This window comes from Sceloporus occidentalis, unplaced genomic scaffold (assembly GCF_023333645.1).
Source record: "Sceloporus occidentalis isolate IW3139 unplaced genomic scaffold, rSceOcc1.0.p SCAF_18, whole genome shotgun sequence".
Classification (NCBI taxonomy): domain Eukaryota; kingdom Metazoa; phylum Chordata; class Lepidosauria; order Squamata; family Phrynosomatidae; genus Sceloporus; species Sceloporus occidentalis.
The window spans coordinates 2,289,936-2,362,024 of record NW_028316998.1 but is presented as its reverse complement, the minus strand read 5'-3'; the positions used below and the strand labels follow the sequence as shown (position 1 = coordinate 2,362,024).

General features: G+C 37.4%; 1 protein-coding gene across 1 annotated transcript; it reads left to right on the top strand.

The window, feature by feature from the left end:
* Positions 1-31,503: 31,503 nt before the first annotated feature.
* Positions 31,504-58,890, top strand: LOC149302546 (cadherin-20). The gene is made up of 11 exons (XM_089482339.1): positions 31,504-31,626; positions 36,988-37,282; positions 38,434-38,553; positions 45,668-45,835; positions 47,934-48,121; positions 52,153-52,406; positions 54,045-54,181; positions 54,773-54,894; positions 56,593-56,710; positions 57,707-57,958; positions 58,397-58,890. The coding sequence occupies exons 1-11, from the start codon at positions 31,504-31,506 to the stop codon at positions 58,888-58,890; spliced, it is 2,271 nt and encodes a 756-aa protein (XP_089338465.1).
* The last annotated feature ends 13,199 nt before the right edge of the window (positions 58,891-72,089 follow it).

Genomic DNA, 72,089 nt, shown 5'->3' with positions numbered 1-72,089 from the left:
TTTACCACAGATATATTTAAGAAAAATAGATTATATTAAAAAAAATTTAAGTTTGTCCCATTCATTCCACAAGTGTCTTCCACCAAAGTGGATGGAATTTGGCAAAAGACAAAATTAAATGGGTAGAAATTCAAGCTCCGGCTAAATTCTAGATTTGGTAGCGTGACGAGGTGAAGTCATCATGTAACAAAAATTCTATAACCAGTTTCCAACATACATTGAAACTTTAAGAGCAGTGAACTAGGCGTAGGATCCTGGAAATTTCAAATTGCAAGTAATCTTTCAATAAAAATAGCTGTGTATCATGCTTAATGATGCTTCTCTATAATGAAGATTGTTTATTTCCTAACGTGTCTGTTTGCTCATGTGAAAACCAACTAATATAGAAATAACAAAATGAGCATAGGAATGTTAATGGTTGGTTGGTTTTAATTTATTTTCATTATAGCAATCTGCATTGCTTAGTATTGCCTTTATATTTGCTATAATGTGTTTCCTTCGCTGAAAAATTAGCTAGTTTTTGAAATATTAAGGAACTTTATATAGTTATACATGCACAAATACCAGCAAAATAAAAGTAATACAAGTAATTAGAAAAATAGCCAGAAGTTATCACAGTGAAGAAAAATTTTAAAGATTATTCTGACTGTGGTTTTAAACTGAACTGATTTGTCTTTTGTCTATATTCGGCCCGTTCAATTTGAGTCTTCATATTTGTATGGAGATTCCATTGTTACAAGCTTAAGATCTATGACATCTACTCAAGTCCAACCACTTAAGTGGAATTTAGTCAGCGATTCATGTGACAACACTGCAATAAATAGTATTTACTACAGGCAGGTGATGTTTAAGACCCAGGACTTCAGGTAGCCAGATAGGCTTTAGATATGCTTTCCATTAAAAAACTGTTTCAGTAGGCAACCTCTCATAAGTTAAAGCACTTTCTAGATCGCCTCTTATCTGAGGAAAATGTTGTATGGTGGTGGATCTGATCAGTTTGTGTGGGAACAAACTTCCTTGGTGATCTAGTGGGTGGTTTTCACGAGGGGACATACAGTGACTCTCACCAGAGTCCAGCTAACTAGCAGTGCACTTGAAGGACATACTGAGCACCAGCATGTGACGTCACCAGTGCTCAGTGTGTTACCCCTGGTGCTCATCGCTCACCGTTCTGCAGTGTCAGGACAGACTTGCCACATAGACGCAGCAGCAGGACTGGGAGTTGCCATCTCTATGTGGAGACATAACTAGGAACCACAGGGCCCCCGTGCAGAAATTGCCGATTTCACCAGGCAACATGTCCTGCAGTGCCATCCTTGTTCCCAAACAACTTGTCTGTCCCATCTTTGCCCCAAATAGCTTGTATATGTCATCTTTGCCCCTACAGCTTGCATATGCCATTCTTGTCAGCTTGTCAGTGCCCTCAAACAGTTCACCTGTGCCACCTTTGCCCCAAACAACTTTTCTTTGTACTTAAACAGCCTCCCTGTGCCATCTTTGCCCCATACAGCCTGCCTGTGCGATCTTTGCCCCAACAGCCTACCTGTGCCCCTGCTTACACCACTTGTATGCATGAAGGTTCTGTCTCTCTTCCTCTATGCTGTGTGCAGACTGATTCAGGAAGTGGTTGTGATGTCTCTTCCTGCCTATCGGATTGGTCAGAAACAGTGTACAGGGAAAGAGTATGAGAAAACTGATCTCTATACTCTCTATGCCACTACCTGCAGGTATCACCTGCATATAGCGGCTTTAAAGGGGCAGACAAGTGGTCACATGTTGCAACCTCTGCGACCATAATTGTCCAGGAGTTCCCCATTCCCAGGGCTGTTCTAGAGTAGCAGGATATACAAAGGTGAAGCTGGTTGAATGGCATAGAATAGGTAATTTTTTAGACGTTTATGTGACGTTGTAACTCACTATTTTAAAGCAGTCATTTCAAGAATATGTTTTTAATCATATGCATTGTAGTGCAATGTTTTGGACATTCCGTTGAAAAGCAATGGTTAAAATCAAAATGTATTTAGTACTCATGTCAGATTGAGTTATATTAGTCTGTCTTGTTCTTTTCTGCTTTTAACAATAAGATACCCTTTACAACTTCTTGTTTTGATTGGCTGATTGCTACATCTGGTCAGCGGAATACAAATCCTGACTCTTTATCACCTTTTTAAATGCATTCACAGCTGCACACTTCAAAAAGCTTCCGAAGCTACTGTGAGGTCAATGAAACTATTGTTATGCTAATAACGAATTTCACATTTCTCTATGATCATATAAATGTTCAAACAGACATACTGTTTTGATGTAGTAAATTAAATTATTAAAAATCATACCCCTCTAACTAATTGGGCAAACATTCCATGTTTTTTACCATGTGATATTTGCATTTTACAGGTAGCTGATTACATTTTATAAGTCTATTATTAACTTTCCAAGGGTCACACATGGAATGTACTGCTTCAAAGGCAACTGTGATATGTAGTTATTGTTTGTATGCCACACGAATCATATGAGACAGTCATTGCTTCAGCTCTATTATCCAATTTATTTGTTGGTAATTAAATTGTCTGCCAGCTTAATGCCATGCAGCTTATGGAGAAAGAGTTCAGTTTGAGAACAGGGTGTCTGTAAATAGTTTATAACAGTTAATTTGAATTATATATATGAATAACACTCCAGACAGTAGATGGAGCTGTTGGTTTTCTGTTAAAACATGGTGATCTATTTTAGGAAGGAAGCTTATAGTATCTCTGTTTTAGTTTTATCTATGATACTATGGCTGTTTTATTATGACGATCAGTAGAGCTCTTAGTATTGGAGCTTTAATGCAAACCAATAACACCAAACGCTTCATTTGGATCTTTCATAGGCTAAAGAATTTTTTTTTGCTTAATTCCCCTGCCTACAAATATATTTCACAACATTTCACGTTCGGAAATCGGACGCCTTCTCTGGGGAGTGGTTAGCGTCAGGTATTAAAGGAGAATGGTAGGATAGGTTGTCATAATGCAGCATTTTTCATCAATCTGTTGTGGTATGGTCACATATGAGCTGTGATGGAGGTCTGACAATGGATTTTAATCATACGATGATAAACTAACAAAATACTAAACTTGTGTGCTTAAACTAAATTGTGTAAGTTTGACAATTGAACATTTGTAATTTCTAATTCTAGTTGTTAGATTGGCAAGTAGTATATCCCATGAAATTATTTCTAAACAAAATAGACTTAGGTCTGGAAATATTTTCAGGACATTCACATACAAATTGGAGGAAGGGTTTAGGAATTACAACTCTTTAATATATAGCCCCTCTTTTTCAAGGGACCAAAAGTAATTGGGCAATTGACTCAAAAGCTGCTTCATGGACAGTTGTGGGCTATTCCATCGTGGATCCTTTCCATGGTGAAGAAAAACCCTGTCACAACATCCAACCCAGTGAAGATCACTCTCCAGGAGGTTGACATATCATTATCCAAGTCTACCATAAACAGAAGACTTCACAAGAGCAAATACAGAGGGTTCACCACAAGGTGCAAACCATTCATAAGCATTGACAATAGAAAGGCCAGATTAGACTCAAAAAGCCAGCCCAGTTCTTTGGACAGATGAAACTAAGATTAACCTGTACCAGAATGATGGGGTAAGAAAAGTATGGAGAAGGTTTGGAACAGCTCATGATCTGAAGCATACCATGTCATCTGTAAAACATGGTGGAGGCAGTGTTATAGCATGCACATGTATGGCTTCCAATGGCATTGGATCACTAATGTTTATTGATCATGTGACAGAAGACAGAAGCAGTCAGATGAATTCTGAAGTGTATATATTGTCTGCTCAGATTCAGCCTAATTCAGTGAAGTTGACTGGACAGTGCTTCGCTTTACAGATGGACAATGACCCAGAACATAATGCGAATGCAACCCAGGAGTTTTTTAAGCCAAGAAGTACAATATTCTGCAATGGCCAAGTCAATCACCTGATCTCAACCTGATCAAGCATGCATTTCACTTGGTGAAGTCAAAACTTAAGGCAAGAAGACCAACAAAAAACAACTGAAGACAGCTGCAGTAAAGTCCTGGCAAAGCCAGCGTTTGGTGATGTGCATGCGTTTCAATATTAAGAATTAACATTTAATTTATGATTGTGTTGATTTGTCCAATTACATTTGAGCCTCTGAAAAAAGGAAACTGCATATGAAAATGGTTGCAATTCCTAAGCGTTTCAACTCCTTGTTGAAAGTCTGCACTTCAATTTTATCTCGGTTGTTTCATTTCAATTCCATGAAACCAGAGCCAAAAATTATGAAAATTGTGCCAGTGTCAAAATATTTCCAGACCTAACTGTATGCCTCATATTTCATGAATTGTCAACATAATCTAGTTGTGCCTCCCCTGGTACTCACACTCATGAGCTGAACCATATCAGGCATTAAGCTGAAGTCAATGCCACATTGCACTCTAATGAATACGTGTATTGGTCTTGAAGTTATGTGTAAATAAATAACTCTTAATAATCATGTTACAATTATTGTACCTCAAAAAGAGACTAGCTTCTATAATCTTGTGATCTTTACAGCATACTACAATCACTATTTTTAATCCCTGCAATTGTTTTAGAGATAACAGGTTTTTAATACCCACCATATTTAGTAACATTTCTATTTTTTTATACAGGACTATAAAGTGGCAAATCTACTTTAGGCTACTAATATCATGACAAATGGCTACTTTGTACTTAGTTTCATATATTCTAAAAATATTATTTATAAGCACAAGTTTGTCACTAAAACTAAAATCCAAATATACCAAGTAGACAAGTCATTGTTCTTTTCTAATTGTTTCAGCACGAGTAGAATGTACTGTTTCTGACTTTTAATTCTTGATGACTGAAAATTCTATTTTGGAATCAGGGTGATACTTAGTCTGAACCACTTAGGAAGCACAGCAAAATGGATTTTTCATTTAAAGGTCCTCATCCTTAATGGATTTAATGGAACTATCTTATTTTCTGTGTTCTCGTAACACTTCATTCTGTGGACCCTATTAAATTGTATTCCCCTATCAGTCAATTTGTTAATGGGTTCCACAATAATATCCATTGATTTTTATACATCATACATGTTTGTATTTTTTGTAAGATCAATATGTACATTTTGCTTTTGTTTATCAATTGGACCAAAACTAAGCCTCATTTTAACAGAACTCAAAAATAGTTTGTAGAATATTTGACTAAAATGCTAAAGAAAATACAACAAAACAGTGTTTAATGGAGCTGGGTAAATGATGATATGCAGTATATAAGTTTGCATGCATGTTGACCACTTCATGTTTTGGTGGGCCGATTAGAGTAAATTCGCTAGTGGTCAATTGAACCACTCTAAGCAAATTGTCAGCACTATGTACTATCGACTCAAGTTATAGCTCAAATATTCAATAAAGGCCAAGCTGAAATTGAACTCATTTTAACTGTAAAGACTTGACAGTGTCCCACCTTAGTTGGCAACTTGAGGGGAACTCTGACTGTAACTCATGGGTTATACATTTAGGCACTTTATCAAATGCGTAAAACAATAATAGCTCTATCCTCTCCTATAAAAATAGCTATTTGCATTAGAATGAATTAAAAATGAAAGCCTTTTTTATCTAGTGTCTCAAAAAAACCTGTGAAAGGGGCAACAGTAACCTTTCCCCCAATGGTGGAATTCGAAGTAGCTTGATTTTTTTAGGTAGAAGGGTTGAAGTTGATGGACTTAGGTCTACTATGTTTTTTCCGGCCTTTTCTCTCAACCCTCAAGCTGTTGGATGTGAGGGGCAGTTATATGTATGAAACCAGAGGTGCTCAGCCACCCCCCTGCACAATTAAATACATTCAGAAGAAGAGGATTTCTAGTTGCCTGGGCTATAAACTCATATGTAGGGATGCCACGTAACTAGGCCACCATAACGAGCCACACGATAAATTCTGATATTTTTTTTTTTACATAAAGCTCTCTTACATAAAAATCCTATACCTTGTATCAGTAAACTGACTGTAAGGATTGTAGCAGTATCTGTCTGTGCCTTTAACAGTTGTTTTCTTATATGTCTCTTTAGAGGGGGGACTTGCAAGTGAAGCAGCGGGTCAATTGGCCTGGTCTGATTTAAAGATTTTGGAACACTACCTGAAGCTAATTTGAGTATTTTACGCGGCCACCAAGATATATAGAATGAGAATGACTTTAGACAGCATATCTTTGATGGCTGGATTCATTCTCTTCACCATTTATGAGTTTTTATAGGGCTATACCATACTGGGCATTGCACATTACAGTTGCCTGCCAGACTGTTGTCTGTTTTGGGCCACTTTATTACTGGGCCACTTGACCTTGGCCTAAATTCTGTCAGACCTTCATTCTGCATGTGTTCCTTAGTATGTGTTTCTATCTCTGACTGCTTCTTATTTACGTTGGTGTCTGCTTCACTGTCTCCCATATTTTTTCTTACTCTTATTCTAAGACAAAAGACTAAGAATTATCCTTTTCAGGGCATTTTAAAATGGATTAGTAAAAAAATGTGTTTACTTATAACTTTGAAGTAGAAGACAGGAAGTGTTTTAATATACTTTTTGTCATGAAAAACTGTTTTCTTTGCAGTTTTCAATAGTGCTTACAACAAGCTTCTTTGCGAATGGCAATGCTCCCAGGTATATGTCTACCCATTAGATATAATGTACCTTGATTTATTTAGTTGTTTATCCTGTATGTCAAAGAATGGCTTGTTAGTACATTTGATCATTTTATTTAGGCAGATATAACATGGTGCGTCTCTGCCTTAGGTCTTTCCAGATTAGTGGAAGCCTGGAAAATCACTACAATCTGTGTGTCCATTGAAGTTAACTCACATTCACTACAGACAAAGCAAAAGAAAACCTTTTCAAATACTTTCAGCAGAGAAATGAGTTTTTATCATGAAGCATTTATCTTTTACATTTTACATAATTGTAAAATGAGTAAGTAATTAGAAATATTTCATAAACCTGTGTAATTTTTTTAATGACTAGCTTTTGCCCCTTAATCATTCCCCATAGTAAGTATGGTAATAGATTTTGAAGTCAAAGTATGAATAATTTAAACATTTTACTAATGGACCACATGTAATTTTGAAGAGATGCATATGATAAAAAAGTAATTGAATTAAGCTTCTCACGAGACATAATTTTAGTCTTACCAGTTGCGTTTTAACCCCTTAACGACCTTTGCCGGTTCAGGACCGTCACGTAAAAACGGTCACTTAACGACCTTTGACGGTCCTGAACCGTCAAAAAATTAAATAACCTTAGAAATTGATCAACGATCACTTTCTTCGCTTAAACGGAGTTGCTGTAATGCCTTGATGTCGAGGCATTCAGTAACGCCGAGATCGGCATCGGCCCCTCCCCGGGGCGTCAACATCCGTCATACATTGTATGGCGGCGGACACCCATTTTAAAAGTGTTTAGGAGGCAATCAACGATCACCTCCTAAACTTAAATGGTGTCGCTGGAATGCCTCGATCTGGAGGCAACCAGCGACACCAAACACTTACCTCTGGATGGACTGTGACCGCTCCGGAGAGCGGTCACAGCCGCAGCTGCCGGTGATCTTCGCCAACAGCAAGATGGCGGCGGCCCGGTGATCTTCAACCATGCAAGTCAATGGAGCCCAGCTTTCTAATCACAATGTGATTAGTAAAATATTCAAAAAATAATTAGAAGATAGGGCATAGGTACAGACTGACCAAAATCTCAAACAACACGACAAACCCATGCATGTGGGGTATCACTGCACTCAGGAGATGTTCCTGAACACACATTGGGGTGTTGGGGTGTTGTTTGACAGTGACATATACCAGCACCTGTATATCTATAACTAAAGTACAATTTGTGGGGGGGGAAAAATAAAAAAATGACTATTACAAAGTTTGACAAAGTGTGGTTGTATAATGGGTGCATGGAAAGGGTTAAAATAACAGCATTTGAAATACCCTGGGGTGTCTAGTTTTCAAAAATATATGGTTTGACGGGGTTAAACTGAGTTAACCGGCTTCAAAGATATTCCAAAGAGGAGATGGAGGCAGAATGACCAGATACTAAAAGTCTGTGTTGCCTCAAAAGTAGCCTTTTACCAGCCAAACAATCTAACAAACCCATGCATGTGGGGTATCGCTGTACTCAGGAGATGTTCCTGAACACATATTGGGGTGTTGTTTGACAGTGACATATACCAGCACCTGTATATCTATAACTAAAGTACAATTTGTGTGAAAAAAATAAATAAAAAAAATTACTATTACAAAGTTTGACAAAGTGTGGTTGTATAATGGGTGCATGGAAAGGGTTAAAATAACAGCATTTGAAATACCCTGGGGTGTCTAGTTTTCATATATGGTTTGACGGGGTTAAACTGAGTTGACCAGCTTCAAAGATATTCCAAAGAGATGGAGGCAGAATGACCAAATGACCACCTGAATTACGCATGCCCCAAAAGTAGCCCTTTACCAGCCAAACAATCTGACAAACCCATGCATGTGGGGTATCTCTGTACTCAGGAGATGTTCCTGAACACACATTGGGGTGTTGTTTGACAGTGACATATACCAGAACCTGTATATCTATAACTAAAGTACAATTTGTGTAAAAAAATTAATAAAAAAAATTACTATTACAAAGTTTGACAAAGTGTGGTTGTATAACTGTTGCATGGAAAGGGTTAAAATAACAGCATTTACACCTGGGGTGTCTAGTTTTCAAAAATATATGGTGTGACGGGGTTAAATTGAGTTAACCGGCTTCAAAGATGTTCCAAAGAGGAGATGGAGGCAGACTGACCAGATTTTTTAAAAAAGGTTTGGAAATCATAAAACGCTGCTTGTACTTATTGCCCTATAACTTACAAAAAACAGCAAAAAAACATAAAAACATTGGGTATTTCTAAACTCAGGACAAGTAGTAGAATCTATTTGGCTAGTTTTTTTACTTGCTTTTTTACGTGAGTAAAATGTAAAATGTGTTTTTTTTCAATTTTTCACCATGTTTTTTTTATTTTTTTTTATAGTAAATAAGATGATACGATCAAAATAATTGTATCTGAAGAAAGCCCATCTTGTCCTGAAAAAAACAATATATAACTTATGTGGGTACACTAAATGGGTGAGGAGAAAATTACAGCTGAACACAAGCACCACAAAAGTATTAAAACAGCCTCGGTCCCACAGGGTACAAAAAGAAAAAACGAGCCCGGTCCTTAAGGGGTTAATAAAAGTAATACACCACAATTGGACAAAAAAATCAACAATATGGCTTGGCATGATAGGAGTGTGATTGCTAACAGCAAACACACTCTTTTTATACCCAGGCAACCAGTGAATGCTGGAACCTAGGCTTGATGGGACTGTGATTGCTGTTAGCAGATTGCTGTTAGCAATCACACTCCTATCATCCCAAGTCAGCCAATACATGCTGGTACAAGGTGGCTGTAAGTGCAGACCCCATACTGCTGGCAGCATCAATACACAAGGGGGGCAGCTAGCCAGGTTTCAGCATGTACTGGCTGACTTGGCATGATAGGAGTGTGATTGCTAACAGCAAACACACTCTTTTTATACCCAGGCAACCAGTAAATGCTGGAACCTAGGCATGATCGGACTGTGATTGCTGTTAGCTGTTAGCAGTCACACTCCTATCTTCCCAAGTCACCCAATACGTGCTGGTACAGGGTGGCTGTAAGTGCAGACCCCATACTGCTGGCAGCATCAATACACAAGAGGGGCAGCTAGCCAGGTTTCAGCATGTACTGGCTGACTTGGCATGATAGGAGTGTGATTGCTAACAGCAATCACAGTCCCATCATGCCTAGGTTCCAGCACTTACACATCCATGTTATCACACACACACTCATTCATTCATTCATTCCCTCAATCAGACATACTCATTCACACAACCTACCCCACCCCCTTACCTGCTCTACAGTTCTCGATGCCGCTCACAGACTTCAGCAGGGGGCACGGCCTCCCTCGTTCTCCCCACAGAGGAGGCAGGACTGAAGCAGAGAATAGACCCTCCCACAAGTAAGCAGCAGGGCTCTTGTGATCCTGGCTGCCGATCTCATGCGGGCCGCACCTCGAGGTTCCGCGGGCCGCATTTGGCCCGCGGGCCGCATGTTGGAGGCCCCTGCTCTAGTATCTAGGAAGCAATAGTATGAGCCTCATTACTGAACCGTAGGGTTGTGAGCACTTCATCTAGCAAGGCAAGTAGTAAGTTTGTAGTCCCCATTGCAGCTTTTAATTAAACATTTAAATTAAAAGACCTTGTAGAACTGGGATCTGAGGCAGCCTGTGGCAGAAACTCAATGCATGCCGATCCTGAAAACAGGAAGATAGCTTCTGTCATGGTATACGTTATTATATGTAGGTTTTTAATAAATATATAGTGCATATTTTATTTTCTAAACAAAATTACATGTTTACGTGTGAAAAACTGTAAACGTGTGATCACACGGGTATCTGATGGTATCCTTTGGCATTATGCATATGCGAAATAGGGAAATATTTTATTTTTCTTAGAGGGACAGCAGTATCAAAATATATCTAGCATTAACATCACACATGATCATTTTTGTTAAATTTTTTATTCAATTCTTATTAGTGAGTCAAGAATTTCTTCTTTATGACCTTGATCCTTCTGCATTGACTCTTCATCCTTCAGTATACGCAGTATATATTGCTGTATCTTCTTTGTGGGCTCTCTTCATGTTCATTGAAAGGGTTGTTTGCAGGTGGAGAAAAAACACAATTGACTAGAATAAAAGCTCTAAAATATCTCAGAGGTGTTTGGGGACACACTCAAAGGGGCATGACACGGTGTATTTGGATTCAAGCTGAGAAGAGGGGAACAGATAGTTCTCATTGTGTCTTCCATCACACAAAGGTAGCAAACAGATGTGTGTTTGATACAGCAACAGACCTCACCGGGTGCTGATGAATGTTTGTATAGAACAGCAATATTTGTATTATTTTGTAATGGCAACAAATTAAAAAGGGAAAAACATTAAAACTCAGTTTAAAATCATATTTTAAATACCGTATTTGCTCGATTATAAGACAAGGGTTTTTTTTCAGAGCAAATGCTCTTTAAAAAAAACCCTCGTGCTATAATCGGGGTCGTCTTATAATCAGACCTCAAATAGAGGTCTGACTATGAGACTAAGATCCAGATGCCCTGCAGCGCTGCAGGGGACCTGGATCCTCCTGTCTGGTACCCCCCCAACTTACCGGTGCTTCTGACTCCCTGGTGTGTAGTTGAGGCAGCGTGTAGACGTCTACGCGATTCGCGTAGGCAAGTTCCGCTGCAGCCGGAAGGAGGTGCCGTTAGCAGCGTGGGTTGTCTGCGTCCATCGCACAGACCTTCCCCGGCTGTCAGAGAGGAGAGTTCCCCGCACCGTTTGGTTAATTCTCTCTTACAGCCGGAGGGTGTATGCGCGATAGACGCAGACAACCCCCGCTGCTAACTGCACCTCTTTCCGGCTGCAGCAGAAGTTGCGCACGCAAATTGTGTAGATGTCTACCTGCTGCCCCGACTACACACCAAGGAGTCGGAAACACCGGTAAGTTTGGGAGGGGGAGTGTTAAATGGTTGGCATAAGGGCATATAGGGGTATAAGGTATTTCTGGAGGCAGAAAGGCACATAGGGGGTCAAATGGCATATCATGGGGCACAGTGGCATGTAGAGGGTTAAAAGGCATATCATAGGGCACAGTGGCATATAGGGGTATAAGGCATATCTGGGGCAGAGTGGCAAGCCTGGGGGCAGATGTGCATAACAGGGGGCAGGTTGGAAAATAAAAGGAAATAAAAACCAAAAAAAATTTTTTCTCAATCATAGCTTTTATAAAAAAAAATAGTTTACATAGTTTAAATTAATTAACATTTACTAGTAAAACTTTTTTTCCCTATAGGGTCATCCTATATACAGGCTTTTCCTTTTTTTCCTAAATTAATATTCAGATTTTGGGGGGTCGTCTTATAATCAGGGTTGTCTTATAATCGCGCAAATGTGGTAATTCTGTCTATGATTTATTTATTTTAGTATTTAGTAATATTATTTTAATATTAATAAAGCAGAGTAGGTTTCCTAGGATATCTGACGACCAGTAAAATTCAAAAAGGGCTGATGTGCAGATCACATTGAAAAAACTGGGGGGAAAACACTTTTTATTTGTCAGCGGAATGAGAGCGCACAGGGTTTCTACAGTCTGTACTTGTACTTTTGCCCCATCTATAGGATAAATCTGCATCATATATCTACTTTACATAGGATTTGGATCACTGGCTATCTGGAGTGACGACTGGTGTCAGGAACATGCATCTTCAATTTAATCTCTATTTAACTATGTTTTATATGTACATTTTTGTACATATTTTGTACATATTGGTGAACAAAATTAATATTTTTAAAACAAAACATTTTTAGTGGAATTATGAATACATTTAAATATGAAATAATGTGATAATTTCTTGTCATTTAAAAATGCTTCGGTAGTACTAATATAACAAATAAAGAGCAACATAGTTTATTTTATACATGTGATGTATGATATATGAAGTTCCTAAAGCATCCAAGATATGAATTAAAGGTACAAGTTGCACTAACAAAACATTTATGTTAATAGAAATGATAGGCCTTAAAAAAACAATTGTCCCTAAACTATAAGATTACATTGTGATTACAATGAAAAAGAACTAACGTAATGTGACACCATGTAAAGATTTAAATACATGTCAGACTCTATCCATCTATACAACTGAAGCTCACATAAACAACTCATGTTGAAACCCATGAAAATAACATGCCCTAGAAATGTTGTCTCCAGAATGTTTCCTTTCTAACTGTATCAAATCTATTTCTACGCTGCATTCTATACACTCAGATTTTGGTGTTGTTTGAATGTTCTATTCTTTCTTTCTATTATTCTTTGAAAGGGGTAAAGGACAGCTTGCCCCCCATATAATTTGTTCTGGCAATTATTGGAATGCTCCAACTGTGAGGGAACTCTCTGCTTGCTGATGCATTAAACCCCCCATCCATCCTGGTCCTAGACAAAAGAAGATCTCCTTTTCTCTGTGTGTATCGAAGCATTCATTGACATATTGGCTGGGGTACTAGCCCATTACAATGCTACTGGCAGACAAAAAGAGATACAGAAACTGAAAGGAGTGAGTGTAAAATACATTCTGACAACTGAAGTGGTTGAGTTATTTTGACTACCTGGTCACATAATTCATGGCAACATCTTGTGTCATTTTTTTCAACTTTCTGTTATAGCAGCAAATAATGATTCATTTCTACAAAGAGCTCCCAGCAAGAGCAAAATATTCACGTTTAAATGCTAGAAAATAGCAAACCTTGATATAAGGATACTTCTCAGAATGATGTGCCCAAAATGAGCAATATATAAAAAGGATTGTGAATCACCCGCAGTGCTGTATATATTTAAAGTCCTTCTTCTTATTGTTATACAGTATATGCAGAGCAAAAACACATCCTGAATGTGTTATTTTTGCATTCTGGTAGACATAGCATTACATTACATTACAAAGTGATTTAAAAATGTACTATAAAATGAATATTAGATTGGAAGCTCACAAACGCAGCATCCTGCACTGGTGTAAACTGTCCATTTTAATGTGTATTCCCTTTACTGTTAACTTTCTAAAGAATCTCTTGGCACTTTCTTTATGGATAAAATGTAATATTAATGATAAAAATGAGAATGTTATATGAGAATATGTGTGTATGCAAATATGTTTCGCCATTACCTTGGTTTGCCTTTTTAATTCTTTTTTACAGTTAATGATTCTAAAAAATGAAAGTTGATAGCATTTTCTTTAGAGGAAAATACATTTTCCGTTAGAGAATGTTGAGTTGGGACATGTCCCTTATAAGTTAGAGTAGCTCTTCAATAAGACTCAATCAGATCTTCTGTAAAGTTGGTACTAGATACTGAATTTTTATTGTGATGAGGTGATTTTTTTTCTTGCCTCGAGCAGTAGTTTAGTCTTTTTTGTGTGTTGGTAGGATTCCAACAATGCTGCTGCCCATGCCAAATGACATTTTTTTCATGTAATTCTTTATACCCACTAATTGGAACTATAGTATAAAAAACTAATTCAAATAAAGTGATACCTTAATCTGTTTTTACAAGCATTGTTCTATGGAACCCTTTGCTGCATTCAGGGACAGTCGCATATGAACGAATGTAACGTATTCCAAGACAAATCTATATGTATAGCCATAATAACAGCATACTGTAACAGCAATACAGTAAGTACCTAGATCATTGCCCCCTAATAAGGAGCCATGCCAATTTGTTTTCCTCAGGGATCAGTGAAACAAACTGCCAGCCTCACTAACCATTCTTGATGAATGCATACATATATTGTCTCATTTTCCTTTGTTCACAGATGCATGTCAACCGATCGTAATGCCCTGGCTTCATATTAGTACAATTCGTAGAAATAGCACCGTGCAGTTAAATACACTGGGCTGGATTCAATGCTGGAGATAAATCTCTTACAAGTAACTCAAAAGCCTGATGCTTTAAAGCCATCTAATGATGTATGTGTGGATACGTGTGGCCACATGCCACGCTTTTACATCCGCGCAGTATGTGGAGTAGTGTATCATGTTTTATATTAGAAATGTAGAAACATAGAAAGTGACGACAGATAAGAACCATAACTACTTTACTTAGTACATGGCCTTATCCTATAACTAGAATAGCCTTATGTCTATCCCACGCTCGCTTAAATGTCTTCACTGTACTAATATCTACCACTTCTGCAGGGAGGCTATTCCATGCTTCCACTACCCTTTCCGTAAAGTAATATTTCCTAATGTTACCTTTAAACCTTTACCCCTTTAGCTTAAGACTGTGTCCTCTTGTTGTGGTAGTATTTCTCCTTTTAAATAAACTCTCTTACTTTATCTTGTTGATTCCTTTTAAATATTTAAATGTTTCTATCATATCCCCCCTGTCACGTCTTTCTTCCAGGCTATATATGTTAAGAGCACTTCCCTCTTTCTACTGCTAATACCTCTCGCTATACAACCAAGCATTCTGCTAGCATTACCTGCTGCTCTAACGCGTTATCTGCCTACCATTAAATCCTCAGAAATAATTACCCCTAAATCCATTCCCTTGCATTTTCCAGTTTATCTAAATCATTTGCCATTTGGCTTCTCCCTCCAGGAACATCAACCCTGGTGCAAATGTTTGTGTCGTCAGCAAATAAACATACCTTTCCATCAAGACCTTCTGCAATATCACATACTTGCATATCTGCAAGTACAGATCTCTGAGGTACCCCGCTGGTAACAAGACCTTGCTCCGAATATACACCACTGCTTGATCCATTCAACAACATTGGGATCTAAACCCAGAGATCGCAGTTTATTTATAAGTCTTTTATGTGGGACAGTGTCAAAGGCCTTACTGAAATCCAGATACGCAATGTCTACTGCACCACCTTGATCAATTACTTTAGTCACCCAATCAAAAAAATCAGTAAGATTCATTTGGCAAGATCTTCCTGAGGAACCCATGTTGTTTTTGATCTTGAAACCCATGTGACTTCAGATGTTCAACAATCCTTTCCTTTAACATTGTTTCCATTAATTTCCCCACTACAGATGTAAGACTAACTGGCCTGTAGTTGCTAGACTCCTTCCTACTGCCTTTTTTTGTGAACAGGCACAACATTCACTAATTTCCAATCCCCTGGGATGACTCCCGTTACCAATGATTCGTTAACTAAATCAGTTAACGGTTTTGCTAGTACACTACCAAGCTCTTTTAATAACTTGGAGTGTATCCCATCAGGCCCCATCGACTTATTTGTCCTCCGCCTCGATAAACTCACATGTGTCAAATGACTTTTTTCGTAACTGAGGTCCCATTCCCTCATTTTCATTTGTAAAAACTGAACCAAAATAATCATTGAGGCAGTCAGTTAGACCTTTATCCTCTTCTACATACCTTCCTTATTTTGGTTTTAATCTAACTAATCCTTGTTTTACTTAACTTTTCTCATTTATATATCTAAAAAAATGTTTTATCTCCCTTTTTTTTTTACTGACGGGGCAATTCTCTCTTCTGTGTCTGATTTGGCAGATCTTATAACTTGTTTCTGCCTAATTTTATAGATCTGTCTATCTTCCTCACTTTCGGTATTTTTGTATCTACTAAAGGCTAACTTCTTGTCTTTTATGATTTTGGCCACTTCTGCAGAGTACCACAGCGGTTTCTTAAATTTTTTACTCTTACTGACCAGCCTAATACAATACAACTCCCCTTTCTTGCCCTTTCTGTCTTTTCTATATAAGGAGTACCCCGGTATTGCTATGTCCCAGTCATTTTTCTCATTATACCATGTCACAGTAACAGCCACTATATCAACATTCTCAGTTGCCACAACTGTTGCAAGTTGGTGGATCTTATTCCCTAAACTGCAAACATTTGCAGACATGACCTTTAGCTTGTCATTTAACACTAATGCTGCAATCGCTTTCTGTCCTTGTTTTGGGGGGCGAAATATATGCTTCTCCCTATTATCTGTATAGACAAAGCCCCCAGATCCACCCACCTGGGTACTAAGTAAATCGCATTCCCTTTCTATATTGATATTGTTTTTCTGTTGCAGTCTAAGTATGGAGTGCTATTTAGTTATCTGACATTGGATCCAACCCACTGAATGCAAAGTTAGGGAGTGAAAATAAGCTTTACTATATGTGGTATTACTTCTGTGTCAGGACAGGACTTAACAGGTGCTTAGAAAACCCCCAAGAAATTTTAACCAAAGACCTACAGAGGAGGGCATAATTAGAATTGGACGTAAAATAAATTTGTGGACATAACAAAAATGGATGTGTGCTGAGGTTTCATTAAGGCCAAGGGCAAACAGCATTGCTTCAGAGGTTACCCAGCAGACACTGGAAATGGAAAAATAATCAGAAGGTACAGCTTCCTAATATGTACCCTCTGAAATTTCTGTATGCAGTGATAACTGAGGGGCCCATATAAATCTATTGCCCTTGTTTATGGGGGCAACTATTTTGCACGCACAAGCATTGAAAATCAATTATAGCTTCTGTTGCTAATGATGCCATCTGTACAGTTGGTCTAAACCGTATTCATCAACACCACCTAAGCTTTTCAGCAAAGCTGCTGTAGTATATCAGGGGTGGCACTTATACCTTCTGTATTCCCTTTCTTCCCTCCCTCACTTACTTCCATTGATCATCCTTCACACGGAGAGGAGCTTTAGTTCTTGTATAAATGTGTTTAACTTTAAACTCTCAGAATTCTGTCAGTCTGACCTCTTTTCCTCTGTGAAGTATGAAGCATATTTATAAATAGATAATAATACCTATTACATTGTCCCAATTGGCTTCTAATCTATACATATTATGCAATGAGGTGGCTTCATCAAACCAAGGGCAAAGCAGTCAAAGCAAATATATTTTTTTTCTAACCATGCAAACTGATTCGTTGTAATTCTGCTATAATTTCCCACCATTTTCTGTCATTACTTATTGACTACTGCCTTTTAGAAAGGTATGCTCTTTACTGCGGGAGGGATGCGCTCTGTTCATGGAGCTAGGCTGCTGGAGTAAGACAAAATAGGTTTTGACAATGCCTCCATTTTGCCATCTCTCTGCTTTGTGTGCCCTAAGGCAACATTGTTTTTTTTGTTCTTTCTGTCTTTAAATAGGTTGTAAATCCATAGGATTTTTTTATACTGTAAATTGTTGCTTGTGTTCTGTATTAGGAGTTGATTGGTAGAAACATGTCCTTGCGTAACATTTTTGGAATTCGAACTTGGTAGAGCAGAGGTATAAGCCGGTCACTCAGGAAATGTTAAACGGAAATCATTTCAGATGTCTGACTCAGTTCTAACACTAAGGATGAGTTAAACTTACCTGTAAAATTGTACATCCGTCTCAACATTTCTCTCTTTTTAAGACCCATGCGAAGAAGGTAGATTTCATTTGAAGTTACAAAATAAAATGCCCTGCATTCTCATTTTTAGCCAGTGAAAACTTATATAAAACAATATGGTTTATTAGCCAAGTTAGTGAGGAATAAAGAGCTAGAAAGTGAGAAAGTAATAAAGAGAGTCTCCTAATGTGTTTTTTAATCTGACTTCTATATATTTAGACTGCCCTGTGCGTTCTAAATAGTTTTTACATCTCTCTTCCATACTATACCATTCTCTATACTATCTATACTATATACTTTTTATATGTCTTGAATAACATTAACAGTAACCATGAATACTTACAAAAACATGGATTTATAAAGAGGTTCAAAGATTGAATCAATGTATACATGATATTCCATCAAAAATTCCCATAATGTTACAGTCTTGCTAAAAAGAGCAACTGTGAATGAAACGTTTCACAAATGTGCCATATAAAGTGGCAATTCTCTTTTATAAATATACTGTATGGCAGGTTTCCCTGAACAAAAACAAATCAAATTAACCACTGTAGTTTGTCCCAGCATGTCTCCTCTCTTTCAGGGAGTCAATGCCCCCAAAAAGCTTGTCTATGCCATCTTCTGTCCCCAAACAGCTTGTCACTGCCCTCAAACAGCCTGCTTGGCCATCTTTGCACCTAAACAGTTTGGATCAATCAGACGCAGCATGCGGGGCTAGAGTGTTAGAGATCATCCAATGAGATGATCTCTACAGTATCTGTTTCGCTAGCTGCCCGTATAAACTCACCTAGTGACTTTAAAGAGGAGGACATCATTTTGCAGGGGTCACCCAGGCCCCGCTAGAGTGGCGGGCCTGGTCACAGTTGCGACTTCTGTGACCATGATTGTTATGCCCCTGACTGAGGGTCTGTGCCAGTGTGGCATCCACCTAAGTACGCCACTGTGTCCACAATATCAAGCGTCTTTAAAGTTTCTATGAAGTAAAGCATCTATTTCCATTTGTTAATAAAAGTATGCTTCAAACGTGATATTCACTGTCAGGCCTGGACTGGCCATTTGGCACACTGAACAAATACACGGTTGGAATCTGGCCGGTGTGCACGCTGTTAGAGTATAAAAATGTATGCAGCCCCTGTCCACACATACATTATTTATCAAATGGCCATAAAACACCTTGCCGCTTTTAATCCCTAATCCAGCCCTGTTCAGCATTGCATTTATCATGCAAAGGGGGCCCTTTATAAATCACCCCTTTGCATTTTAATTTTGTAGCTAGAACCCACTCAACATTGAGCTATGATTCCTATAAAGAACAACATGAATCCTTACATTATCAAGATTAAAAACAAAGTAAGTTTTAAAAATAAAGTATAATAAAATTGCAGTATAATATCTCTTTAATTAAGGCTCTTCTAGCAGTTCAGGTAAACAAAAAATATGTTACTAACCACTACCAATGATTACAGAATTCTTTAGTAATGTCTAATAATTAATGATTTAATAGTGCATCCCAGATGCATTGTTTATTTGCATAAAAGGGTATGTGACATTAAAAGAACAGTTCTTTTAATTAGGTACAGTAAGCTTCCAATTAAGACTGGGATTTAACGGAAGGTTAAGAAGATTTCATATATCACAGCTACGAACATTTTTTCCCCTGCTAATGAAAAAAAGGTATCTGCATTATGTTAGCAGAAAAAAGGATAAAAAATTTTCATGCATCTGTTTTATTATATTTTTATAAATTTTTATACTGTGAGTTTTGTTCAAAATATGATTAATTTTGATATATCCAAATAGAACGTTCATTGCTTGTTTTTGATCATTGCTGAGAAGAGGCAATGCATCCTCAGAATTTTACTTATGAATGATTCCTTACGTAAGTCTCCCAGGGCTTTTTTCAGTGAATCAGCAGGGAGGGGGCTGGATGGAAAACGGGGGGTGAACATCAGACTAAAAGCTAGAGTGCTGATTGGTGTGGCCTTTTGAATTTCTTTTCTTCAATTCACACTCAAAGTTGCCTGCCTCAGAAGTGAGAATTCAACTTTTATTGTCCTTCACAGACAGTTAACTGGAAGACCTACTAAGGTACCTTGCTTGGGCTTCACAGATATTGACGCTTGTGCACTAGAAGAATCTAAAAGATAAGAAGGCAAAGAAAAAAAAGCAAAGCAGGTAAGAAATAGATACATAGGATCACGTATAATCACCAATGTTTGTTAGAAATACAAAACAATGAGATATGGTAATGTTAAGAAATGTTATATTTGACATGTCTATAGTTACAATCAAAAGCTGCGAGCATGCCAGTTTAACAGAAAGACGCACAGAAAATGTTACTATTATTGTTTTGGGTTTTTTTTCTGTATGAATTGTTTATAAAAATATAGTGATGACCCATAGAGTTGATACATGCGCAAAACAAAAGATGTCTTGTTTAACTTGTCCTTTATAGACTATGAGTAAAAAATAAACTAAATCTGTTGGCATTGGATAAAAATGGGTCTAAGAGAGCCATTTCTTTGAATTCTCCTTTTTAACACTTATTCTTGGAAACGGATTAAAGTGGCATTGGCTTAGGTGGCTACAAATATGTAGGTAAATGGGTTATTTCTAAGCAATACTGCACATAAACAGAAAGGTTAATACAATGGAGCAAAATCTACAAAATATGTCAAGGAATTCTTCACTGGAAACTTATACATTAAAGATAAAAATATTTCATACGTAAGGCTGCTTAGTTTTCTAAACAGATATTTGAATCGCAAGGCAATTTTGCTTTATTTATTAAGACATTAAAGTGCCTTCTCGTTATATTTTTTCCTGTGTTTAATTTCCTTTGTACCTTTCGTGACAACGGAATGGAAGCGACTGTTCCTACTGTCTTTACCCAGCCTGAATAATGAGGCTGATTGTTTTTCATTCATGTACACGTAATGCCGATTTACTATGCTAAGACAGGAGAAAACACTTTCCCTGAAATACTAATTGGGATTAAAAATGTTTCCTTGCTGGAGGCAGTGTTGGAGAGCATACAGCCCACTTACGTTATACACCATTATACTGGAGAGTCTAATCTTTCTTAACGGCATGGCGTGTTATATGTGTGCGCTGCACTTAAATCAACTACACTTCATTATTTTCTTTTATGTATGTATGTGCTTTTGACTATGAACCCAAGCTCCAAGGCGGAAATTAACGAGTGACAGTTCCTTTGCTTCTATGCAGAAATTCAGTTTATTAATTGGATTTATTTCAAATAGCTTCAGGGGAACTACGGTGGATATCTGTTTTGTATTTTCGATGCAGACCTCAACAAGGTATCAATGGGGTTGCTCCTTTTCATTTGCAAAAGAAGAAGTCTCATCTGAATAAATTACAAAGCAGCAGAGGTGTTGCCTCTGTGAAAAGATGATGTTTAAGGAGTTGCTGAGGGTGCACATGTCATAAGATATCTTTGATGCAGACTCGCTGTTCTAAACAGTCACACTTGCAACTTGTCATGTGCTCCAATGTTCCAGCTTTATATACTTTATAAAGACAAACAATGTAGATTTAATCCACATGGGAAAACTCTTGCCATACATCTGAGTTTTATAGGTGGGTGAGACAACTGTAGTGCACTGCGCCCCAGGTCCCCTACCCAACGTACAAATCCTAAAGCTGAGCAGACTCACCTCTAGAAAAGCAAATCATTTTTCTAGGCCCAGAGGGAGAAAAGGTTGGTTCTGCCATCACTTTGGTTCACACGTCTGTCCTTTCCACCGAGTCAGAGCATACTGGTTCACCTAGCCGAAGTTTCAAGTACAGAATAACAAGAAATACAAATGGTAATGCAGGAAACTCATTGTCTTATTTCGTTTTACATTTAATTACTCCTTGCGTTGTATCTTTGCCAGATTAGCCACTGTTAAATGAAATACCTTCTTAAATGTAATTACCCACAATGTCAATGCATACTAATAGCTCTCTGTGGTATTCTAAATGCAGTTACTTAGTTTCTGAGAAATACAGACCACAACGAGGAGTAAATTTATGAGACAGCAGCCATTGATTTGCCATATTGGTTTACGGAATCACATGCGGTTCCGCTGATTTATGCTCTGTTTTGTTAACTCTTTTATTGCCAAATGTCAGCCACCTTCTGCCACTGGAACAATTAATGAAACTAGATTATGCATTACATCAAAAGTGTAATAGTTTTGCAGGACCCACCCAGTCAGAGGAGGTACATATCATCCTGCTCCCCCCATTAAACCTGTTGGTACTAGAGGTGCAGTGGGTGCATCCTGTATCTGCATGGACCCTGGGAGTCAAGTCCTGGCCACAGTGGCACACCCAGCAATCCCGCAGTTATGTCAGTATACATTCTTGAGTTATATGAAGTTTTTAAACTAGAGAACCACATAAAGTGTGGTGTATATAAAAACTATACCAAAATAGAAAACAAAAATGCAATTTTTGTTAGCATTTCTTCAACACAGTAGGTGCAACCACTGAATAGTGAACAATGCTGAATAGGCAACATACCCTGATTACAATAATACCACACATACAGTACATGTTTTTTATGTTCTAGAGGGCCACATTCATCCCTTACACATTGCCCTACAACATCTTTTTTAAGGGCTTAAGGGATTTGGGGGTAGTGAAGGTTGTTTTTATTTTTTCCTCGTAGTGAAAGGATATTGGTGCAAGTTTTATATATACAGTATGTCACAAAAGTGAGTACACCTCACATTTTTTGTAAATATTTTATAATATCTTTTCATGTGACAACACTGAAGAAATGACACTCTGCTACAAAGTGAAGTGGTGAGTGCATAGCCTGTATAACAGTGTAATTGTGGTTTTCCCATCCAAATAACTCAACACACAGCCATTAATGTCTAAACCTTGGGAACAAAAGTAAGTACATCCCTAAGTGGAAATGTCCAAATTGGGCCTAAAGTGTATTTTGTGTGGCCACTCAGCTTTACCTGCTCCCCAGGCAAGAAAGTGCCAGCCATCTCCTGTTATGTATCCAGCCGACTGCTACATATTAAAGTAGCGGATCTGCAGCGTGATTCAGTCTGCTGCATGGCCAGATGGGGGCCTACCTTGTCCTTGGCTATCACAGTCACTAAGAACATCTGGATAAGAAATATGATTGAATATAGCCATTTTAGGCCGAGAGAAAAATAAAGCCATACTAGCCCAAGGGTTTTTAGTCAATGCATTTTATTAGCATTACACCTTAAAGGTCTCTTCTTCAGTTAGAACATTGTACATGAGACAGCTTAATGTATTTTAAGATAAATAGCTTCACCAACTCTGTAAAAGTAAAATATTTTTTTCAGATAATAAAACTATATTGAATATGCCATGATGACTCTTGTCAAACTGCAAGACCAGCCAAAATATCCACGTGAGTCTTAACAAAAGTATCACAGTGGGTACTTTAGATTCCAAAGAAACCTTGAAGGTCCTGTTTTGCACAGAGATATTCAGTCTTTGTTGTGACGTGGGCTTATCCAGGCAATGCATCAGTTTTTACTTGTAAATTAGGAGGTTTTTCTCTGCTTTGATTTACAATATAAACACTTTCCTGCTAGCAGGTCCATTATAGAATCCCTCAGTTTTGGAGAGGTAATTACTTTCAAGCTACTTTATTCAGGATTAAACATGTATCTTTTGCCTTTCTTTTTAAAAGTTCTTGTAATTGCCAGTGTATTTCAAATAGTAGGGACACTGGTGTTTACACCAATACATCCTCCTTCAGAATCCCTTTAACATTTTATTGACTTTAATTGTGGAGATTATTTTATTACTGTTGTGTTGAAAGTAAATATGTAATTAATGCGGGTGAATTGAGCTATAGAGATAGATAAAAAAAAAAACCCAACATATTTTCCAGCTCAAACAATATTTGGTCCTTTGGACCGTTGCTTAGTCCATGCATTTTTAAATGCTCTTACTGTGTTTCTACAGCTGCTAGGAGGTTGCTACACTTATCTACCAGCTTATCTACTTACATTACATCTATATACTTCCTTTTTGTACTTTGCCGTTATTTATTTTGCACCTACAATTCCACATGTTTTTGAGTATGCCATTTAATGGTCTTTTTTGTGTTAAGCTAACTTTTTATCTTTTAACTGCTAATGGACTTTAGCTATATAACTGAAAGATATCAAACTTATTTTTGGAAACACATGTAACATAATAACACACTAATTTCCATAAACACAATGCTACTTTTTCAAGGTCAGTGATGGTTCAAAACTGGATATCTAACGTGCTCTGCAGCTGTTGTAGTTAACTTGATCAACAACATAAAACATTTCTTTTGTTCGTCTTACATATAAGTAAGTCATGTGGTATGTGGATCCGGAAAACTGAATATCCCAGACCACCAGCCTATGTGGGTTCATAGAAGGTCTCCACGCTACCTAACAGAGCCAAAAGTCACCCTTGTAACTATTCAAATGTTTCCATTCAGGTCCTTAGTGAAAGGGCTGGGTAGCTTTTCAGTCAGACACGGAAGACAGAAAACTAGATATGTGTCACAATGCCACCAGTGGGAAGGGGTTCCAAATGGATCATTTACATAAATACATGAAAGGCGCCAATGGTGGTCTTCATTAATTACATTTTGAATTAACAAAAAGTGTATTTTCCAGCTATTCATGTCCAAGATAATATTTATACTACCACACATGACAAACAGCATTCTTGTTGAATGTAATCACATCGCTGACTTGGAATCTCAGCACATACTTGAGTTGGTCAATCTCTTTTTTGCTATAGTGAATCTGCAATATGTTGTGGAACTAGCAATCAGATGAGCCCTGTTACTGCCCAAGAAAAGAATTTAATACACCATACAGACCATAAGTGTGCAAACCTCAGTAGCAGGTGCCTCTCCTATCCAAAATGAAAATAAAAATAAGTTATCCTCTCCCTATTGCCTACCTTTCCCTGTCATCGGTCACAGATGTTACATGAGTATAGTTACAAATCTACAACCCCTGTTACTTGGTTGCTAATGGACGCAATGTGTGTTTCTACAATATAGCTCTATCCCTCCTTCTTCCTTTGTATTCTGAAGGCATTGGTGTATAAACAGACCCATCAATGGGGCTCCATGTGGCCAGGGCCAAGGGTGGTCACTTTTGATATAGTAGAGGAATCACTGTCCATCCTGCTACCACACATCACAAGGGAGCAGTGTTTAAGAGATTGCAGGTGTAGGCCTCTTGCTACTTTAGCAATGAACATTCATAACAGTTCCTAGAACAATTAAAGTGAATTACTAACGGCCTTCATGACATTGCAGAGTGATTCTATGGCTTCAGATCTGTGATCTGCCATGTTAGCCTGTTGAGTAGGCTAACATGCTAGTGGCAAAGATGGGCTTCAACAAGGTTTAATCCTTAACCAAACTCCTAAAAAGTACACAATGTGAGCATTAGAATATAACCCCCTGTTACCTGTGCACATGCATTCAGCACTGTTGAATGCATCTGCATTGATACCTAGAAAGAAAAAAAGTAGCAATGATGTAGTTTTCTATAAAAGACTGTAGATACTAATGTACTCTTACATTTATTATTTAAACTGGAATGTGAGACTATACAAGAACATGCTGTTTTTTTAATTCCTAGCTTTAATATACCAGAAATGTTATCACCAGAGACTCATTAAAAGTCATTAAATAGTGTAAACTGTTTACAGACAGAGGTCATGGAAAAATATTTTAGTTTATTCTGATCTCTGTGTTCTTTATTTGTTTAATTTTAATTACATTTTCATTTTGTTTTCACTACAAAACACACATTTTAATGTATTATATATATATATATTAAATAAATATTAGATATTCCAACAAACATGCAAACAAGGAAATAGCCTGCCTATTTTCATTTGCTTCATTAGCTTTAAAATGTACAAAGTGATAATACAGACAATGTTGTTAAAGCCATGCTACATAATTGGCTTCATAAACAGAGGCCATCAAGTTATTACCCCTGAGAATTTTATAGAAGCAATAGATTTTTATTTTAGCTGCAAGCAAGAATTTGTAGAAAGCTTCATTGCAAAATAATAAATGTTCCAATGAAGAGAAACTTAGCGATGATGTCTGGGTTGGTGACCTAATCGACCCGTCCGTATTTTTGGGTTATAAATATAACCATTAATATGTACTCGTGATGCTTTAGTTTGATTTAAGTTGCTTGCATTTTTATACCTGAACACATTGTTGTATCTTTATACCTCTTTTTGTGCGGCCAAGACGAAAAAGAACATGTTATTCAAGTTACTTTAGTGCAGCTCTGGTACTGTTTTGTATAGGATAGCAGTTTCTGCAGTTCATCTTCTGACTCCAGCATTTGATCTTTCTTGCGTTTGATCAGTACTGCTTTAGAATTTCATCATTTGATCTCAAAATAATGAATGGCGATAAAAGAAGAAGGAGAGAAATCTAAAACATAGAAGAACTTTGAGCTTAGTACAGAGCAGCGTCTTAGAGATGTTCTAGTAGTGGTTTAAATGCACTTGTTACATTGTATGCTCTCATTTCATACTGTATGTATATAACAGATATTATTACTACTTGGTGGCACATTGAGCATTCAAAAGAATGTCACCAAAACATATTTTCTACAGTGATTACGTAGTCAAGGGGCCTGCTATGCCAGTGGCATTTGGCACTCAAAGTGCTGTTCATATATTTCTCATAATGTTCAGCCAACCAAATGGATGGCTGAGAATCATGAGAGTGCATTCCACAGCAGCTCCAGTACCAATCCATAATAATATAAAACCTAACATTTGGCACTCTGTTTTTTTGTACTCCCTTTTTCATGATGCTTACTATATCAGACTGGCTGAGAGTCATGGGAAATGTAGAAATGTAGAAATAACAGCTGGAGTATGAACTAACCCTAGCTGTAATACATGTTTGAAATAAGCTACTTTGTGTCTGCAGCATGCTCAGGCAGGGACCCTGTGTCTGTGAAGAAGCAGCTGCAGTGAATGGGAGGAAACCAGCTAGAAAGAGAGGAGGGTGTACAGAATTAAATTAAAGCGTTTTTTGTTGCACTTCACAGGCTACCAGGTGTTTTCTCTGTGCTCTATGTTTAGTTAACCTACTCTAAATACCCTGCTGTTTCTCCCTCCCCTACTGCTGCTTCAGTGGGCCTAATTAAATTTCAAGGGGGGCTCTTTGGGATTTCCTCTTCTTGTCCCCTCCTCCTTTGGACACCCATGAGCAGAGCCCACAGTGCGGTGGGAAGGGTGTGACGCTTCTTAGATACCAACCTGTTCTTGAAAGTAAACTGTTTTTCAACAAAGCTTAATTTTGATAAAAGCAATAAGTTGTATACATATTGTACATCACATGCAAACTACAGTTTGTATAAATCAATTATTGAGACATGTCCCTCGCTGCATATAAATTCACAGACTAACCAGGGCTATCTTCAGTGTGAATGGGGCCTTAGGCAAATTAACCCAATGGGTTTTTTTTTATTATTGCTTTTTGACTAACTAGGGCTACCATTTAATCTTTGCTTTACAGTATATATTTTTACCTGTCAGCAATAGCTGGAAATCCCCCGCACTGAGATATGAGAGCATTTGTATCAGCAGGTAAACTTGTACATCAAGAGCAGAAGAAATATTTCAGACAGTTGAAGTGACAAAAAAGTTGCAAAACATTAATGATCAGCAAATCACTGCATCCTCTGCATTTGTCAGCTTTGTGTCAATAGGCAAAGCAATGGATTCAAGTGTTTTTCATCTAAAAACCTGTTTTTTTCAAATATTATCTCCTGCTATCCTAAGTAAATCTTTAATTATTAGGGTTCTCTTGTGAATAAGAATTGGCAAGAATAGTATTTCCATGGTCATATATAAGCAAAATAATTAAATGTATCACAGTCAATAATCAAGGGCTGTTTGAGGGTGCTGTTGTACTTATTCTGACTCAATTTAACACCTTTATATCTAAATACTGCATTAGAAACACTATTTGTGCTACTGTTCAATGTCCAAATCCTTTCTTGAAATATATGTTAAAACATACCATTTTTTCTGTTGGAATCAGGAAAAACACACATTTGTGTTGTTCTCCTGAAAGGAAACTTTCAGATGAAAGAATAAAATGACACATCTCTTAAGAGTTATTTACTTAACATGCTGGGGAGCGCAATTCATGTTTTGTCTAAGTGGAACTGCACTGCCAAAGGTGGTATGACATCACAACATAGTCTGTCTCAACAGCACTGGGCAGAATGCTGGCAGTTATGGATATAGTCATTTCTAATTCATGTGTACTGGTTATTTTAATCTGTAAACATGATTACATATGTTTATTTACAAAACAGGGCTGTAGCGTGTAAAATCTGAGATAATGGCAGATGAAGCAACTTGTAGGCTGTAACAGTGTGTCTAGTTTCCCCTTTACTTTTACATTGTGGTTGGGTTAGTTGATAATAAGCAGCATCTTCAATAATTTTCATGTCATCTGAAGAGGACATTTGTGCTTAAGACATCGATGATCTCCTCTAATAGAAATGTATGTTGACAAATCTTCTAGCTTTTTTCATCTGTTCTGGCATTCCATGAAGATCACAATGTTTGCCATAAATGTGTGAATTCAGGGATTAGCTGCAATTCAGACTTCATTTGATTTCATTTGCAAAGCGTATATTTGTGGATGGCAAGTGGACCGCAAATTTCCCTGGCTTTCTTTTTGGTTCATTATTTCTGTTTTTCTTTTATGAATATGTTCTGTTTAAGGAATGCGGGAAAGAGAGGAGTAAAAGTTTCTAAAACCAGACAATGCAGAATTTATTTATAGGAACATTTACGAGATATATTTGAAAATGCTCCATATAAAAATACGGCAATGCATATTTTTATCTGTAGCTCACACAGAGCCTCACTGGTAAGCCTTAATCAAAGTAAGTCATTATTAGAAAAATACCATATGTTTTCTTCTGTTAGATGCTGCTTAGTTCTAGCTGTCATAGTCCCATGTATACATATAATATACGTTATATTAAATATTTGTAACATTTATTTTCCTTATCCCGGCAGATCCTCTTAAGTAGGTGAGGAAGCATTTTCTTTTGGAATCCTTTCTTCCATTTATGTCATAAGGCAAACATAAAGGATACACGCTATCTCATGTTACTTTAAATTATGTATGGTCCTTTATCACATAAGAGCACCCTATGTTTGAGATAAAGTTCCCTTTAGAGGTCTGGTTTGTGCTGCATCTTCAATTACATTGCCAGAAATATAGAAATAGGCAGTGTCAAACTGTAGTAGAGGTGAATTTATTGTTGAACATAAAGGGACATTAAGCTGTAGCAGGTCTGTCTGGGAGATAGGAATGGATTCACTTAAGTTTTCTGAGAATGAAAATTCTCTTTAAAAAGAGCCCTCTATAAAAAATGGGAAATGCAAAGAAATAGCATATGTCATTCTTAGCTAAAACACAAATCATTTCCAATACCTAGGACTGTCAGCTTTGCTTTACTGGTGCCTTTATTTCAGTTAAACAATTTGTGGCCTTTGTATGTTTCCTGTGTATTCTTTCTTGGGGGGGGAATGTTCAAAATTGAGCATTCGGTTAGCGTCAAGTAATACTGGCCTGAGTGGAACTAAGGGCTAACTTATAATTTTAGATGTTCATGGTTGAGTCTCAGAGCAGAAATTAATTGTGTAGAATAAATAATATAATAGAACAGTCTCATGGAGGAGCTTCAATGTTGATTGGTCACCTGTATAACTACACGTGATTAAGTTGGTGATTATACTTGCTACAGAATTTATTTATTTTATGGATTGTTGTATTTTGATGGTAGTAAAAGAATTATTAAAACACTTGTCTACAGACACCAGACATGCCAGAAGGCTTGTTTTTCCCTCAGAAATCTCATGCTGCTGCCACAACCACAAGGGATTCCTGGTAGGCGCATGCAAATAATGTCAACAATGATCACCTTTTCCCTCTATATCCACTTTATACATGGATCCCTTGAAAGTAATTGCTCGCTGTACAAGACAGCCTTTAGACAAAACTCGGGTAAGAGGTGCAGTAGCCAGATCACCAATCATGGACAGCTGTTTCGTCCTTAATGGGACTCATCAGCATGAGGTTGTGATACTGGCTTAATACTTGAGGCTTGAGGGTAGCACGAGAAATACCAATTACATAAGTTATGGTGGGTAACATTATTAAAACACTCACATGGATCCATATGTATAAGGTGACCTTATGTTATATTCAGCATTGTTTAATAGCATATGTTAAAATCAGGCACATTATCAGCTTCTTGAAGAAGAGCATCTGTTCAGTAGCTCCTTAAAAAACGGGAGAACACAAGAGAGAAAAGGCATAGTAAAAAAAGAGTCATTGGTGTCTTTAAACTGAGCAGCTCAGACATTAATGGCATCAAAGATATTCAGAGTGTTTTGACAGAGTAGGTTGAGTGCAAAACCACCTCATTAAGACCCACAAAACAGTGAATGGAAAAGCTGCCACATTCTATGGCACAGAGTGAGGTCACCAGCTAATCTGACTTGTGACAACAAAGGACCCTTGACTGATGAGAAAGCTTCCACCATTGGAGGTCGACATTCCTGCACCTAAACCAGTCTTTTCAGCCTGTAAGAAAGAAAATCTGTTCGTCAGACGAGCAAACATATCACACAATAGCGTGTGATACGCCCCAAAAGTAAAACTGCAAGTGAGCGTGACATCTAAATCCAGCAGCAAGCGTAAAATAATAATTAAGGTCAGCAATGATTCAGATTCACCTTCGGAAAAAATATGTTATTTGGTATTGTGTGGCAACAAAATATATTTAGAAATAGCAGCTGTCCTTGGAAAGTGCTTGCTTAGTATTATGTTTTCTAGAAGTGAATGCTTATATTCAGCAGTTTCAAAGGGCTTATAAGATCATAAATACTGTATTTCTGAGAGCATGCTGTTAACTCTGGCAAATCAATAATACAGTGGAACCCTGTTGCAATCAAAGTTAGCAAAGTGAAGAAATCCTTCCTACTAACTACAACCCCTGGTGTGCCCGTATCCAAAGGTACTTTCTTGTATGTAGGAAGATAACAGTCCTCTTTGTTCCTAAATATACTATTCATATTATATTATTATTCTCTCTAGCTGAAGGACTTCACTTATTTTATCATTATTTTCACTAAAACTGCATTTTTGTTTTATGCTTTATTTTCAGCTTCCTAGGTATCTATCGTTGCTCGCAACCACCATCAAAGCAAGTCACCCAAGATCAAATACCTTATCCAAGTCATCCTATTTATTTTAACACTCAGCAATAAAGCACTTTAAAAAAAGACACAAATTGACAAGAAACTTCAACAGAATGAGAAATGGAGAAAATGTCCTGTGTTTTTGTGTATACTGGATGTTGCTGTTGGACTTGACAAATTCAGCTTTTGGATTTTCAAATCCACTCATCAGAATGTTGGATGGCAACTCAGAGAATAAACAGTTGCTACATCACAGAGTCAAGAGAAGCTGGGTATGGAACCAATTCTTTGTTCTGGAAGAGTACACAGGAACAGACCCTCTCTATGTTGGCAAGGTGAGATACCCAAAATAACCTAAAAGTGAAAAGAGTGGAATATGTGGAACCAGGAAACATGGTTAGCATGTGAGCTTCTATTCAACAAATCTGGCAGTGACACCATGCACATCTAATTCGCCGTGTCTAAATAGTATTTAAAAGTGGTGTCACCTTGAGATACAACAGATTATTGGATTTGTCTTTCTGCTCATTGAAATAAAGAAAGCTTTGTAATAATCACACAGCCTTTTTGAAAGAAAATAGACTTAATCTCGCTAATATCCAAGTCATATAAACCACTTAATGATTGGTCTATTTATTTTAGGGTTGATTCCTTAAATGGAGAGATGTAGGTGAGTTGTGGCGCTGTGAACATTTTTGCCGCAATAAATATGCATTAAGAAGGTCAAAACATTATTTACCGCAAGAAAGTCTGAGCCTCAATAACGTATAGTTTATGCAGTGAAATGCACTCAAGCTTATTGTTTAGTGAATAAACCTGAGTATTTCAAAATATAGTTGTGCCAAGGAAGGTTAACTACAGATGAAGCTTTTGCCATGACTGAACATTAAATGCCCTTAATGTGGACTAAATAGGATATTACTTATAGACTATGAGGATCTGTTCAGTGCCTCAAGAGTATGTCTAGTATGTTCTACATTTAACAAGGTTTGCCCTTGATTATAGCTTTATATATTTTTCTAAAGGGTCTGCTATATTTCAGATGCTAGGTGGAGGACGTGTTCTTTTCAATATTTTACAACTGGACCACCACAGTTGCCCTTATGGTTTGTGGGGGCCTGAACCTGAAAGAATTTACAGGACTCCGAAGCCTTTAGGAATAGGCAAGTGGAATTTCCACTGTCTGTCACACGCCTTAATTTCCATGCCTTAATGAAGTGAAGCCATATGACAACTTATCTCTCTGCTTCACTGAGACCAACAGCGACCACAAATATAAGGGACAGCAGTAGGCAGTGGCACTACAGGCCAATCATTAGTGCGATGTAATGGTGCCAGTAATTAGAGATTATATGGCGCAATCAGATCCTTGTCCTCATCACTTGTCCAGGTAGAGGACATGCCATAGGTACTCAGGGCCTAATCACAGGTATACCCCATGTGATACCTATACGAAAGTGTCAAAACACCGGTACCTACAGTAGTGAGTAGAATCACAGAATTGTTTATTTTTTATTTAATGTAGGTTAAAAAGCAACATTGAATAGTTCATTTTTTATAAAATATAAAAATCATACAGGAAATACACTTCATGGTAAAAGCCTCAACTGAAATGACCCAGAGGATGTTAATTCTCTTTGTAAACTTCTATCTGAATCTTGCTTGTTAGACTGTTTGTAACATTCGCTCTTGAGAAGAATGCATTGTTCACTATTTAATTCCAAGCTACTTCCCTGAAAAAGAATGTGGAATGAATGGTGAAAACATTAACATAGGCTTTAGTTACCAATGTGGCCGGTATTATTGCACCTGCTGGTACATCCCAGTGTTTGGAAGAGCACAATAGTCGGGTTCATTTTTGCGTTCATTTTGGATTCAATATGAAAGCAGGATGTGCAGCAGGGCATATTATGCATGTTTAGTGAGCACTTGCTAGTGCGTGGAGTAACTTTGGCTAAAATTGGTCACAGCATTAAATCTGCTGCATAACCTGCTTTGAGACATATTACGAAGCTTCCAGATTCATGGAACAAAGCTTCCAAGTTTCAGATTTTATCATGAACCATCACTTATGTTTCATTTATTTTTTGTATTTATTATTGTTTTGTTTGCCCTGTTTTTTGGCACTTTTGTTTCTATAATTACACCCTAATACTAAACTAAATATTAAATTACTTTCGATTACACTTGACCAGTAGTGCACATACTAAAAAAAACGTATTTCTGGGTAGAAAAGGCATTGATTGCAAATCTGTCCAGTTTTTGCTGACATTTAAAAAAAAAAAAGTATATCGGCTCAGTATTTTTTGTCAGCTTTTAGCAGAACATTTTAAATTAGATGTAACAATGTTATGTTTTTTAACTAATGCTATGCTGGACTTTTTGGATCCCCTATCACTGAATCACCTTCCTAATCTATTCCTTTTTTTACAAGAATAAGTAGAAAGCAAGTCATTTATCACTTATATATTATTATATTATAGCTAAAAGTTGTTTTATTTATTTTTATTTCACACCATGGGGGAGGTCGCAAAAAAAGCAGACAACTGCAAAATTACCGTATTTGCTCGATTATAAGACGACCCTGATTATAAGACGACCCCCCAAAATCTGAATATTAACTTAGGAAAAAAAGAAAAAGCCTGAATATAAGACGACCCTAAAGGAAAAAAGTTTTACCAGTAAATGTTAATTCATGTAAACTATTTTTTTTAATAAAAGCTATGATTGAGAAAAATATTTTTTTTGTTTTTATTTCTTGTATTTTCCAACCTGTCCCCCAGTTACGCACATCTGCCCCCAGGCTTGCCACTCCAATATGGCACTGTGGCCCATGATATGCCTTTTAACCCTCTATATGCCACTGTGCCCCATGGTATGCCTTTTGACCCCCTATGTGCCACTCTGCCTCCAGAAATGCCTTATACCCCTATATGCCACTCTGCCTCCAGAAATGCCTTATACCCCTATATCCCATTCTGGCATTTAGGGGGTTAAAATGCATATTATGGGGCAGAGTGGCATATAGGGAGGTATAAGGCATTTCAGGAGGCAGAGTGGCATTAAGGGAGTTAAAAGGCATTGTATAGAGCACTCTGCCTCCAGAAATGCCTTATACCCCTATATGCCACTCTGGCATTTAGGGGGTTAAAATGCATATTATGGGGCAGAGTGGCATATAGGTGTATAAGGCATTTCAGGAGGCAGAGTGCTCTATTAAATGCCCCCTTAACGCCACTCCAGAAATGCCCTATGCCCCCATTTAACACACACACACACACACACACACACACACCCTATACCCCCATTTAACTAACACACACACACACACACACTCTCCCCTCCCCTCCCCTCTCAGCCCTCTCTTACCGGTGCTTCCAGCCGGGGCAGCGGGTTGACGTCGCCTTCTGCTGCAGCCGGAAGGAGGTGGAGTTGGCAGCGGGGGTTTGTATCCGTCCGTCGCGTATACTTTCCCCGGCTGTCAGAGATCAGAGTTCCCCGCACCGGTGCGGGGAACTCTGATCTCTGACAGTCGGGGAAGGTTTGTGCGACGGACGCAGACAACCCCCGCTGCTAGCCACACCTCCTTCCGGCTGCAGCGGACGTTGTCTACGCGGATCGCGTAGACGTCAACCCGCTGCCCCGGCAATACAGCAGGAAGCACCGGTAAGTGTGTGTATGATGGGGGGGGGGGTGAGACAGGAGGATCCAGGTCCCCTGCAGCGGTGCGGGGGATCTGGATCTTAGTCTCCTAATCAGACTCTATTTGAGGTCTGATTAGAAGATGACCCCGATTAGAAGACGAGGGGTATTTTTCAGAGCATTTGCTCTGAAAAAAACCTCGTCTTATAATCGAGCAAATACGGTATTACCGTATTTGCTCGATTATAAGACGAGGTTTTTTTCAAATGCTCTGAAAAATACCCCTCGTCTTATAATCGAGGTCGTCTTCTAATCAGACCTCAAAATGTCCACTGGGGCCATGCTGCTTCCCGGGCTTTGGTCGCGAGCAGTAGGAGAACAGGAAGCTTGAAGAGTGTCACATAACTCTGCCTCCCCCCTCCTTCCTCTGGGGACTGGGCCAGAGAAGTTGCTCGCACAGCCGGGCCCCTGCAGAAGTCTTCGAGTGGGAGATCTGCAGTTCAGGTAAGGGGGTGGGGGAGGGTTTTTGAGCAAGTATGTGTGATTAATGGAATGAATGAGCATTTAAATGTTTGTGAATGAGTGTGTGTTAGTATGGATGTGTAAGGGGGGGTGGTGGTGGTAGCATGGCATAGGGAGGCTGTACTCACACTCCTATCATCCCCAGGTTCCAGCATGTACTGGCTGCCTTGGCTTGATAGGAGTGTGATTGCTGTTAGCAGTTATATATATATATATACCTCCAGAAATGCCTTTTAACCCCCTATATGCCACTCTGCCCCATGATATGCCTTTTAACCCCCTATATGCCACTCTGGCATATAGGGGATTAAAAGGCATATCATGGGGCAGAGTGGCATATAGGAGGGTATAAGACATTTCTGGAGGCAGAGTGGCATATAGAGGGTTAAAAGGCACATCATGGGGCAGAGTGGCAAATAGGGGGTAGAAGGCATTTCTGGGGGCAGAGTGGCAACCCTGGGGGCAGATGTGCATAACTGGGGGGGCAGGTTGGCAAATAAAAAAATATATATTTTTCTCAATCATAGCTTTTATTAAATATGAAAATGTTGTTTACATGAATTAATATTTACTAGTAAAACTTTGTTTCCTATAGGGTAGTCTTATATTCAGGCTTTTTTTTTTCCCCCTAAATTAATATTTAGATTTTGGGGGGTCGTCTTATAATCAGGGCCGTCTTATAATCGAGCAAATACGGTATTTCTTGCTGGTAGGGAGCATCACACGGTCTACTTCCCATAGGTAATGCATGTTCTATAAACTGTCTTGTGCATCACATTACCTAGATGCTGTTTATTTGTGGTTAATGAGGGTCTATTGAGCGTTATCGCACAATGTGTTTACAAACGACACAGTGAAAGATTTTCATTTTGGCAGATCCATGTATGCATATGAACACTGCACATATGAAATGAAAGTCTATATGCTTGTATGTTTCTGACCTCCACAATTATACAAACGTCTCATGATATTAATTACATTACCTTTACTTTTAGCTTAAATGTGCTGTTAAACTTAGTTCAGCATGTCAAGCAAAAAAATATTGCCAGATGTGCCATTTTATTTTGTCCTCTACAGCTTTAATACCTTCAAAACATCTGAGGTGTTTTAGTTACTGTGTCAACAACCTATCAGTGACTACCTTGTGCCACTTGACACTTAAGCATTTTTTTGTTTTACTCTCTTTTTATTGCATTTTACAATAACAATACATATATATCCCAAATGAAGCAACATTTTACATGATTAAGGTAATGGCCATGAAAAAGTGCTAGGAATGGTTTCAGCAGTGTAAATGGAACAGTGCCTTTAATTAATACATGTTGAAAATTGTATCTTATTAATATAAAAGAACACTGAAGACAAGATGAAATACAATGACAAGTAGAAAAAAGTAGCAATAAGACTTTAGAATGATGGTAAAAATTAAATGGATCTATTTTTATTTTATAACTTAAAGGTTATAGAGAAATGTTATAACTTTGATCTCTATAAGTGAAGATGTTTCTCCTTTTTACTGCTTTATATTAAAGCTTCACTCAGATATGGACAAAGGAGATGGATCCATCAAATACATTCTTTCTGGTGATGGAGCGGGAACCATGTTTACAATTGATGACACTACAGGAGACATCCATGCAATTCAAAGGCTAGATCGAGAAGAAAGGTCTCAATATACCCTAAGAGCACAGGCTCTGGACAGAAGAACTAGCAGGCCTATGGAACCAGAATCTGAGTTCATCATCAAAATCCAAGATATAAATGATAATGAACCCAGGTTTCTTGATGGACCTTATACAGCTTCAGTGCCAGAGATGTCACCAGTTGGTAAGATAACTTTTTAAATGCAAGACCTATCTAAGTATAATCTTAATGATCAATAATAATACATTTTTCTATTTGATCCACTTTCATTTTTACAGAGATAGAACTGTAACATTTATTTTGCTTTTACAAACCTTGGTACTACACCTTGGCTTCTTGTAATTCTCCTATTACTATCTGTACAAATGTGATGGACATCTTAAATACATATTGTTCACTTATATTTAAACTCTCAACTACTAAAAAAGTACCTTGATAATATGATCCATACTTCAGTTGATGTTAATCCTGTTTATTAATACAGCAAGACCTCTGCTAAGTGTTTGTAGATATTACCTATTTCTGAGTTCACCCTGTCTTCTAGGGGACACTATAGCTAGTTTACATCATCCTGTTTGCATCATCATTTACATCATCCTGTTTGCATCATTCCTTTTGGTTAAACATCAGATAAATTGTAAGGATTTTTTTTAAAAAAATACTTAAAATGTTGCCATTCCTATACAAATGGGTTAAGCAGGACATTGTTTTGAAATATTGTTGCTCTCCTCTTCTGGTGTACCAGGGGTTAAGCAGCCCCACTAAATAATGTTGTGGTTAAAAGCTCAATATATATTTTATTTTCAGGGAAAATACCCAAAGCATTCATGCAGTACAGCTTCACATTGTCCAGTAACGCCTCTGACTACATTTCCAGGTTCTGATCATAAAACAGCAATATTGTCGCAAATATGCTATACAGTAGAGCAGAGCATCATTTAGGCAGCCGTAGAAGAAGATGTGTATTGATAGCACAATCATACGACGAGAGTTCTGCCAAATGATGGCGTAAAATTTAAGTCATTCTCAGCAGAGTGAACAGGTGGCTAAAACAGCCATCACATCAGCTATGAATGGTAAATCCAATATGTAACAGGACAGAGAAGCAGTAATAGCCATGTGGAGCTTATCTCAAAAAAATGGTTTCTTCATTAGATTGTTAGGACGTATTAGCCGAGTGGAAGGCGCGGGTGGCAATTAATCTTCTACTGACAGGTGGTAAAACCGTTAATGTTGCTGTCATTATGCAAAGTTTGCAAGTTTTTTTATGGAAGAAGCAAAATTAGATTCCCGGCTCTTAATTTACAAAGGTCAATGTTTTCTATTTCCATCAGGTACCTCTATTATCCAGGTGTCAGCAACAGATGCAGATGATCCTACTTATGGAAGCAGTGCAAGGGTTGTGTATAGTATTTTGCAAGGACAGCCATATTTTTCTGTGGACTCTAAAACAGGTATTTACTGAAGTTGTTAATTTTGTGTTAGTGGGATGTCATTTCCCAGTTAACTTATATAAATATACATTTTATTTGAGACCCAGTTTGGCTATTAACATGGTTCTTACAAACTTACAAACCAGGCTGTCCCAGTCATGGTGCCAGTATTGCGGACCATGCCCAAATCAGCGGCTGTACTTCAAATGGTTAATCAAAGTTATTTGGTATCCTAGTTAATAGAACCCAAAAGTTGGCTTGTGTACAATTAAGTCACAGAAGAACATGAAAGGAACATAATTGCACATAAATACATCATTACATTTTCATTTTAACTAGTTCTGCCACACACTTTAGCAGAAATATTAAAATAAACTGATAAAGTAATTAAAAGCTTAACAATATGCTTTGTTTAACAATTTTACAACACAATGAAGTTGACGTCTCATGCAAAAATTGTCTTATGTCGTTTTTAAGGAGTGCAATGTGTGCATTTTGAACAAGCCAAATGCCCAATAAATGCATAAATCCAGAAATGTTCTTCTTTTTCATTCACTTCATCCATTTTTTTGCGTATATGTGCTGTACATAGAAATAATTGAACCTGTATATAATTAATCTTAAAAATATACATTAAAACTATTAGGTTAATTAAGTTAAAGCTTTATTCAATCTGACATCACAATACATTTCTATCGAATCACCTTCATCAACATCATTATTAACAATAAATACTTTTTTCATTTTCTTGTTACAAGGTATTTGCAAAAAATGAATTGAAATTGTACTATTGGTGATTTACACTCTAAAATTGGCAGTCCTTCCTGACCTTCTGTCTTCTGTACATCTGTGTTTCATTATGAGAATTAGGAAAATTGTTATTTTGTCCATGATGCAAGATGCTTAATGTTTTTGGTTTTGTATTCTGTCTATAAAATCAATTTATCAGTGTCATTGGTATACATTTTTCATTGGCATGGTATACATAATTTCTCACATTTCATTTGCGCTTTGTGACGCTTTTTTTCTATTGTCTTTGCCCCCTTTCTCTTCCCTTTTACTTTGCTATCAGAATCCCGGCTTTGCAATGTATTGTCCTGGTCATCATTGTCAATTCAGTTTTATAAGTCATACTATCCCTGTTACAATCAACATATACATATATGTCTTTCTTTTACAGTACATGATCTATTATTCTCTTAATGTGATCATTGTTGTGTTTCATGTCCTTCTGCACTGTGCAGAATGGATACAGTGTGTCAGATAATAAGCGGGGACATGTCAGAGTAATGTTGTAGTAAGGGCCATTTGCGACATACAAACAGCTATGGCTATTGAGACACTGCAATTTTCTGCACCAATATGGCAGCATGGAATTTTGTCTTTCCAGGACCTATCAGAGTAACATCAAAGTTCTGCTATTGTAAAAATCAAACAGATTTAGGTACAATCCCCCTTACCACACTGTTTAGGCTAATTGGAAAGATTATGTACCAACATTAGTAAGAACAATATAAACTCCATTTCTTTCATTTGAAATTGATACCTTTGACCAGCACAGAAAAGCTCTTGGCATCTCAGAAGTTTGGCATCCTAGGCAAGAGCACTTTTTGAGGGCCCCCATTTTAAATAAAGTATATTTAATTTACTAACATGGTTCACAGTACTCGCTGTGCTACACTTGCCTAGTTAGGTCTTCTGGTACTAAGACCGGTCCTGTCAAAGCTCAGTTGCTGGTCCAATTCCAGCCTCATTGTATAGTTAAAACCATCTAGTATCCCTTTATGCCATACATAGAGTATATTAATGCAACATATTTATGCCCTATCTGCAATACTTCAGTTCTTTCGGTCTTCAGATGTAGTTATGTAGCTATAGGGCAATACTATAGATGACATTCAGAAAACGCCTTTATTTTCATATATTTTGTACCAAGTGACGTGCCATACCAGGGAAAATTAAGCACCCCTTCCACTTTAAGGTCGGCGGTCGCCATATGATGAAAGTACAGCTGTTGTCTCCATATGTGTGGCCACACATTGCATTTTTATGCTCACGTATCGTACAGTCACGCATATCCAGCCGACGAACACAGCGTGCAGCACCAGTGGACTGGGCATTTGCCTTGTGTGCCAGATGGCCAGTCCAGGCTTGCGAGCTATCACATCTATATATCCTTCAATGAAATGCAAATCATATCAGGCAGTCAATTGCAAACCCCTATTAATGTGTTTGAAGTGCTGTATTTACTATAGTTCTGCTGGCTCACACATCTCTGTAGTGAGAAGCCTCAGGTGCACTATTACATCATGTTTTGAATTTCAGTTTAGAATTCATAAGTCGTACCAAAGTGTGATCTTACTGTTTTGTTAGAAATACTTTTTCATATTTCACTCATTAAAACTTTTTTTGATCTTGGTTAATTTGAATATTGGAACCATTACAATAACAGCCGAGAACTGTAACTCTCCTGTATTATTATGTTTTTAATTCTGGCTGAGGATTTCTCGCTATTGCAAATATACAGAGCATAACAAAAATCTTGGTTCTCTCTGGTACCATAGCAACAGAGCTTCATTTCAAGCAGGCCATATTAAGACAAAGTAAGGACTTCTTGTCACAGAAATATCACACAACCACATCAGTTCAATCTGAATACATTTCCATATTATATATATATTTTCCAATCAGCCATAATGTTATTACCACTGACAGGTGAAGTGAATAACACTGATAATCTTGGCACCTGTCAGTGGGTAGGATATATAAGGCAGCAAGTAAACATGCCTTATACCCCCAGATATGCCACTCCGTCCTCCCCAGATATGCCTTTTACTCCCTGATATGCCACTCTGCCCCCCCAGATATGCCTTATACCCTAATATACCATAGTGCCCTCTGATATGCCTTATACCAAAGATATGCCACTGTGCCCCCAGATATGCCTTATACCCCCAGATATGCCACTGTGCCCCCTGATGTGCCTTATAACCCCCTGATATGCTACTGTGCCCCCAAATATGCCTTATAACCCCCTTTATACCACTGTGCCCTTGATATGCCCCTCCAGATATGCCTTATGCCCCCAGACATGCCCCCCCTGGCCCCCAAATATGCCTTATAACCCCTTGATATGCCACTCTGCCCCCTGATATGCCTTATACCCCCTATATACCACTGTTCCCTTGATATGCCGCCAGATTTACCCCATGCTCCATACTCCTTGGTGTCTAGTAGGTGCAGTCGGTGAGTGACCGCGCGATATCTGCTTCTGGCCGGTACTTTTGCTGGAGCTTCTATGACTGAGCACCGGAAGGTCATGTGACACTGGTGCTCCATCATAGAAGCCCCAGTGGAAGTGGCAGCAGTAGTGGAGGATGTCTGCGCGCATCGGCTACCAGAGAGAATGATCCGGGTCCCCTGCAGTGCTGCGGCAGATCCTCCTCTCTGGCAGCCGGCGGACATTGCGCAATGCGCGCAGACAACCTCCGCCTCTGCTTGCTGGTACTTCTGACGGAAGGTAACGCTGGTGCTCCATCATAGAAGCCCCGGTGGAAGTGGAGGACAGTAGCAGAGGTTGTCTGCGCGCGACGCCCCCCCCCCCGCTGCCAGAGAGGAGGATCGGGTTCCCTGCTGCGCTGCGGGGATCTGCATCTTAGTGTTATTATCCAACCTCTATTTGAGCATTTGCTCTGAAAAAACCCACATCTTATAATCGATAAAATCGATTCAACTAATCGATAAAGAAATTTGTTGCCAATGATTTTCATTTATTGATTAGTTGTTGCAGCCCTAATATATATATATATTCAGGACTCGGTTGCTAAAATTGTGGCTTCTATTCTGTCCCTTTTTAGGGGCTTGTAATTATGGTTATTTCTGTAGTTGCATTCCTACTTAAACTTCAGTTTGTTTTTAGGACCAACATTCTCCCTTCTGCCAATTTCTTGCAATAACAAACATTTCTTAATTGTCACGCGCTTCACCTCGCAGCTGATTGGCTGCAGCACACACTGACAGCATCAGCGCATGTATCCTGCTTATCAGCTGTGAGGAAACAGGCACAGAAAATGTGGTGCAACATCTGCAACATCTGACTTCTTGCAGAAAAGCCAAACTAATTTTTAAACATCCTTATTTCACTTTATTTTGTATATGTTCATTTGCTTGAGTAAAGTTACATACCTCTCAAGTGTCCCAGTATTCTCAGGACAGTCCCGATTTTATGTAATGTCTTGCTCCCTTATGTAGGCATATGCAGGCAGTGAGAATCATTTATGCACATACTAAGCAGCTCTCCCTTTGAAGTGATTGAAGCAGCAGCCAATTTAATGTATTCTAGCAAAACATTAGTGTTCAGATAGCATATGTGTGATTGACTACTGCGACTCATTGCCAAAGAGAGTAAAACAAACCCCAAAATGTTCTTTAACTATATAAATAGTAAAAAGGTTAAAAATGAAAGCGTTGGCCCCTTAAAAAGTAATGAGGGAGAAGTTATAGATGGGGATCAGGAAAAAGCTAATCTATTAAATATATTCTTATCTGCTGTATTCACAGAGGAAAATGAAATGCCAGGTAATATACAGCAGGATGAGATAAATGCCCCAGTACATGTCGCCTGTCTAACCCAGGAAGAAGTGCAGTACCGCCTAAAAAAAATCAAAATAGACAAATCACCAGGTCCAGATGGCATTCACCCCCGCGTTCAAAGGGAGTTAAGTAATGTAATAGACAGACCCCTATTTCTAATATTCAAGGACTCTATAGTGACAGGGTCTGTTCCCCAGGACTGGCGCATAGCAAATGTTGTGCCAATATTCAAAAAGGGGACAAAAAGTGACCCTGGGAATTATAGGCCTGTTAGTTTAACTTCTGTTGTGTGTAAACTGTTTGAGGGTTTCCTAAGAGATGCTATTTTGGAGTATCTCTATGAAAATAAGTGTATGACTCCATATCAGCATGGGTTTACAAGGGATCGGTCCTGTCAAACTAACCTGATCAGCTTTTATGAGGAGGTGAGCTCAAGACTGGATCGGGGTGAATCGCTGGATGTCGTATATCTTGATTTTTCCAAAGCATTTGATACGGTGCCACATAAAAGGCTTGTACATAAAATGAGAATGCTTGGGCTGGGGGAGAATGTGTGTATGTGGGTAAGTAACTGGCTCAGTGATAGGAAACAGAGGGTGGTTATTAATGGTACATACTCTGAGTGGGTTACTGTTGCTAGTGGGGTACCACAGGGGTCAGTTTTGGGTCCTATTCTTTTTAATATATTTATTAATGACCTTGTAGAGGGATTGTATAGTAAAGTATCAATCTTTGCAGACGAAACTAAGCTCTGTAACGTGGTTAACACAATAGAAGGGGTTTTAGTTAACAGTAAATTTACCTGTAACGACCAGTGTCAGGCAGCTGCTGCTAAGGCAAATAAAATCATGAGGTGCATCAAAAGGGGCATAGATGCCCACGACAAGAAAATAATTCTACCACTGTACAAGTCACTAGTCAGACCACACATGGAATACTGTGTACAGTACTGGGCACCAGTGTACAAGAAAGATATAGTGGAGCTGGAGAGGGTTCAAAGACGGGCAACCAGAGTAATAAGGTGAATGGGAGGACTACAGTACCCAGAAAGATTATCAGAATTAGGGTTATTTAGTTTGGAAAAAAGATGGCTTGGGGGGGACTTAATAACTATGTATAAATATATAAGGGGGCAGTACAGAGATCACTCCCAGAACCTATTTATACCCAGGACTGTATCTATAACAAGGGGACATCCTCTACGGCTGGAGGAAAGAAGGTTTCTACACCAGCACAGACGGGGGTTCTTTACAGTAAGAGCGGTGAGATTATGGAACTCTCTGCCAGAGGAAGTGGTGATGGTAAACTCAATAAAAGAGTTCAAAAGGAGCCTGGACGTGTTTCTTGAAAGCAATAATATTACAAGTTATGGATATTAGATTAATAGGGACAGAACGTTGATCCAGGGATTTATTCTGATTGCCATATTTGGAGTCGGGAAGGAATTTTCCCCCTGGTATGGGGCAATTGGCATCTGCTTCATAAGGGTTTTTTGCCTTCCTCTGGATCAACACAGTAGGGACACAATATGTATATAGGTTGAACTTGATGGACTTTGGTCTTTTTTCAACCTTATGAACTATGTTACTATGTTACTCCGGTTGACTTCAGTAGTAGCTCAGCTCCTATTTACTCTCCTATTTACTAAAATGGAGTTCTAAAATATGTTCTCTTTGTGTGTTTTGTTCTTATTGCAGGATAAGTGTAAAAGTGTAAATAGCATCCTATGCATTCGCTATACTATAGCCCAGCCGCCCGAGCAATGGGACTATGCCAAGCTCCATTCTGGCCTTCAAAGAACTGAATGCAACTTAACAGAATAAATTTTTTAAATTTTGCCTTTAAGACATGTATTATAAGTATATCAAAAACCCAAAGGGTTACGTGTAATAATCAACGTTTACAGAGAAATGAGTTTTGCCAGTAAGTCATTATGTTCTGCCCTTCTTAACATATCATGTTGAGATGTGAACTTCTTTACAGCCCAAGATGTCAGCGAAGAAACTAGTTTTTAAAATTTGTGAGGTTAGGGGAAATATCCTGTAGAGGTCAGACACATAATAATCTTTTCAGGTAGACTACACACATCGTTGTAGCTGCAGTACAAAGCAGGCAGATCACTCAGCCTCTAATTACGTAGGGGAAAAAATTGTCATCTTTTACATGGGACATTTCTGCCACCTAGTGATATTATTTGGTAATGCACCATCAATTTGGCTTGCTCTTATTATGGAAACTGCAGAGGAATAGCTCAGTCTAATGGCAATATTGTCATTTTCCTAATCCATTTACAACGAAATTACAGCATGCTTGAATATGTTTTTCAACTTTTTAATTGGATGCAGCACAGGTATTACATTAGCGGGTCATTTACGCAGATGCGCAATTACCTTTATTTCTAACTGATGCGCTTCGTGCCATATGGATAGATATCAGAGTGTTTTCCTCCTTCCTTACTGTCCGTTCTGAAATGTTCATTATCGTATGCTTCAATAGAAGAGTATTTCTTTTAGCATATTCTAATGTTATTTCTATCCCACAGGTATAATTAGAACAGCTTTAACCAACATGGATAGAGAAGCAAGAGACTCTTACGAGGTGATTATCCAAGCAAAGGATATGGGTGGCCAGCTAGGGGGATTGGCCGGAACAACCACTGTTAATATCACACTCAGCGATGTGAATGACAACCCACCTCGATTTCCTCAGAGTAAGTCTGTGAAGCATACGACACAACACTCTAAACGCAATGCATATTCACAATGAATCTCTTCCTTTCCCTCCTCTTCTTTACTTTACTGGGAGAGTGGTAGGTAAATGGAGCAGCCCCCCATCAGAAGTGGTAAAGGGTAATACAGTGAGGGATTTTAAACATGCATAGGATAGGCATAAAGCTTTCCTGAATCTAAGACAAGACTAGGGACTGGTTAATATCTGAGTCTCTATGTCAGACTAGATGGCCTCTGCTGTCAAATTGTATGTTTCTATGTTTATATTACTGGGTCAAAAGTAACCCAGGCAAAGTTTGATTAGCCTTTAATTGGAAAGGTTACACCTTTTTAATAATTAACAATCAATATTTTCCTTTACAACTTTTGTTGCTTAAGAATTTAATTTTCAACATAATTATAGCATGTATACATGTAAGTTATAGGCAAGTAGCCATGTGGTAAAGAGATGAATTCCAGTAGTCTTCTTGCCAAAAGATTTCTAGGTCATAAATATAATCCATTTGTTACCAGTATATAAGGAAGCATGTAGTAGGGTTTTATGCAGGCAGTCTCTTGGTAGCTCCAAGGGTGCTCTATGCTTTTAGGGACCCCAAGCAAAAAATATTTTGGGAGTCCCTTCTTATGTATGGTTGATGCAAATGGGTATATAAAGCTCTATAATACTTAGGATCACAAGTTTGTTAATGAACAAGATACATTGGTGATACAAATTTAAGTGTAGTCTCTCCCTTACCCGTCCAACATCCCTCCAGGTTGCACCTTAGATTAATAGGAGCCCAAAGCAGCTTCGAATCTACTTATGTAGTAGCATTACTTCTAAGTAGTTCTGAAGCTTACTTTCACTCAACATACAAGACTTTTTAGGATAATAGTATGTGTAGTGTGCATAGCTATATTTGTGCAAATGGACCAAATTCGGATTAATATATTGTTTCCTTTTCGGTCCATTTGTTTTGGACAACCAGTTTAGTTACCTGCCTTTTCAGTTCAGACAAGATTTAAAGGGCTTTTTCCATCCGGAAATAAAATTTGTTGTCACTCAACCTCACTCTTACTCACTCAGGCTCTCTCACACTCTCATTCACTCTCTCTTATGCTCACTCTCAATGTCTCCCTACCTTCCAGACAACCGTTCTCATGTCCTTGTCTTCTTTCTTCGTCTACTTCTCCCCGGTATCAGCTCCATTAACGGGCCTCTTGGATTACTTCTGCAAAAGGGCAGAGCGTCCGCCCCCACACCCTCTTCCCCATTTGGAAGAAGAGAGGACCCATGAGGTCCGCTGTGGCTCGCTCTTTTGCAGAAGTACTCCAAGAGGAAAGAATAATGTAGACGGATTTGCGGAGAAACAGAGGTGTGGACGAAGAAAGGTGAACAAGAAGAAGCAAGAGAAGAAGTGGAGCTGTGGAAATGGAGACAGGGACACGGAAGCAATCGGCAGAGATGGTAGCTAGACATTGAGCGAGTGTGAGAGAGCATGAGTAAGAGTAAAAGGGAAAACTCTTTTCTTCATTTTCTTTTGTATCATTGGTTGTCCCTCCACGTTTTCGGACAGTCATATGAATGACGCACCCGAATGCAGAAGTCTAATAAGAACTATATTAAGATCAATCACAGTATTTATTGTTTTGGGTTTTTTAACATATATGTTTATATATATATAATAAATTTGCATTGGACGTGTCATCACTTTTTCTAAGTTTGCAATCTACCTGCATGTTATCTTAATGTTGCCTGTTTGAAGGAAGCCTTAACTCCTCTGATTGCATGATTTCTTATTAAATAGAAACCACTAAACAACAAGACTAGGTAAAAAAAAAAAAAAGGCAGAAGTAGCAGCAGGATTATTTGTAGGAAGCAGCCACAATAATCTGGTATGGAGTACTTTGTAGGAAGTATATTCATAAAATGGTCTCAGGTACATGACTAGGCACAGGTGTAAAGAATTAAGACTAATTATCATGTGATCAAAGAGTGATGCTGGTAAAGAACAAAATGCAGAGATAGCGTTTTAAGTCACGATAGTCTCAGGTCCTGACATGCAAATTATTTTAATATAAAATTATCTTTTTTTAAAGAGCACTACCAAATGAATGTTTTGGAATCAGCACCCATAAATTCTACAGTGGGGAGAGTATTGGCAATGGATCTGGATGAAGGCGTCAATGCAGAAATGAAATACAGTATTATTGATGGAGATGGCATGGACTTCTTTGATGTTAGCACAGATCCTGCCTATCAAGTTGGAGTTATCACAGTTAAAAAGGTAAAAAAACGCATCTGAATCAATTGTTTGACCAATGTTATGGGGAGAAAAGAATTATCTGAAGGACAGAGATAAAAGCGGTGATTAGTGGTGTTAAGGAATATGTGTGTGTGTATATATATATATATACACACACAGCATAGGGAGAGAGATGTTTCTATGTTTGAAATTACAAACGTTAAGTGGACTGCAAAGGTCAGAATATAAAATGAAAAAAAAATAGGTACTTTGTATTTATTTGCTCAGACGCGGATGGTTTATTGGGGAAAAGTCTTGTTTTAGCCATTCTGAAGTAGGAGTGCATGATTGCGCATTTTTTCCAGTTTGTTTTTAACCCCTTAAGGACAATGGAACCCATTGAAAACAATGCATTTTGAGCCTGTACATGTACGGGCTTTGTCATTAAGGGGTTAAAAATATGTAAGTATTATAATTTATACATCTTTAAACTAGGTGCCTAAACTGTACTCATCTTTTGATGTTCTTTTTTCAATGTACCTTGCCTCCAACCAATCTTCTTATGTTCCCTGCTTAAAACCTGAACATAGAGGAGCTGTGAATGAGAATTTCTTAGGGCACAGAGGTAGTTTCATAAAGACTGCAATCCTCCCAATAAAAGTAGGGCAGATGGGAACTCTAAACTACCGGGAATTAAGGAGCGACAGCATGCTTTTACATTTTAGCACATTTTTAGGTGATTGACAACAAAGTCCATATGGTGATTATAAATTTAATAGAAACGAGACTAAAATACTAACTGGGGGTAAAGAAAAAAAGCTTTTCTGTCACATTTGTTTATTTTAAGGTGAATTATTTAATACCGTTAAAGATAAACCAATGCCTTTCTTTTTCGGCTTTCAGAAAGTTTGTCTTCCCCCTTCAGTCACAAAGAACAAACAGTTGCCTAGGGCCTCATCGCTCTCTTGGGTCTCTGTAAAAGGATGGAGAGCTATGAAAATGTCTTAGAGACTCATCAAAATGTTACAACACTTTAATGCATTTTTGAAACAGACTTACATTTAATGTATGTCACATTTTCCTTAGTTTATCAATAATTAAATCAGTTACTCCTTCAAATTGCTTTATCACTTGTTAGAGGTGGACCTACTAGTTGCAGCTAAGGTCCACAAATCCCTATAGATTTCCATGTGGAAGCATGTGCTTCAAAGACACATGGGAAAATAAGTATTTATATATAGTAATGTGATTTAGCCTTGAATGAAGCATTGATTAGTTTCATTTTGTATCAATCATTTTTCCTTTATCTGAAGACCTAGACACTTTTTTCAGTCCTTCGATATTTTTTTAGATTTTTCAAACACCACACTGAATTGATTCTTTGTTAGTGCTAATGCAGTTCTGTTTGTCTAATGAAATTATTTTCTCCATAGACTTCCATTAGTAAGATTGCCCTACATGGTCATTAAAACTGAGTCATTCTATTGTTTACTACAAGGCAGCATGATCAGAGGTCTTTGTCTACTAGATCCTGTTACGATAACAAACATAGACACATACAAATAACTAATAGATAGTTGTCAAACCATTATATTATGTTAAAAATAGAACCACTTTAAAAAAAACCAAACTGATCAATATTATTTAAAACGCATTTTCATGTGATACTAATAATAACACATTTTAGTGGGAGTTCCTCTTAAAAGTGTGCTTTAAATTGTTTTTAGCTGACATGACAAAATTATTTAAAAAATTATATTTAAAAATATATAAAATATATAATCATAAAAATATTTAAAAATTTTACAAAAATCATTTAAATCCCCTATTGTTGGATAAATAAAATATATAATAATATAAGTTTATGCAGTGTTACAGTGTCCAACTTTGATGGGCACAATAGTGTTTGGGAACTATGCCCCAAAAAAACAAATTTTAGCTTGTACAATATTGGTGACTGGTATTTAAGTCAAAAGTGCCATTTGGTAGCTGTACGACTATTCCACCTTTAGCAATAATTGCAATATTGTTGAATATTATCAAACATCAATCAGAACCAGGCTTATAATGTAACAATACATAAAATCATCCCTTCCTGTGATATGTTTTTTTAGACTATTGTTTATCTAGAGAATTTATTGCCTACAGTGGAAATGTTATATCAATATTTGCATTTCCACCGTGTGCATTTTTCCCTCAAGTGTACCATAAACAGCAATCAAATATAACTTAAATTATTTAAAAACCAATAAAATCCATGCATTTTTTTAATTGGAGCGTAGAGATCCATAAATGCTAATTAAGTTTAGAAGAAGCCATCAGAGATGTGGCAGATGGGAAGCTACTTGTGTGTACAAGGCAAGAGTATATCTATGATATAATGTGATTTAAGACAATAACTCCCAAGAATGTAATTCACTGGACTGTATCAGTAAAAGAACAAAAGTGTTTTAAGTTTTGCTGTAGTGTTACAATAGGGGACAAAAAAGGGAAAATTGTCATATGGAGTAAAACCATTACATTAAATTTTTTTTTTTTTTTTAAAAACATGAATATCTAAAAATAAGTAGTCAATAATTAGAGTTATACTTTCTTGGACAACCAAATACCACAAGCTTACTCCAATACCTTGTCAAAAGGTCCAACAAATGAAATTCTGTTTAATTCTATGGTTCCGCCAGTTGCATACGCCCATCCGCACGCATTTCGGATATAGTTTCCTTTGTTCTTTGATCCATAGGATATAAACAATGACAGACTGGCAGCTTCTTACCTTGATCATAATCAGTCCAAGCGGTTCAATAAAGTAGCTACACATTAACCCCCCCACTAGTTCATCTGAAATGGCCAGTAATTTGGAGAACGTGCTAAGAATTATATCATACCGATTCTTTGAGTTACCGGTATTGCAGGTCAGGAAAGGAGATATAAAATCAATGGCATCCATTTTTCCTTTTTTTCTTTCAAGCTAGAGATGTAGTGTTGGAAAAGTGCCTAAGGTAGACTGACAACATATGCTTGTGTTTTTTTAAGGGACAATGATTGTGACATTTGTTATTTATTACCAGTTGCCCCCAGAAATATTCCCTGAACTTCTCTTAAGCTTGTAGAAGGAAAGCATATTTAAGAGTATATTGTACCTAATGTAAAAAAAAAGTATAATTTAATTACAAAAATCCCCACCAGCCAAATTCATTTATTTCATTATATTTCAGAGTAATAAAAATGACATGTTGAAATTATATATACACTTTATCGCGGAAAAACTGGTTTATTTCTGTTTATTTGCAATAAATATTTCCTTCTACCTAAAGTGTTTAATTTAATCATGTAAGCAATTTTTTATAGCTCCAATTTCACTTTCAAAATCTGATCATCTTTCAATAAAGCAACAAGGCTCCTGATAATTAGTTGCAACTGGATGTTATGTGAAAACCTTTTTTTCTGCTTTATTTGGTTTGATTGTGTTTTCATAAGAATACATTTATTGGATTAGCATATGCATTTCCATATTGGGTTGTTTTCACTTCTTTTTATTAGTGGGCGTTGGTATTATTTGTATTACTCTAGACCAGGGGTAGGCAAATTCGGCTCTCCTGATGTTGTGGACTACATCTCCCATAATGCTCTTACAGTCATAATGCTGGCAAAACATCAAGGGAAATGTAGTTCACAACATCTGGAGAGCCGAAGATTGCCTACCCCTGCTCTAGACGTACAATGCACGAGCATTGAATATTGTTACATATTTTGCAGAAAATAAATGTATAACATGAGAAAATATAAAGTGGAGTAAATCATCAATAAATATGGTTCTGAACATGCTATTATTGTTATTCCATATGTGGTTGTTATTTTCCACTTAGCACTGTAGAATCAAGAAACTAGTAACCAACTTCCATGAACATTGTGTGACATTAGGACAATTTGTTTTACATTTATGATACTTTTCATAAAAATACTTAAATGCATATATATATTTATATATTATAATCATAAATATTTACATTTAAAATAGGATTTTAGGTGATTTTGTTAACAGAAATTAAAATCATTATTTGTTCTCTTTCCAGACTCTGAATTTTGAAAAAAAGAAAACCTACACCCTAAAAATTGAGGGTGCCAACACACATTTGGAAGTACGGTTTCTAAACCTTGGTCCATTTCGTGATACTACTTTTGTGCATATTACAGTGGAAGATGTGGATGAGCCTCCTGTGTTTGAGTCAAGTTTTTATTATGTAGAAGTTTCGGAAAATGTTGATATTGGAACCACAATACAGCTTGTTTCTGCAAAAGACCCAGACGTGACCAACAACTCAATCAGGCAGGTTGCAGCAAGCATCCGTATTCTTTTTATAGCAGATGTGGTCACAGCTCTACAGGAATAAATTGAAATGTATTGACTTTTTTTTATGGACTGCAAATTATATTTTACAAAGTGAAGTACCAGCAAATGATGCTTTAATAGTATATTGATTCTATAGTAAGAATACTACGGGACACAGGACTTTCTATTGATTTAGATCAAAGCAAGGCCCACAAAGGGGATTTAGAAAGTATGTTTTTTTTCAGTGTTCAAGCACAGATAAGTTTCTTTAACTTATACTAATTTTTACGTACATCGAAGTGAGGGAGACAATCCGTGGTGTAGCATCAGCAGAGCCTGAGTCTTGGCTTCTCTGGTCATAGTTACCTGTTGCATATAGAAAGTCCTCATGTAGATACATACGTCCATACATACATAAACTCCAGTGGTGAATTTGTATGTAGGTCAGCTACGCCTAGGGTGGTAGGTGAACTGGGGGAGGCAGCCACTCTGCCACGTAACAGGGACCCTGATTTCTCTTCTGGTCGGTCCATTAACTAAAGTCATATTCGCCCATATTCTTAAATTGTGGGCTATGACACCCTTGAGTTCCAAATCTGCTCACAAGGTAACTATCAGCTGGTGTATACCCCCTGGACTCGTCCCTAGCTCTAACATTTTACAAAGTTTAAAGATAGTAACATGTTAGCAAAAGCCATAAAGTCCCGTTGTCATCAGGATATAGCTGGTCAGCCTAATCACCTAATGACATGCTCTTGTCTCCTCTTAAGTTCTTGATGTCATACCTATAGGTAGACTTAATATCTGACTCATGTCCCTTATCCAAGCATTAACCTACTTTCTAAGTTTAGGTAATATAAGGCAAAATACTTGGCAGGCCTGCTTGTTTCTGAAACTCTACAGATATGATTTAGATTAAAAGGGTAATTCAATTATCTAAAAGGAAGTAGTCATAAACCAGTGTGAATGTCATCAATAAATTATTGCTTTAATCCCAGTGTTCACAGTCTTTAAATTTTCCACTATTGTACGAGGTGATACAAGGGCAAGATGTTTCATATATAAAGATTATCCATAAATAATTCTAAATAAAGTACATGATGAACGATACAAATTCAAATACATTATCTAAGGAAATAGAGATTTCACAAAAGACCAGAAAACTAACCAAGTGTCCAGAAGAATGCTGGCAACTGAGTGCACTTAAATAGTTGAACCCTCCATCAGTCATTAAAATTAACTTGGTTGCATACTTCAGCAGCACTCTGGGACTTAAGCAAATAGAATTTCAAGTCTGTTCTGAGCTGTTCCCAAGTATCTGATCCTTGTAGCAAATTGCCACCAGACCAGTTGTACCATCTTCTAGATGACTTAAGGTGAAGAATCACACAGAAGTCAAAGGCGACTCAAGACAATGTTCATTTGCCGCATGATATTTTAAGCTTAAAAAATGAGTCACAGTTTGGTTGAGTTGCAAATTTCTGTTAATTGACCTGCATTAAAGTTTAAAGTCTAGTTTTTTTTAAAGTGGACACTTTCGTATCCGGAAATTGAACTGTCCAATGTATAATATGATGTGACTAGCAGTTGACCCCATTGGATTTGTTTTAATATGTTCTTCCTTTCTCTATGTAGGTATTCTATTGACAGAAACAGTGACCCTGGGAGGTATTTTTATGTGGATGTTCCTACAGGGGCATTGATGACAGCCAGGCCTTTGGACAGAGAAGAAGTGTCCTGGCACAATATCACAATTTTAGCAATGGAGATGAGTACGTAAGAAATATAAATCAATACTATCTTTGTAGTTTGGAAACACATTTCACTTATCATTAACAATTAATTCATGCCTTGATACAAACATAGAAATATAGAATTTGATGGCAGATAAGAACCATTTGGGCCCATTTCTTCTGATGTAAGACTCAGATCCTCATCAGTCCTTGATTCAGGATACCGTTATGCCTATCCCATGCATATTTTAATTCACTTAATACATTAGCCTGTACCACTGCATGTAATGTATTTTGCATTTTTATGATACATTTAGATAAATGAATTCATATATATATAAATTAATTCTACAGAAAATAATGCCAGGAATTCTGTAGGAATTACATCTCATATTTAAAAATGCAAGATGTCTTTTGTCAAGTCAGTAGCCAAAAGGCATCTGCATAATCTTAGCAATTATTAATGGTTGTCAGAAATCAGTTTGTCGTTTTATTTTCCTTCCGTCTTTGTCTTATAGATACTGAAATGTCAGATGTTTAACACACCAAATGGTTTTGATGTAAACTTTTTTTAATCAGAGTGGGGCTGGTTTGCACATATAGTGTGATGACATTTTGTTCTTATTTCAGATAACCCATCACAGGTTGGAAGTGTGCCTGTTACAATTAAAGTTTTAGATGTTAATGACAATGCCCCAATTTTCACCAAATTCTATGAGACTTTCATGTGCGAAAATGCAAAGGCTGGACAGGTAAGACTTCTTACTTTGGAAATTTAAATGCATCATGAAATCATACATGTTAAGCCCAATACCTTGTGTAGCAATGATCACCAGAAAGTAAGAAGCACAAGCCAGAGCAAAGCTGAAATGAGGGTCAGGCACATTCCCCCATACCCATACCTAGGAACTTTCTGGGTTTGACCTGGAGCCTCTGGGTGAAGCGTTGCTTTTCAGGGTTTCCAAGTCACTCTTCTCTTATTCCGGGGCAGGTAGTGGAATTGAGCCATGCCCACTCGCAAAGGGTAACCCCTTTCAGAAGCCACCCCACAGAAGAGCGAGAGCTTAGGGTATGCCGATATCCCATAGGTCCCATGCACGTTAAGAAAGTTGCACTGACCTGTGTTCTTGCATTTTTTTGCTTCCTAACCTCTAATTTTAATAAAACAGAATTATCGAAGATATAAAAGAGCAGAGTCATAAAATACTGTATTTATAAAATGAATGATTTTAGTGCTATGTAGCCATCATCTTTATAATAGGCATCGGTAGGAAAAGTTACTATTCACTGTGCATAGATTAATAGGAGTAATTTCCGACAAATAGCCACAGTTATAATCTGGACAACAAAGCTGAATTTATTAGTTTATTTTAATGAAATTGTTTTAGATTTTGTGCAAATATGTGTTACTCAGATATAGCATATCTCAGAGAGTATTACAACTGCATAGAGATTGTGAGACCTACAGAATATGTGTACTTATAAAAAATGTCATGCTTTGTTAAATTACAAATTAGAAATAATGTATGCGCTTTTTTTAAATAGTTTTCATACATATAAAGTGATTTAAGGAGTTGTTAAAGGCTTATCACTTTAAAAACTACATGCAGCATTAGAAACACCATTCATTGTAGTGTTGAACTTACAAATCTTTCCCAGAAATATTTATCCATGTCAAATTTTACTTAAAACAAAAACAGAAACTGCTAGAAGCTTGCTATAACCGGTGAGTCAGGCGGTATAAGCCCTTTCCACCACATTTGGGACTACAGAAAGTTCTGGTTCTCTAATAGTTACCTACTTTTGGATGGTTCAACCAAAAAACAAACAGATTGTGATACTATTTCTGGTACGGGATAGCGATCTCTACATTTTAAACTGAATTATTATTAGTATTAGTATTATTCTTTAATAGAGCACTACTAGTTCCAAAGTATCTTGCTAATCACTGAGAGACTCAAACCTTCAACCTCAGCATTTTCATTAAATTGTGACTTTGGATTTTTCAAGGCCTCGGTGTATCCAGTTTAACTATTTCATTAAATCGTGATCCCTTGAGACCTACTTCCCTGTAAATATGTTTTCTGACTTAAGAAGGGGTTTTATGTTCATATATCCACCCATCATTTAAATAATTTTGTTCTCTACTCCCATCCCTACAGAAAATAGCCTGTTGATTGCTTGGTTTTCTTGGCGCTCTGGTCTAATCTGTGTCATTAATCCTCTGAGACATGTAGCCAATTCTGTTATCCTAATCCGATGTGCATCTTGACATATAAAACTAGATTAATGCAATTTCTTTCATGCCAGACAAGTCTTTATGAGTTCTTTTAAGCATCTTCACAGTGTCCAAATACTTTAACTATTTTTAATATTTTTTTAAAGACTATTCAATATCAATGGTTTTTCAGTTCTGATTTGTTGTCTTCTTATTTTTGGTTTTGTTTCAGCTGATTCAGACTGTAAGTGCAATAGACCAGGATGACCCACAAGAGGGTCAGCATATCTACTATAGCTTGACTCCAGAGGCAGCTAATAACCCAAATTTCACTTTAAGAGACAACCAAGGTAAACATTTTGTAATCATGTAAACATAATGTATCCCTTCACTTATTGAGCAAGTTACCACATAAATGTGTAATAGTTAATTTGGCAGTAATATTTATACCAATAATCTACAAAGCAGTCTAATTAAAAAAGCCTTATTTGCTACAATTCGGATGATCACAGAAATAAAGCAGGGTGTGCAAAGAGGCCTGTATTGTAATGATACATTGTTACAGATAAAGTATCATCTGTTTTCTAATAACTAAATCATAATGGACTACATTTGTACAAGTGGACCAAAAACAATCTGACAATTTTTTTGTTTTGTTTTTGGTTCGTTAATTTTCAGACAGCAAATTATGTTGCTTGCCCTTTTGGTTCAGACAAAATTCAGAGGCCTTTTTCAATGTGGAAATGGAATTCGGTGTCATTTACCACTCCTTCTCTCAATGTCTCCCTATCTTCTCTGCTGAAAGCTACAATGTTCTTGTCTCCTTTTAAGCAGCTCAGCTTCTTCTCTTGTCTCTTCTTCTTCTGTTCTCTTTCTTTGTCTACTTCTCTCCAGCATCACCTCCATTAACCAGGCCTCCCTGAGTGCTTCTACAAAATGGCACAGCCTCTGCGCACAACCTCTCCCCAGATTGGAGGAACAGGAGAGAGGCTGTCCCTGTGGCTCCACCTTCTTGCAGAAGTACTTCAAGAAGCCAGAATAATGCAGAACAAAAAAGCGTTTATGCGCCTCTTTCATTGGGGTCGCTTTTTGTTGTCAGACATTCGTACGACTTAACAAAATTGGCAAATTTCGTTAAAACTTGTATGAATCCAAATGCACAAGGCTATAATGGATCATTGTGCTGTTATTGGTTGACCTACACAAATGTCATCAAGGAGCAAATCTAGAGACAATTACAAAATCCTTAGATTTGGTTACATATTTAATTATTTTTGTGGGGGTTTCTTTTTGATCTCTGGCAACACCTTGTATCAGATGTTTATATGATGTATGTATATTTACAGATAACACAGCTTGGGTTCTTACAAGAAGATCGGGATTCAAACAGACTGAGCAGAGCACTTTTTACATCCCGATCCTTATAGCAGATAATGGACAGCCCATGATGAGTAGCACTGGTACCTTGACCGTCCAAGTATGCAGTTGTGATGACGAGGGTGATATCATGTCCTGCAGCGCTGAACCATACACATTACCCATAAGCCTCAGCAGAGGGGCTCTGATTGCTATTCTCGCCTGCATATTTGTATTATTAGGTACTTTTATGAATTGTTTTCTGTTTTTTTAGATAAAGCAATTGATGCTGATAGCAGCACTGAGAATTGTCCCTTGGCTGCAAGTATTAGCTTTATCTATGCTGAAACCTGTTTTATAGGCTTGGGTACTTCCTCACAAATGGGTGAGGCTGTTAGATGCAAAAATCCAGCCATGAAGTATTTATGTAAAGCAAATGACATTTTTTGGAAAATTTCACTATTTAATAATTTTTATCGGCAAGCATAATATTCGGTTTCCTTTAAACTAAAAGTGGCCTGGCTTTCCAGTGTGCCTTGTAACATAATGCAAAATAATAACAGTAGCAATAATATAGCCTGAGTTCTGTCCACTCACAATTGCTTTCTACACTCCACAAAACAGTAAAACGTAATATAAAGTACTCTTGATACCACTCACTGGTGTTATTTATTTTACAGTATTGGTCCTGCTTATCTTATCCATGAGGAGACACAGAAAGAAACCATACACTATTGATGAAGAGGACAATGTTCATGAAAATATTGTGAGGTATGATGATGAAGGAGGAGGAGAAGAAGACACTGAGGCCTTTGATATTTCAGCTATGTGGAACCCAAGAGAAGCTCATGTGGGGAAAATTAGACAAGACATGCAGCCTGAAATCGAAAGCCTATCGCGTCATGTGCCTCAGACATGCATGATGGACAACAATGTTCACAACTATATGCTAGCTAAACTCTACGAAGCAGACACAGATGTCTGCGCACCTCCATTCGATTCCCTACAAACCTATATGTTTGAAGGAGAAGGTTCTGTTGCACAGTCGTTAAGTTCGTTGCAGTCATTGAGTACAGACTCTGAGCAGAGTTATGACTACCTTACTGACTGGGGTCCACGTTTTAAAAAGCTTGCCGAAATGTACGGTGCCAAGGATAACAATGTGTCTTTGTGATAAAAGGATGGAGTAACAGAAATGTATTTTATGCAGGGCACTGAGCCCCTACCAGATATGGATTTTCTTATGAATTAAAGGGAAGATACATCGTGGAGATGGATTAACATTACCATATGACCAGAATTGGATGACGGGGCAAAAGCTTGCTGTGGACCAGCTTTATTTGGCCAGCATGATGAAGTACATGTTTAAAAAACAAAAATATTAGAAGAATAAACAAGATGAAAACAGTTCCTGGACTTTAAAGGACTTAGAGCCAAAAGGATCCCAGCATAATATGATAACATGTATTTTTATAGAACATCCATTTCTTTGTTAAATACACCCTTTCAGCCTGTGGGTACAAGAGGGTTTTGGTATGCATCTATAAACCCTTTGTCACTTACAGGGTTAAAACACCAGCATAAAATGCTGTTTATCAAAAGAAAATATTATGCCTAATAAATTATGCATACACTTATGATAGATTTGTTCCACAAAAGTAAACAAAGCCAACAAGAATCCAAAATGCAAAAAAAACAAACAAAAAGTCTTGTGCATTTAAAATGTTCCACTTTAATCTCCAGTAATAAGATTTTCACTTATAGATCCCTGCAGCTACATGTATTTAATAATCATCGGTACGCTATAATAATACTAATATTGTCATAATTAAGATAATGTAAATGCATCTTAGCTCTGCAATATTTCACTGACACTACTTAGAAATAAAGTAGATGTCAATGGACAATGGATGTGTCACTTCCATGTGCCAAATGCATAATAACTGTTCATGTTAAGAAAATAAAGCCAAATACATATTGTAACCATTTAAGTTCCAAAGCAGTGTATTGCTCACCTCCGTGGGACTTAGTACACATTGTACTATGGATACTATAGAGGGATTTCCTAGTAAATGCCATTCAACCCAAGGAATGTTTACATACATGTACTTAAAATAAGTTAGCCGATCAAATGCAGCACTGAAGAAAAATGAGATGATGTAAGAAAATGTTTGTTTTTGTATATTTGTCAATAATTTTGGTAATGATCTATTATGTACTGAATGTCCAGTACTTTAGCACTTCTTTAATAAAAAAACAATTAAACTGATTTCCCGTGTATTAAGGTTATGAGATCTTGTGAAGTTGGCCAAATGCGTTATCAGGAGTCCCCAGATTCTATAGTAAAGAAGAAAGTTATCTTAAAGGAGCTGACATGTCATTTTTTTTTGCACAACTGATTCTTCTTGTACTGTGCACATTATTTAAGACGAGGACTTTGGAAGGGAAGGCCTGCCATATCCCTTTGCGGGTCAGACCCCCAAAACTGGGAATCGGAACAGTTGCAAGAGCTGTTGTTTATTTCATTGATACATGCATAGAAAAAAAACCAAAGCACATCAAAATTAATTTAGAGATGTTATTATTACAAATTCTATTTAGTAGAGTAATATAACCAAAGAGACCTTTGACAAATCCGTCTGATATCATAACACATCTGTATCATTTTTGAGCGTCTCCTACTGTGAAAACACACAATTGAGTGCTGACCAAGAAGCTCTCATTACCCGATTCCCTTTAATTTTAAGGCAGGACCTTAAGTGCTTTACATTAATCAACGAGCATACAAATGTCTATGGAGTCTTTTATATTAGAAGAGAAGGTGAATGGATAAAACATCAATGACTATTTGTAATTTTAGAATATATTTTACGCTATTAAGAAGCTGACAATATATTTTCCCTTCCTTTATTTTCCATATTTGAATATGTATTTAACCAAGGCTGAAATAATACCTCAGAATGACCACAAGGGGACACTAAGTGCCCAGAACTTTGAATTTTGATACCACTACAAGACAACTAGGAGACAAAATTGTTGCACTACATTAGTGATAAAGAAATCGAACTACAATTTTTGAACGGTTTATTTAAAATATGTTTTCATTCAATTGTATTTTTTTATTTTTGAAATCAGAATATATATATAACTTATTACTTTTGTTAATATTGTTTATGAATAAATGTTGATTGCAGTTATGCTATGTTTGGACTAGCAGCCAACAGGCAGCCCCACTATATTTCGGAAAAATAGATCTTATTGATTGCTTTGTGGGATTGCTTAGTACACCCCTCTGATTGCCACTACATAAATGCTGGCCGGCTGAGACACTTTGCCAGCTATGTATCTCTGTGTTCTGGCACTCTAGATGTTAAACTAGCCTATACCAAAGCAGCAAGGATAATAACAAAATTGCCTGATCAATACTGAATCTCTCCTTACCAGTACATGTACCAAAAGGAGTAAATCTCGTATGTTCAGAAGATCCTTTAATTCCAATATCATTTTGGATTTCAATTATACAATTTCAAAGAAAACAATTGCTATTAGGTGTTAGGTTGAAAAATATATTGCATCTAATAGTGACATTTGATTAAAAAAAATGTAACATATTAAGATTTCTTCATTCTTTGTTCTTTTATTATTTCTTTAATTTATTGAATTAAACAAGAAAAGCCAATAGTTAGTGCCAAGATCCCTCACCCTAATGAAGACAGCAGCGCTCTGTTATACAATAAACAAAACGTCAAGCACTGGTTTCCTTAAGGGCTACAACAGCACTAAAGACTAAAATGAGCCAAACTCAGAAAATGCATTTATATTATAATCTTGCATTTGGCAGCAATATGCTACAGATATGAGTCCAAACAAATGGAAATTGCGACACCTGCCTAGGAGAAGGAATTTTTGGCACCCCTTTAATTGGGCTTGTTATTTAGCCACAAGCTCATCTCAGATCCTTCATACCATTCATCGTGGATGAAATGCTGCATACATTAGGGAGTGCTAGTTCAGAGGTTTGTGCTGTCGGTCGACTAACTGAAATAGAATAGTTATTTCAATAAAATAATAACGCCACCCACCAATTCAAAAACTCATTCTGGCCATTATGATTTTTATTTAACCTGAAATTGTTTAAAGGCTCAAGAAGTAATAGCTTCAAAATTATATGATGTATACAATGTTTAATACTTAGTTTCATCAACTCACAGCAAGACCACAGCATACATAGTAGACTCCAGCTGTTAAAATATTCACTTGGTAGAAGTCACAGGCAAGTTTTCCCTACAAAAATGGTTTATTTGGCCCTGCATAACAATTTCTCTGTTTTAACTATGCACAATACAGGGCCAACTAAGTTCTTCTTGCAGCAGAAGCTGATTGGGTTTGGACCTTCATAACGTACTGTATGTTGTAGGCGGTTTCCCGCATACTCATCTATCAACCAATAAAACTCAGGTGCCAGCTGTGGGTAAACTGGTTTAGGATTATTACAGCGTTAAAACAGCAGAGATGTGTGAATAACTGTTGCTCACAGATAGACTACCAAACATGTAGCAACAACATGAAGAATTACAGGCAGAATAACATACTGGCTAGCTTGTATACTCTATATTTTAAACAATGAACCAAAATTGTTGCTGTCTGTTGAGTATATGTGCAGGGGCATAACTAGAAGCCTCAGGGCCCCGGTGCGAGAATCTCTCACTATCTACCCTCTCCCTACCCCTTCTCACTATGTACCCTCTCCCTACCCCCCCTTCTCACTATCTACCCTCTCCCTACGCCCCTTCTCACTATCTACCCTCTCCCTACCCCCCTTTGTAGATCACGTACCTTGCATTCCTGTGGTGGGGGCGCGAGGCCTTTGCCTCGCAGCTCTGCCGCTGTGCGCACGGCTTCAATGCTGAGCGCCGGCATATGATGTCATGTGCCGGCACTCAGCGTGAAGCGCCGGCACCCGAGACAGACGCCTCACGCTCCCACCACTGCAGTCGGGGCAGCGCTGAGGCTGGCGGCGACAGAGGAGACAGAAGGGCGCCGAGCGGTTGCTGAAAACGACCGCTCGGCACCCCTTGGGCCCCCCTAACTGGTAGAACTCCAGGGCCCGGTTGCAGTCGTGACCCCTGCGACCTCGGTAGTTCCGTCACTGTATATGTGTTGTCATCAACATTTGATTACTAAAAGGCCAGCGACAAAGTTTCCAATCATGAGATTATTTCAGGCTGCATTATTAGTAGCTAAATCTGGTATAGCTCAGCGTGGATAGAGATACAGCTGTACTACATGCTTGAGTTTTACTTGTTTTGAGTTTTATATACACTCGAGTGGCCAGTGTAATAATACAGTATGTGACTACATGCTTCAATTCTTCCACTAGGCTGACGTAAAAGTGCAGGGGATAGAGGCATAGATCATTGCAGTTAAAGTCATATATAGCATAACCCCAACATTATTTATAAATATCAGTTGTTTTTTTATTCAAATTAATGAAAGGGTCATCGTAGTAATATGATTTATCACAAAAAGTGTCTACCATCAGATGTACTTAAAAATATGCAAGGCATTTACTGATTGATATAAATAAAGGTCCACTCCAGCCCTGTTTTCCATACTTGGAATTATGGCTAAAAAGTTCAACCATAACACATTTTCCCACGTGCTTTTGGGGGACTTGATGTTTGTTTTTGCAAACTTCAGCCAGGTTTGGATGTTTTTCTTTGTAATAAAAGGCTTCCATCTTGCCACCCTACCCCATAGCCCATTCATATGAAGAATACGGGAGATTGTTGTCGCATGTAACGCACAGCCAGTACTTGCCAGAAATTCCTGCAGTTCCTTTAATGTGGCAGTAGGCCTCTTGGAAGCCTCCCTGACCAGTGTTCTTCTCGTCTTTTCATCAACTATGGAGGAACATCCAGTTCTTGTTGTGCCACATTTTCTTCACTTGATAATGTCAATAATATCTTTCAACAATGAGATCCTTCTGATGCTTTGGAAGCTCTCTGCGGACCATGGCTTCTGCTCTGAGTTGCAACTAAGGATCCTACTAGAACAGCTGAACTTTATTTGTGATTAATCAGAGTCACTTTAAATTATGGCAGGTGTGTAATGACTTCTATTTAACATGAGTTTGAATGTGATTGGTTAATTCTGAACATAGCCACAGCCCCAGTTATAAGAGGGTGTGCACACTTATTCAACCAGGATATTCCCCCCCCTCCAAAGATTTCAGCTTGTTTTGCAATTGACTGGTTCACGTTATAGGTCACATTAAAGGTAGAAAAAGTTCTGACGTGATTTATCTTTGTCTCATCACAAAAACCTGGCATTTTAACAGGGGTGTGTAGACTTTTTATATCCACTTCAACCATATGCACCCATGCATTTATACTAAAAGTAGAGGCTCCAATTGTAGGAGAAGAGATGCTGCTGATTAGGGGATCGCCCAGCTAGCTCATGATCCCACTACCTGTAAAAGCAGCACAGAGCAGTAGCCTTGTGGGAAAGTGCCCTGGAAATCAGGACACAAGGCAGGTACGGTATATACAGTAAAGATTCTACAGTAGTAGTTCTAGTTTTTTTTAAAAATAAACATCTTGCAGACTACAGCTATGGAATATAAAAAAGATAGCCATACACTGGGCATGGTAAATAGTGATTGACTACACGTGAATGGCTGCAATGATGGGGAAAATTCTTCTGATCGCAGATAATTCTGTCCTTAAAATTACTTGTTTTTTCAGAACTGATCAGCAAATGTAGACATTTCACTGAAATTCATGATATTTCTATGCCCACGCAAAATTAAGTAAAAAAGCCCATCTAATTTCTGATATCAGTGTTTCCGCCACCTACATGCTCAAAACATCTCATTATTATATACATCAAATACGTTTCCTGAACAAAACCAATGTAGTATACATTATACAGTATATAAAAGATGTCATGTAATTCAAGTTAAATTACATGAATTATGAACTGTGCTATATGACATTAAAATAGTTGGTTATAATGCAATGATTTTACATGGTTTACCATACCGGACATCTCTATATAAAAACCATCATCATCCGTTACAACATTCCAACATACTTAAACAAGTCAATGTATTTTAAAGTAGCCAAGCAGTAATTGAACTACAAATTGAATGTGATAAATTTGAGTTTTATTGTACTATAAAAATGTACATGATGCAACTATATTAATCAAAGTATATTTTTACTGTGCAAGATATTATAATATACTGTATTTGTGAAATTATTAGTTTTTACTACCAATTATATGAAAGTCATTTTAGAACACTCAAGAAATTGAAGTTTATTTAGATTTAGGACAGCACATAAGGATGGAAGGACAGAAGTCATGTCAAGAACCGGGGTGGCCCTGCAGTTTCGAGCACCATAGGAGCAGTTGCCTGGTTTACCAATATGGTAGGCCCTGTCCTGGTCAAGATATTTCTGTAGATTTGGAGTGGCAGATTTCCTTCCACCTCTGTTAGTTTGAATTGCTAGTTTCATTAGGAGCCTTGTTTTGTTGATATTAACAGCAATAATCAATGTATTTGCTATTCAGGGTAAAATCTAGGCAATTATATGCGCCTTACCTAGGGTGACCATGTGTCACAGATCTCCCGGGACATTCACACATTTTGAGGGCACAAGCTCTGTCAGTGCACTAATCTGCAGACTGCAGTGCACACAGATGAAAAAGCTTGGGGAGTGAGCTGATAACTTCATGACATCACCGAATCATGTATCAGCAGATGTAGTTGAGAGTGAGTGACAGTGCAGAAACTTCTAGTCTAGTTGTATTGTATATGGCTGGCTGGTTGGCACTTGGCTGCTCACCCCTTGGGATGACAGCTCAGCCTCTTGTTGGCTGGTTGGAAGGTGGCAATCCAGCCTCTGGTTGGCAGATAGAAGTTTCGCCTTTGGTTGGCTGGTTACCAGGTAGTAGCTCAGCCTTTAGTTGGCTAGTTGACAGGTAGCTGCACAGCCTCTGGTTGACAGCTAAGCGTTTGGTTGGCTTTACGTGTTTGCTGCTGGCTGTACTGAACCTCCACACTAAGTCAGATGGATCCAAATTGTCATTTCAGTAAATGTCCCAGTATAGCACTAAACTTATAACAATACACAAATATTGAAGAGCCTATCATTGGAATCAAATTTTACTTTTATCAGACCTGTTTGATGATGTCATGTTGCCATGTGACCTGAATTAGATACAACATTAATATTTCAGAGAGATTATATTTATAATTTACTTGTCAGTATTATATTACTTTTCAAGAATATATTTACAATAATTTCCATTATTTATACATAATGAAATATGTGCAATTTTTTTGCAGTTTATTATACATGGTTAGTAATTTATACATGTTCTTTAAAAGTTCCTGCTCATCGAGAATAAAATGAAAAAAAAAATCAGTTCATTATCGCAACTTGTTTGGTTTTCTTTTTCGATTTCATAAAAGATGTCTAACATGTATAGAAGTATGACCTTTTTAAGTAGCCAGTGACTGGTCGCTCAAATACTGAAAAATGCACTGCCAGATAAGTTTTTGCCAGTCTCAATGCAGTGAACCAGGCTACAGTGACTTTTTTAACTGTGATTTCTATCCACATATTGATGCTGCTACCGATAATGCGTGGAGAGATGTCTACTTAGGTTCCCACTAGTAAAATGAGTACATTTGTAAAAACATTTGTCTACAAACAGGAATAGCTGTGCATCATAATACTAACAAACTCATCCTGTGGAATTTGTGACGACTGTAGCAGAAAACACAGATATTTTATGGTTTCAATTATTATTTATTGAAACATATATATATATATATATATATGATGTTATGAAAATTATCCATTAGTATTAACTATTAGTTATTTATTCGGGGCCTCTTGGCAGGCTGTCCATGGCCACTGCTTTCACGAGAAATCCTCTTCCTATTTTGCTGGACTGATTTCTTGTCACAGCGCTGCCTGGACCTTCTGCACTGAGCCATTTCTTCGTAAAAGTCATGGTAGACAGAAATCTTGGCTCCAGTTTGATTGTTTATTCGGTCCATGTGGCTGTGGAACTCTGGTCCATGGGAAGCATCCTTCTCTGTGATCATCAGAAGGGCGTGGATCATCTCATGAAGAAGCGTTTGCTCCAGATCTCTCCTCGGCCTCAAACTCAGCAGGGGCTCACTGAGGTGTATGGTGCACAAATTTCTGCTTTTGTCATAGCGACAAAGCCCAGCAGCCGTAATCATCCTCCGATTCCACTTCACCTCCACGTGGGTTAACTTTCCCCAGAAAAACAGGTGATTCAGCTTCAAAAACAACTCACGGATATTGTCCATGGGGTCCAGAAACTCCCACAATGGGTCAACCACTGAACTCCCCTCTGTTTTTAAAGAATCCATAACAGTAGGGATCTTCTGAAATAGCTCCAGCTCTCTCACACAAGAGTTATAACGGTGCCAATAACAGAATGGCACAATGTCATCACAGTGCCTTGATTCCCAAGCTTACCGATGACATCATAGTAGCTGCCATAGTAGCACTGAATGTTTACACCAAACTGTAAGCGTTTTTTTGAAATAAAAATCAAAAGCTAGGTTTAAGGGGTCCAAAGTTTATATGTGCTAAAAACATTGACAGGTTAATAAGAAAGGGTGAAATTAGGTATAAAAATAAAGAAGACTTGGTCAGCTATACACCAGAACATAATTATTTGGGAAATGAATGGAAACCATGTTAAAGGATAGGATTTTAATTCTCTGAATGTACATGGTTTGCAAGGTCAGAAACAGTACGGGTTTACTGTTTCTTTTTGGGAAAGTAAAGCATTTACCTTTTCAAATCAGTGGCGTCTCCAGCTTTCATATTTAGTGGGGGGGGGCACATGGGGGGGCACATGGGGGGACAGGGATGAAAGTAGGAGGGGCAATTATACAAAGTTACATGTACACTATGTATATATATATATATATATATATATGCATTAGACATGCATTTTTAACTACAAAATATGTACTTATCTCTTTAAAGTAAAGACCTTGATTGAAATATGATTTAAAAATAACAGCTGAACTGGCAGTTATTTTTCATTCCTTAATATTAGACCCTGCTGCCGATATATATTAATATCATACCCTGCTGCCGATATGTATAACTATTAGCCCCTGCAGCCAATAGATTGCATTATTCTTACAAATAAAATGCATAAAATCCAAAAGTCTGCCATAAAACTATGCAAATAGCTGGTTTTACATAAACATGACTCTCTATATCAAAGTTACTTCACATGTAGTTCTTTAATTTAGATAATGCTGAAGAAAGGTGTGAATGATTGCAGTTTAGGAAACATAATGGCACATTACAATTACTTGGGAATGGACATTAATTTTGCTATGTCTAAATAATATTATGTGGCTTAGAGTAACCAATAAAATAATCATGTTGTATTAACATTTTTCAACTAAAACACAATTTGTTCCTATTTTATTTGTAAACATGTTACAAAAGTATGCTTGACTGGCTGGAGGGGGTTGTGTCAGAGGAAGCATTTGAATATAAAGGTAAGTAACAAGATGGAAAAGAGAAGGAATAGCAAACATAAAAACCCAAGTCACAACAATCTGACATCTAAGCTCATAACGTTTATAAAGTAAAAATAGGTATAATTTAACAGAGTAAAAAAATGAAATACAGAGTATATATATATATATATATATATATTAACATCTCCAGTTCTGTTTAAGCAATGCCCCCCAAAAACCTTGTGTAGCCCCTTGGGAGCTACATCAGAACAATGGCATGAAAAATGGCATTTGCTGGAAGGAGAAGTAAGTGACTGACAACTGAAAACTATCCTGGATTTGCTAGAGGTTTGGTTATCACCTTGCCTATTTTGGTCTTGCACACCCACTCCTAACTACTATATAGATGAGAATATTATTTACATTCTGGATGGAAGCCTTCCATGAGCAGTTTGTGCCGCATACCTTTGGTGACCTTTCTTCATAAACTCTTCATACATGTAAGGTCATAAAGGAAGATTTATTTACCAGTATGTGTGCAGTAATGCAAGAGCAAGGTTCTCTTCTTCTTTGTGTGTGATTTTAAATTTATTCCACTGATTGTAACAGCGCTACAGAATCTGCAGGCACTATATAAATAAATGTAATGTCCCCAGGATGTAGTGACTGCACCTTCACAAACCTGATGCATACTAGAGGATGTGTAACAGAGTAACCTCTAGAAACGAGTCCAAGACACCGTCAGTGAGAGTTATTCGGTTCTATGTGGCGTCTTACCCATATTTTAATTCTTGGATTATACAGAAATATATCACATACATCACAGAATGCTTAACATATCTCAAGTAAAAAGTGTCCTATGAATATATAAACAGAATATATGGGTATATGAATGTATGGGGAAAGGAAGCTCACTAGGGTTATAAAAGCTCTCTAATAAAAAGCTATTACTCACAGCAGCCCTTTGCTTTGACTAATGAAACGTGTGTGTGATCTACATATAGTTTAGACACATTAAGAGTGATAAGAACCATTTGTATGTTCTACTATCATCAAACTTTTATTAACGTTGGTCCAGTTGGATTAACCTAGAAGATGTAAATACATTTGCCCAGGTTTGCATCATGTAAGGCTGCTTCTTTATTTTTTTAGATGGGGGAAATGACAGAATGATCAATGTAATAAAAAAATAAATCATGTGCAAAAATGTGCTTTCGTATCTGTCTAGTGGAATTTTGGCAAATTAACTCTTTAATACATATGATAGCTTTTCTGATGTCCTTCTTGCAAATGCATAATATATGCGTGATATTCTTATTGACAATTAATCCTAGCATTTGCTCGGCAATCGTTCCGAGGTGTGGGGGCTGTCAGGCTTTTGTTATGAAGTAATATTTGCTATAAGTACTGATGTATGTTTTTCTTGAATTGATATATGAGGTCACAAGGCAGTTCATGATCAGGAACCTGTAATTGTACATCAGAATGGTATAAAATGACCTCACCTTCCTAACATCCTATTCTATCATAGCCAGGCTGCGTGTTATCACCTTGTTAAGATATGCCTTGATTTTGACCCCATGACTCATGACCCTATTGTGTGTGCTTACAGGGGATGGAGATAACATTTGGCCCAGACAAGATGCCCAGTAATATAATGGCACCTTAAATACATTTGGTAATCAATCAAGGAAATTTGGCCTTTGCTGATCATTTGTATTTCATTACCTCAGAACAAGTACAGACTGGGCACACTGGGCATATGTTCCAGTGGGCCAGCGATCATTTCTTGTGTCTCTAACGCTCCTAATCCTGTCCCATATGCCTACTGGATAAACACAGTCCACCATTGCAACGGCATGAATGTAGTGTATGGATGTGTGCATCCAAAAAGTGGCCTTCCTACAAGTTTGACCATTTCCACTGCAAAAACATATAAATGAATAACTAATAAGTCATTAAATTGTACTTTTTGTGTATTAAGAACATTATGGCCGCTTTACCTCTGCTGGAAATTCTCTACTATGCTAACCACATTACCATTAAATATTTATTTGCGGATAATGGTCGCAAGGAAGGGTTAAAATGCTAACAAGCCTCAATGGTGATATTTCTGGCTTTCATCTATTATTTAAAAGCACCACTTAACTATGGGCCTGCAGCAACTGTGACTTAACCCACCGTTTTACTGCCTGCTCAGGCAATGCAAATAAAAAAATAATTGGATTGGTAATTAAACGATTCTGTTGAATCTTTGGACTGTGACGGTGAAAAGTTCTAAAGGTATGCAACCTAAAATAGTTTTTTCAGATCAAATGTTTCTTCAGCATTAGGATACTGTTTGAATGAATACTTTGGCAAAATCAATTCAGCTCATGCTAAGTTAATGTACAATGAGTAATGGGCAATCACTAGAGGATTTGTGCCATCTACTGAGGCTCTAAAACTAGTTTAACTTTTCAGGACTTCATATAAGACAGCAAGTCATTCTCAAAATATTTTCCAGCTTTTACATTTTAAAATTGTTAGGTTTCAGCATGATTGATGTGTGATAGGACTCAAAAAAACATCATTACAAGGCAAGGGTGCCAATGGGTGCACAAGGACGTGCCAAATAAGTAATCAGTTCACAACATTCATTTTTTTTTGTAATATGAGAATGCAGCAGCTACTAGAGCAACCCAAGACCATTTTATCATAATTGTATTATTTCTTACTTTAAGATCATTGGGCATCTGTGAAACCTTTTATTTTTTTTGTTATTTTAACAGAGTACTGCATGATATTTAGTCATCTCAAATGGTCTCTCTAGTTCACACATTTTCTTTTAATTGTATTTTAAAATTTTCTAAAAATATATCAATATAAATTATATTTTAGAATTTTTTAATAAGTGTCATTACAATACAATATAGAAAACGGTTTAATATATTTTTTTTAAGCCTGGAAACGGCTTTGTTTCAAAATACTCACCAATCCCTATTACCTAAATCTATACTCGAATAGATATGTTAGTTCTTATAAACTAGATTAGCAAATGTACAGTTTTATTTTCAAAATATGCGTTTGGGCAAACATCTTGAGTCCAATGGCCCTAGAAAGAGTGCTAAATCAATATATTTATCCAGTATTTCTAGCTGAGTATAGAAATGCAGACACAACATCAAACTTTTTAAGTACTTTAACATGCATTCATTTAACCTGTAAAAATAAAATAATTTACTTTTAAGGGAAGTTGAAGCCCTAGATTAGCTGCTTAAACTGATTAGCTGCTTAAAGAAGTCAACCAGTGGTAGGAAAGCACTCCCATTAAAATCAATTGGAGCACACAGGGACTAGACTGCCCCCATTTAAACAAACATGTATAGAGATAACTCATGTATCATGTGCATTAAACTGCATGTGATGGCTGGGGTGCTCCTTTAACTAAATATCCCAAACTCTTACATACACAGGACACATTGAATCTTGCTTCTTTTGTGTTCTAATTTGTTAAAAACCTTTATTTTATGAATAAATGTCTCTATCCTTGAAAAGAATATTATAGTTTGTATTATCATATTAAATCATGCTTGACACAGTGCTGTGGTTCTGACTTCATTCTCTAATATTCGTATGTAAAGTAACCTTTTTTTGCAAATAACAATGGTTACATTGCAAATTACAGGAGCCCAGATTTTGATAGATCTGTAACAAATGAAGGTATTTTCATAGCAAATTCAATATATCTCTAATTTTGGAAATGTTTGTATGTTCATTAACATGGATTTTCGAGCAGTCAATAATAATTCAGTGCCAGAGAAAAAAAAATTGAAAAAACGTATGAATTAGAAAATGCT

Bases quoted from the DNA above. Each gene is read 5' to 3' on its own strand.
- LOC149302546 (XM_089482339.1), top strand. From the start codon at position 31,504: ATGTTGGATGGCAACTCAGAGAATAAACAGTTGCTACATCACAGAGTC. The intron at 45,836-47,933 runs GTAAGTCTGTGA...CTTTTTTTAAAG, and splicing joins CCCACCTCGATTTCCTCAGA to AGCACTACCAAATGAATGTT. The intron at 56,711-57,706 runs GTAAACATTTTG...GTATATTTACAG, and splicing joins CACTTTAAGAGACAACCAAG to ATAACACAGCTTGGGTTCTT.